Here is a 72,089-nt window from a genome sequence, read left to right as displayed (position 1 = left end):
CTTTATGTTCACTTCCAAAAATAAAATAGTAGGTATTGTATAAATTAATTTTCAATATTTCAATATGCAAAAATCGAAATTACCTACATTTTTATTTTTCTTCCTTTTTTTAACACAATCAAATACATTATTAATAGGCGCATGCCACACTGCATCCGATTGGCATGTCGCTCCGATGTTTGAGGGAGATAACGCTATGCACGTATTATAGCGACGTGCGAATCGGATGCAGTGTGCCATGCGCCTTAAAGGCTCACACGAAATTTAGACCAAACTTCACGAAAATGCGGGGGTGACCCGTTAGAAATATTTATATTTAAATAATTGGGTCAAAATTATTTTCGTTGTCTTGTTTTTTGTCCCCAAGAAATGAGACGGAGAGAGAGACGGCTTTTTGTATGAGATAAAATTTTGTGTTTATTTTTTCTCATGTAAAATATACAGCTAGATAGATATACAATAGAACTCGACTTTTTTTATTTGATAGAAGACATAGATACAAGCGTGACAGAGTGGTCAGAAACAACACAACGTAAAAGAAATTTTATTGCAGGGTTTATAAAAATATATCGAATCAACATATGTTATTACCAAGATTTCTTGCTTTAAAAGTAGTAAAAAGTATTTGACTAGAATAATCAAATCAGTTCTTCCAATAATGCTACAGCCACACATTATATTATGTTTTTTTCTTGTATATTTTCATTAGGACAAATAAAAAAATAAAACAAGTATGTATTTTATATCTTATTATCTGGCACACCCACTTTGATAGTAGAGAAAGGCGGCAATTCAAAATAAATGTAGACGCGATTTAAAAAAAAAACAACAAAAAATATATATTAACATTTACACCTTTTTTTTGTTAGTAGAAAAAGGGCGCCTAGACGCGATAAAAAAAATATTATTTACACCTTTTATTTTTTTGTTAATAGAAAAAGGCGGAAAACTAAGAAAATGTAGACGCGATTAAATCTCCCATAGATAATTTGAATTTTGCGCCTTAGTTTACTGACAAAGGAGGTGTGTTTGAGTGTACCAATACGACTCTAACTCTATTGTCTGTTATAAAGCGTTTCTTAGTGATTTTCGTCATTCCACCATTTTGTAATCTACCCCGATGTACGGTGACAGACATTAATGGTTGACCCATCTACGGTTCAAGCTAATTTGGTTGTCAATGTAAACGCTATGACATCTACAATTTAACGTGAACCCTAAATGTATGGAAGGTAGAGGTAAGGAATACAATCTCCATAGGCAGAACTGTTGCAAAAGTGTCCAGCTGTCAGCTATAAATAATAGTTCCAAAACTCTCCAGAGTAGCGCTAGAGTAGCTATGAACCTAGACGTTATTGCCGGTGTCAAGTGCGCTTCTTTGATTAGTTATTTTTTTAATATTCTAGGTATTGTAGTGGCTATTTAAGGTTTTTTTGACGGACACTTTTTGATAAAACCTTCCATATCTAAGTGGCTCAACAATTAAAGTCCGTGACTGTATATTAATACTTACCGAATATCGAAATTTCACTTAGACTTTCTAGCGTTCCGTACCCAAAGGGTAAAATAGGACCCTATTACTAAGACTCCGTTGTCCGTCAGTCCGTCTGCCACCAGGCTGTATCTCATGAACCGTCATAGTTAGACTGTTGAAATTTTCATCGATGTATTTCTGTTGCCACTATAACAAAAAATACTAAAAAGTACAGAACCCTCGGTGGGTTCGACTCGCACTTGTCCGGTTTTTTTTGTTTTACTTCTTTATTCTTAAGTGTGGTTCTGTAGCATTTGCTTGTAGATACTAGTTCATAAGGCGTATTTTTATATCAATTATTTTAGTTTAATTAGTTTGAATATCTGTATAAATTGTAAGATCTAAAATATCTCATATTGTACTAAAATGTTAGAACTTGTTAGTTAATATTGTAATTTTAACAAAAAGACACTCGCACTGCGAAATTAAGTTTTTCCTATTTTTAAGAAAATTTATAAGGAGCAATAAAATTTATATTCTACAATAATATCTTGTTTATGTGTTTTTTCCCGAGTATTTGGATGAGTTAGACAGAGACAGCGTTAGGCGAGAGCGACGTGGGCCACTGCCTTCGGCCTCGCGGTCCGAGGGGCCTCGCGCCTCATATAAGTATATCTCGGATTCAACGTAAAAATGTTCGTTATTTCTTGCGCCACCAGAGGGCCTCGCTAAATGTACCTTGCCAAAATGTTGGTCTTGCCCCGGCACTGGAGTTACATACAAATAGGTAGCCACTACTTTATTATTGGTTCTTTCAATAAAAAAAATAGCAGTATCTACATACAAGGTGTAACTAAGATAGCGTTAAAGGAGATATTTAGTATCGTATTCTGATAGAAAAAAAAAATTTATACGCGAAATTCTTTTTTTCTATGGGGCAGATCGTCGACGTCTACCAACCCTCCACACAAAGCCAAAAAAAATTTTCGCGTCATAAAATTGTTTCTTCTACTTTTTTTGTTTAGGTAGTTACGAAAAGAATAAGTCGACAATTTAAAACAAATAACTATTCAATTTGCCTCTAACAGATATAAAAATAAGTATTTGCTTCCAAACACGCCAAATTCATATTGAAATAATATCTTAGTCAGTAGGTAAGTACGTACAGGTCACTGAACTATTAGTGTCCAAGGTTAACACATAAAGAACATTACACATAAATGTTGACGTACTCGAGACACATCAACATTAAATAAAAACATAATATTTAAACTTAATATATTTTAAATATTGCTTTGAGTTAACTTTTCTATTTATTTTTAATGTTCCGTTGAAGACCTTCAACTCTTGAAACCTACCTAAAACGAAACGTACCTAAGTAAGGTCACACACTAATGTTTGATCCATCTAAGGTTCAACCTAATTTGGTTGTACTAACGGTATGAACTGTCCAATGTAAAGTAGGTTTTTTAGGGTCGGCAACGCGCATATAACTCCTCGGAGCTGCAAGCGTACCTGCTGCGGAAACTGCTTACCATCAGGCGGGCCGCATGCTTGTTTGCCACTGACGTAGTATAAAAAAAGTAAACCCTAAATGGTTCAGCAATTGAAGTCCGTGACTACGAGTAGATATTGAAAAACAACTGAAACGGTAAGATATCTTCGATAAAACGGTTCCTGTATTACATTACGCGCGGGGATGAAACCGGAGTGGCATCATAACCAAGTTCAGAGAATCAACCGCTATTTTTCACGCTGTAACGCTGTTACAAGTGTGATATATTTTTTCAGTTATTGAGCCTCAAATACTTAAGAAACAATCGGCCAAGAGCATGTCAGGCCATGCTCAGTGTAGGGTTCCGTAGTTACCATTCTGTCAGAATAGGCTAAACTAGGGGCTATTAATAAGTATCATGTACATTACAAGCATAACGTGTCTGACCTTCAGCAGAAACGTCTGCGCACGATGCTATTAAGCTTAGAATAAATGTAAAAGTGGAAAATTACTGCCTTGTGTGAGACTTGAACTCATGGCCTCTGGATCGATACTCCAGCGCTCTGCCATCTGAGCCACCAAGACCTCATCCATAGCCAGCAAATGTTCCCACCATATGGGTCTAGGGTACCCTAGCGACATCTACCGTCAGAACGTTACACTTCTTAGACGGTTACTGGAGTTCCAAGTCATATTGGAAAATCACCAGTAACGATTAGAAATTTAGTATGGGTACCCATACTAAATTTAGTATGGCAGTGATTTTTCCACTTTTAAATTTATTCTTAGCCTAAGAACGAAAGTTTTACTAAGTAAGACATACATAAAATAAAAAAATAACTAAGTAAAAAATACGAAAAACATATAGAATCTTCTCGATATGCCCTTCTGGGTTTTAACATTGTCATCTCATGAATATTAAAATAAAATTAAGATTTTATCATCATTATTAATAACTAAAACGCATATTTACCTCATTATAAAATAAAAAAATAAAACATTTATTCCGCTAAACAGCTTAATTCATACAATTATGCAATAAATTGCGAATCCATACCTCACACGTACCGCGAAGTATTGACGCCCCCACGCCGGCGGACAGAAACGATTGAGAAATAATTATAGTCTCAATTCATTTATTTAGTTTAAGGCTTTTAATAACTGCAATGGTCAATGTCTACTCGAGATAGACGTAACTTGAGGTTAGTGTGGAAATTGAAACCAATCGATTACCTATTCGAAACAGAGATAGTGCTAGTCATTTTGCCGATTTGTGATAATAAACTAGAGTCAAAGATTCAAATTCAGATTTTTAATTTATAAACATACATTAATAAACACACGTCAATATCATATTACTAAAAAGCAAGTTTATATTTTTTTTTTATACTACGTCGGTGGCAAACAAGCATACGGCCTGCCTGATGGTAAGCAGTCTCCGTAGCCTATGTACACCTGCAACTCCAGAGGAGTTACATGCGCGTTGCCGACCCTAACCCCACCCCCCTCGTTGAGCTCTGGCAACCTTACTCACCGGTACACAAAATCAGTAGGAAAAAAATATGGTACCTAATTTGTAAGTGGGTTTAACGTATCCTTTGCAGAAACTCATTAATAATAGCATGCTAATCAATTGTTTATTTTTCTTGTATATTTTTACGGAGGTGTGCCAATAAAAAGTATTCTATCTATCTATCTAATTCGATGAGTATGTTTTTTAGTTTTTTGGAAAATATGTTATCGCCAGGAGAATTTTTAATGTCCATAGGAACACAGTTATATAGGTTAAGTCCGACAACCTCGAGCATCGCGCGGGCCTTCGCCATTCTTCGGAGGGGTGGTAAGATGTTGTCTGCGTTATAGCCTTTTATTCTTGTCATCGTAAGTTATGTAATTGTGTAGGTTAGACCGAACATGCAGTTAAGATGGACACAGGGCAAAGTCAGAATTTGATGTTTCCTAAATAGGTCCTGAGTAACGGGGCCCACTGAAAACCAGGTCGCTGGACGATATCGGCCTGTTCGCGATTGTCAGCTTTTGCGAATAACTCACAGGCTGATCCTATCGTTTTATATTTATATTTTCTGCGCGTATAGCGTATTTTTCTGCGGTCGTTTCCGGGATCGAGCTTACACGCGCGTTTCATTTCCCTACATTTAGTTTTTACTGGTTTAAACGCACGTAAATTTTCCCTACATTTGGTCTATATGAGCTTATACGTACGTACTCGTAGGCTCATATACAACTCTAGTTTGAAACCGCTCTTAATTAGTCGCTTGTTGTCGTATCTCGTGGAAACGTTACCCCGTTAATTTTGATTTTACCGAGTAAGTACAGTACAGTGTAAATAAATCCGATTTTGAAACGTGACGTACGCGTTTGCGTTTAGTCTCATTTTGTATTGGATTTAGAAAGAGCGCGCCAAGCGAGACGTTTTGGAAACTCAAAATCCTATACAAAATGAGACTTAACGCAAACGCGTTCGTCACGTTATGATGTCGATAAAATTTACACTAGGGGTACAGGCAATAATTAATAAATAAGGCATTAAGTCCGCCATTTGTAACTTCATGTATTGTGCAATAAAGATTAAATAAATAAATAATTAGTTACAATGCAACCACCATTTTGACCCACTTTTTAGTCGGTCAAACAACTTTGCCAGTAGAAAAAAGCGCCAATTTCTATGGATAATTTATTTTTTTATTTGCCGTTCTTCTACTGACGGAAATGTCTTGACAGGTTATATCTTGCAATATACCAACGTTTAGGTATTTAGGGATGTTGATTGTTTAGTTTACTTTTCACACTTACATACTCATTTTGTAAATAGTACTTCTTTTAATTTTTAACAAGCAGAAACGTCTGCGAACGATGCTATTGATGGGGTGAGGTCTTGAGGTCGACGAGGTCTTGGTGGCTCAGATGGCAGAGCGCTGGAGTATCGATCCAGAGGCCGTGAGTTCAAGTCTCGCACAAGACAGTAATTTTTCCACTTTTAAATTTATTCTAAGCTTAGTACAGTCAACGTCAAATACTTCGTAGCAGTCAAAGTGGTCAAATAGTTCGGTACACCATACTAAATATATGGTGTACCGAACTATTTGGCTACTTTGGTTGCTACAAAGTATTTGACGCTGACTGTACCTATTTTATTACAATCCCTTTATTAGTTTCGGGAGTTGTCATAAAATTTTGTTTAAAGTTTTAATAGCTGTTTTAATTTAGTTTTGCTCTCCAATGACTATATTAACTAATATAAGTATTATTTTTTTAAATGCGGGTATAACATTCTCTGTAATGTTCTTTGTAAATTTAAAATTATTTCAGTATAAGAATAATCAGCTAAGTATTTGTTACATTAATACTTATCATTGACACCAAAATTCCGTTTGCATGCAGCCGGAGGAAATAAAATTAAACGTGAAATAATTTGCGGGCGGCGCGCCGTAATTATGGGCCTGCCCCGCCCCGCGCATGATGTATGAGCGCGGTTTAGAATCGTAAGTTGTAAGGACACACGTTTATTTTTTAGCTGGGGACTACTTTTTATTTGTTGTGACACTTTTATACATCAAACATGAATAAGTAAATTAGGGCGAGTTATAAAAGTAAAATAAAAAAGTGGCTGTGACATAATCGGACAGACAGACGGACATGACGAATCTATAAGGGTTCCGTTTTTTGCCATTTGGATACGGAACCCTAAAAAGGCATTAAAGTTTGAAGTAAAAGGGTTTGGCCCTATACTTTCGACATAACTATGTACACGGTCGGCCCGATTCTAAGAACGAGATACGATTACGATAAGTTCTGGTTTAGATAAGTTCTCTTTTAGATATCGTTTGTATGTCGTATAATTTACAGAAACAGCTCGATTCGGGCAACCAATGTCACTTTGACGTTAGAAATATCGTAGATAGACTATAATGGGATCACAGCGGAATCGAAATAAACGTCAATTTTGACATGTTGTTTATTTATCGATCTTTCCAAGATCTTAAACGTGTCTTAATCTTCGAATCGGGCCGTGTGTAACACAAGGATCCCGAAAGATTTTAGCCACGCATTTCTGAGGCCAAGAGACGGAAAAAATGTTGTATGAGTGCCATCATGCCAATTCCTCATATTCTTACAACTTTACTTGCTGAACAAACTTAACGAAGAAGAAAAATTGCCATACATGAGATACTCTTCAGAGTTCCGTTTTGGTCTTCATAAGCATTTTCACTTCATCAAATGGCACTTTTTCGAATGCCAATGCTTGCCATGCCCTACTCAAGGACTGTTCTATGTCGTTGGTGCAACGTGGTTCTCCTGCGGATCTTATGAAGGCGAGGTAGGTATGTAGGTAAGGATAATAACTGAAGTTCCAGACTACGAACATGATAATAACAGAAAGTTCCCTTGAAATAAAATCTAATTTAAAATAGCTACCATCAGTTAGCAGCATACTCATAGGTCTATATCACCATAGGGCATTCCACAAAAGGATCTACTTTGTCATGGACATGACGCTTATGGCAACTATAAGCTCAATAACCTGCTGAAATCTGTATTTCACACCGTGTAGTTGTCAGACGTTATCAAGCTAAATATCGGGCTCTTAGCTTTATCAAAATGAATAAAATAAATAAATATTATAGGACATTATTACATAAGTTGACTAAAGTCCTACAGTAAGCTATATAAGGCTTGTGTTGACGTTACTTAGACAACGATATATATAATATATAAATATTCATAAATACTTAAATACATAGAAAACTCCCATGACTCAGGAACAAATATCTGTGTTCACCGGGATTTGAACCCAGGACCATCGGCTTCATAGGCAGGGTCACTACCCACTAGGCCAGGACTGGTCGTCAAAAAAGTTTAAAAAATAGCGTCAAGTATACGTACCCGAAACTCTTCTGGAATGTCCCCTATGCCAGGCAACGAATGCTCAAAAAAAATTGATTAGGAAATGCTTGGAACACTATTTTTCAAAAGTCCCCGGCCCGTAGCCTTTGAGCCGGGGTAGAAAGGGGAGTTTGAAGGTCCCATTTTTCGGTTTTTTCGATTATATCTCGAAAACTGTGCATTCCAGTGAAATGAAATTGATTAAATGACAAAATTACATTATTTTGTCAAGTTTTTCGATATCTTATACAGTATAAATTGTATATACAGATGTCATTCACAATTAAAAAATCAAGAATTGAGTTGATCATTGTTAATTTTTTGTAATGTGGTACGTTCCACAATAAAAAAGGAAAAATAAATATTTACATCTTATATAGTTTTTGAGAAACCCGCTCTTGAAAGTTTATTTAGGGCTCTCAATTTTATCTTGATATTCTACATCAGTGAAGCTGCTAGGTTGTGTTTGCTATTTTTCATATAAATCGGAGGTGCTGAATTCATTTATGGTATCACATTGACACCATTCCGAAGACGCATAGTTTCCGAGATATAATCGAAAAACCAAAAATGGGACCTTCAAACCCCCCCTCAAACCCTCGGCTCAAGGGCTAGGGCCGGGGACTTTTGATATGTTCACCTCCTAATGAATGCAAACAAAGTTACGGAGTCAAAATTTTTGTTCCAAGCGTTTCCCTCTACAAATTCTTATTGCTTAGCCTACTATAGATTTTTAATTAACCATTTTAGTAGGTAGGTAGACAAGTTAATGTAGAATGTAGGCACATGTTGCGTCCATATGCTACTGCCACGGAGACAACTTGATTACTAATTATTCAAGACCCTCCAGTTCCCGATCTAGTCCTACTTGAAAACGCGGCACTTTGGTATTGAAATCACTTAAATAAACTATTTCAGACTGTGAGTTAAATATGAATGGCCACTAAAAACAATGCGACAGCCGACGCTGGCGCTGGCCGCCATCTTGAAACCATAAAGTCTTATCTACATTTAAACAAAATGGTGGATACTACTTTTGACATTCGTAGTGTCGGTGCTCCAAAAGGTCGGTAGGGGGCAGCACTGTTTATTTACTTATTTAAATTTTATTAAGCAGGACAGGTGGACAATGAAATTGTCATTTGTGCTTCTTATGCGGTGCAATGACTATAAAATTTATTCGGACGGTAGAGTGAGACAGACAAATAATGGATGTACAGAGAAGTACCGTAATAAAATAGGCCTACTTTGCTCCTTACTGGGTAATTGTGCTCCAACAGTTTTTACAATACATAAGATGCTACTTTACCGCACTAGTGCGATAATTAACATATTGTAGTTCGAGTCATCAACGATGACGCACAGATTTGTCAAATCGAACCCTTAATAACATGACATTACGAGCCAAGGCACTGTAATGTTTTCATCGGGTGTGTAATGTTTGGTATAATTTTTTTTGTATATTTTCATTCGATATAACAACATGTGGTATATTTTTAAAGGGTATAATCATTCATTACATATAATTCACATTTCGTATAACAACAAAATATATGTAAGGTAGAGGCAAGGAATAGAATCTCCATAGGCAGAACTGTTGCAAAAGAGTCCAGCTGTCAGCTATAAATAATAGTTCCAAATCTCTCCTGAGTATCGCTAGAGTAGCTAAGAACCTAGGCGTTATTGACGGAGTGAAGTGCGCTGTCTATGATTCGATTTTTTTTTTCAAGTATTCTAGGTATTGTAGCGCCACCTATTTATGGTTTTTTTGTCAGACATTTCTGGTACATAGAGATCCTATTCCTTAACTCAACCTTCCATAATTCGATAGCGAGACGTGACGTACGCGTTTGCGTTAAGTCTCGTTTTGTATGGGATTTTGAGTTTCTAAAACGTCCCACTTGGCGCGCTGTTTCTAAATCCCATAAAAAATGACACTTAACGCAAACGCGTACGTCACGTCACGCTATCGAATAAATTTACACTAGGGGTTCTGATATCGTTGTAACACGTATAATGTGGACAAAAATGTGGGTAGACGTGTTGATAGGCAAGGCTAAACTGGATAATTTACTTTTAATTTAGTTTTATGCAAGTTTATTGGTACTAACGTAGGGTGTAAGAATTATTTTACTGTTACTAACAAAATTTATAGATCTTATCGGTCTGTAATATTTTTTTTAATGTACCTATCTATACCACAGATTATATAATAGTTCTTACGAACCTATACCTACAGCAAAGAGTAGTATAATTTATAGCAGTGTGTAAAATCAATACGGGCGAATATTTAAACGCTTTATTTGACGTTCATTAGCGCATTGTAATATGCCTACTTGAATAATAAACTATATTTATCTTTATCTTTAACGATGGTTAGCATTAAGACATCATATTGAGATAAATATTGCTTAGAAATACATTGAAAATATTTACCCTACAAAATAAGTCACAAATAACACGTTACCAAATACAAGCTTTTTAAGGGGGTCCCTAACGCCAATGACCTTCGATCTGAATCCCTTAATTTTCTAATGTTTTTAGTAGCTAATCATATTAACAGCAACGGATGTAAGCAATATAGTATCCCATATTTACTTCAAAGTTCATTATCTTCGAGATATTTGGCATCAAAGTTGAAGAATTTTAGGCCAAAAAAACTGGTTAACGCTTAACGCTTGTTGGCAGTTACTATAAAAAGCTCGTATCTCGTAATGTCATGTTATCGGACCGATTCGAAGAATAATTAAGACACGTTTAAGATCTAGGAAAGATCGATAACTAAACGACATGTCAACATTGACGTTTATTTCGATTCCGCTGTGATTCAAATAAGATCTATCTACGATATTTCTAACGTCTAAGTGATATTGGTTGCCCAAATCGAGCTCCTTCTGTCTATTATATGACAGACAAACGATATTTAAATGGGAACTTATCTAAACCAGAACGTATCGTTATCGCATCGCATTCTTCGAATCGGGCCTCGTAATTCTTCCAGTACATTACTGCTTGGTAAATTTTCAAAAATTATTTACGGAGTAATAATTAAGTGTAACTTTAAAAAACTCCTTAATTAATGAATACACGGTTAGTTTCTATATCTGGTATATAATTTATCGCTCGTATTAGATTTACACACTGTATAAGTGTAACAGGCACAACCATAAAACTATACAAATACTTAGCCTAACCATTCTATTACCCTTTACAGATCGTAAGGCATCACGATTGATGCGAAAATTCAGGCAATCTTAACTACTGGGAAACGCAATACAAGCGCAATAGAACTCCCACCTTACTCCAAAGTAAACGGCCCAAGAGTCATTACTCAGGTCAAAGATATGTACACAATTTTTACCTTATTACCACGGAATAAGGTCTAAATTTAATATTTATTTCTGAGGTTGACTGTAAAGGCTTAGGTCTTTGTGTTTAAAGCCTTTTAGGACGGAATCGCGGTATGCAAAAGGCGAGTTATAAATGTATCGGCGCTATCTTCAAAGGCGCATCTCTTTATAGTGCAGTCCGCGCTCCTGTCGCTATTAGGTCGGAGAGACACTAAACGATATCTTCTTCTCTCTCCTGCCCTTATCCCACGTTATGTGGGGTCGACACAATATGTTCATCTCTTCCATTATCCTCTATCTTTCGTTACCTCAGCACTCACTCCTTTCTTTCTCATATCCTCTTTCCATTCATCGTTTTTTAGGTCTAAATTCGCTCTCCGTCCATCAACATTCATTCCTTATATTCTTTTGCCTATATGGCATTCATCCCTCATCAAGCACTAAACGATATACGAAAGCTATACGAGTGTTTAGCGACACGCCTCATAGGCACCACCGGTGCTGGCCCGTGTTTCGCTCCACGTATTGCTATTCAACGTGGCAATGCGGCCAGCCTTCTGGACGTACTTCTCATCCTTGGGGCAACACCGGGAAGGGAGACGGTATTCTTACTATTTCACAACAGTACAAACAACAATACACCTAACTGACCATTAAAGACAGAGCAGAGAGAAAATGAAAGAGATAAATATATGTGTATTATGTCAACTTCAAATTAAATAACCTTTGAGTATGTGTGACGTGCCTTTGTCACTATAGTTGTTTGAGCATCTCTATTATACTCTGAGAAGGTATAGGATTTATTGCAACAAGACACGCGAATTTGTCAAAAATATATTTTAGCTTTCGGACGGATGTGGACAGGATAAATTAAGAAAAAACTATATTATTTTTGATGAATTGATGATTCTATACCATGCGTGGTGACAAAACGGTCAAATAAAAACAACATATTTTTTTGGGGTACTTCTCAAACCTTTTTCTTTTCCTTTGACCCAATATTGTGGGGTATCGTTGGATAGGTTTTACAAAACGAATACGGGTCTCCACAATGCATTTTTTGATAAAGTTAATATTTTCGGAAATAATCGAACTTTTGAACCATGGGTCCAAAAACTATGAAAAAATCGTGAAACAAAAACTTAATAAATACTTTCAATTAAAACTATATCCAATATATTGGCCAGCCGTTTTTGAGTTATTGCAAAAAAAAACTTCTCTTCTTAGTAAAAAAAGACGTACAAAGCGCTGCGAAGGTACCTACTCCCTTAGTCCTTTATGCTTGTAATGTAGTTACACGATACTTAATAATAGCCCCCGTTTGGTCTGCTCTGACAAAATGGTGTTTTTTTTTTTATTTGTACATAATTTACAATAAAAGTTACATAATGTAACCTACATTATACATTGACCTTATGTCAAAATCAAGCCTCTTAAAGCCTTTTAGCTTAGCTTCCACTGTCTCCGATCCTAACCCAATGGTCAGCTCAATATTTATCGTTTCACTAGTGACCATTACGACTGCGGCCGCCATTTTTATTTCAGCCCGAACTGGCACGTGCACGCTCCACTGTTTATGTGCTTGATATTATATACACTGAATTGTGAGTTTTAAATATATAATTATTATATATTATTAACTAACAGAAACGGGACTTAATCGCGTATTAAGTTTTAAATTTACCGAGACCACGGGGACAACGCCGTCCTCGAAACGTCGGAGGTAAATTTAAAACTTAATAAGCGATTAAGTCCCGTTTGTGTTAGTTAATAATGTGTAAAAATTGTGAACGTTTAAATCAGAATTATTATATATTTCTCTCATCTCGAATATAGACGCCGCGATATAATTAAAGTTAACGCTCTCGTTTTAAAATGACATTCTTATATTACACGAAACATGGAATGAACATTTCTATAACATTTACATCGGTACATATGGTCTATTCTGGTACACTCACGTCTAAAAATATCTATACGAACAAAGCCAAAAATATACACTACCTTAATATATAGGCAATAAAGTCGTGTATACATATTTTTGGCACTTTGTGTAGATATTTTCAGACGTGACTGTACCAGTTTTCGTTGCTGATAATTGATATAGAAAGAAAATAAAGCCAGTAGAAGTTTGTATGTCAAACTGCTCTATTTTATTTATGTCTGGAGGCACGGTACTCGTAGTGCCCCCGCCAAGACGAGCAAAGCGAAGCGCAAGGGCACTAACCTGTTCCCGAAGCATTTCGTAATTTTTAACAATTTCTTGCAAGAAAAACTAATACCAATACCAACCATACATATTTGTTATTCATTTTTTTTATTATTTTGCGTAACTTCAAATGTAGGATACCTAAGTGGTGGCTAAGTTTATGTTATTTTAAGGTTTGGCAGAGTCAGACCAAGCTAAGTTAGCAGAAATTTTGATAGCCCAGCCTGTGCAAGTGTTAAGTAAACCTCATAATTTCTTAGAAGTAATCTGCCAATTTATCTTGGTCTGACTCTACAATCGGAAGGCGTATCTGTTTCAAATTTAACTGTCGATTTCCTGCCTGAACTAAAACTAGTGCCTACGCCAATTCTAGTAATTAGTTGTCAAGCTGACGCCAGGCTCCCGTGAGCCGTGGCAAAACTCCCGGGATAACGCGAGGAAGAAGGAGGTATGTAATCTTTAGCGTTTATTTCGGTTCCGTTCTAGTCCGCTATCAGACTTTTTTTTCCATTTCGCTCGGTCATCCTCCATCCTCTGTTGTGAGACGATTATTATACATATTTTAGTTTAGTTTATTTCATAATAATAAATTACAGTATAAATTATTCAACTTTAATCCATATTAATTTATACAGAGTGTTTATTTAATCACCTGCAATAATTTACGGGTTAAATATATAGGTCATACTGAGCAACGTGTAATATGGGACCAACCCCGAAATCGCAAAAAAAAGTCTGTTTCATACATTTTGGCTCTGACCTTGACATTTTCTATGGGAGATTAATTTTTTTTAACTATTTCGGGATTAGTCCCATAGTCAAAGTTTCTCAGTATGACCTATATATTTAACCTGTAAATTATTACAGGTGACTTAATAAACACCCTGTATTATGATCGTCAATAATTCTTAAATAATTTGGCATGCAAAGATACAATTACTATAATGTCAATAATGATAATAAAAACAAAATAAATAATAAAAAATAATAATTGATAAATTGAAAAGGTATTTCAAAATACTGTCAAATTAAAAACTTAGAAATTTGATAATCGAATAGATGTCAAAAATCTAGTAATTAGGTATCACATCGTGATAGTCATTTTGAAATTAGGAACAGTAAATAGTCATTACAAATATAATTCCAGATACTCGTCCACTGAATATAATGGGTTATTAAATAAAAAAATAGTCAATACACACTTTATTATCTCAAATGAATAAATCATTCAAGCAATTAATCCTCCATAGATTATTTATAAAGTATTTGTTGATTTAGTATTTATGTACGAGTAGTTACCATATTACCCCAATGCACTTTATCTAATTAGAGCTTAAAATGTCTCCTGGCAAAATTAATGAAATCACGATCCAATTTTTTGAATATGTATAATAAAACAATATATAATCCCTACTTTTTATTTGTTAATTCATATGGTTTTGTGTAATTCTTAAGTAAAAACCATCAATCTATATAGAAAATACTTTAAAAAAACATAAAATTCATTTTTCTCTCAGTGAAGATCTGTTGCCACCTAGAAGCCGTGAAATTACCAATCACTGAAATGAAAAGAAGCCAAAGCTAATAAATATGCACCCAACGAAATTCAAATAAATAATTTGAAAACGCATAAATCTACACACAGTCCACTTTAAAAAATAAACCTATAAGAATGCTCAATAAAATTTTATTCTCACTAGAAAACTACTATTAACTTCCGAATAATATCTCCATGCAAATCGATAGGAAATACCATAGACAAGAACGGGAATCGACTCGGCACGTGCTGCGTATCCAGACAAACTTTCGATTAAAAAAATAAAAATGAAGAATTTTGTCTATACCCAACTTTGATTTACCGCTCAAAACACATCATTTAATCTTTATTATGCATTATTAAGGCTTGTTTTAGTTTAACTTTCATTTTATGAGTGGCAAACTTATCATGGTATGTTTATTCGTGATGAGTATGAGTAAAATCCTTGTACAGCTAGGGGTGGTTCTTTGGACTTTTTTTATGAATTTTTAATGTAATTTATGAGTGTGCAGGTACGTGATGATGCTAGATGATTTCTGATGATTGAAACACTTAAGTGATTCATATGAATCATGCTCGTCAGAACATATCTTGATGAAAATTACTCTAATATGATTATGGTTCAAATTAATATTCTGGCTTCCTGGTGTGCGATGTGACATTTGAGAATAGAGTATCATTTAATTTAAGTTACCTCGGTATTCGCTTGTAATGTATTTATTGGATATATATTTTAATATCAACTGTCTTAAGAAAAAAAATTATCAAATTTTCGATACATCTCAACGGTAAAAAGGCCAATTCGAACGTTCACTCTGATATGAATATTGTGAATAAATGAATATTATAGGACATTTTTACACAAATTGACTAAGCCCCACAGTAAGCTCAATAAGGCTTGTGTTGTGGGTACTCTGACAACGATATTTACATAATTTACAAATACTTAAATACATAGAAAACACCCATAAATAATAATAATAAATAAATAAATAAATATTATAGGACATTATTACACAAATTGACTAAGTCCCACAGTAAGCTCAATAAGGCTTGTGTTGAGGGTACTTAGACAACGAAATATATAATATATAAATATTTATAAATACTTAAATACATAGAAAACACCCATGACTTAGGAACAAATATTTGTGCTCATCACACAAATAAATGCCCTTACCGGGATTCGAACTCAGGACCATCGGCTTCATAGGCAGGGTCACTACTCACCAGGCCAGACCGGTCGTCAAACTGACATCTAATTATTCTGCATTTCGCACGTACCTGTCCGTACATGTATTAGCGAGGCGCACGATAACTAAATAACAGGATTCATATGGATGAAAATATCGATGGAAGAGACAATTTTTACTATGTTGCCGTTTCTTTTCGTCAGTTTTCGTGTCAATTTGGTGGATAAGTGGTGGCTGGTGGATAGATAGAGTTCCCTATTCTGTGCAATATAAGTGTATACCGTATGCCTAAAAATCCTTCCTCTACGAAACGAAACCAAAACGTACCTATTGTATTTTCGTATCTCAAAGGAAAATTTCATAAACTTTTTTTTTTCAAGTTTTGATTTCGTATTTATTCCACCCAGAATAGGGAACTCTTCAAAACAGCAAAATTATATCCAAATCCAATGAAAAAAAATCGGACCAGAAATTCTTACTACTTCGATGCTATGTTACCTGCAGACAAACTTTTAAGAGCCCGGTAACGATTTTAGAGCAAAAATGTAAAATTGATAGATTTAGTCGTTGAAATTGTACACCTTTTGTTACGTAATATCTAAATAACAAGTATTGGTTTCTATTAGCACGTTTTTTTCATCTTGCCTTTTAATAATGAGGTCGCAAGCGTGCGTCTCTGGTAATATGTGACGAGAAAAGAAAGTTTTTAAAAATTCATCAAATATTATGGTAGTAAATTATACAAAATGATGTACAAGAACAGTTTTAGCAATGGTTGTTGATTATTTAAGTATCAAAATTACGTTGAAATTAAGTTGATTTTCAGAGAAATTGTCACTTGTTTTGAAGTAATTTCTGGAGAAAATTGATTTCATCTAACTTTCATTTACACTACTTCAAATTTATAGTAACAAAAATGTAGTTTATTAAAGTTGAAGTACAGGATATGTGTAATACAAAATTCCCATTTTTAGCAGTCCAAATTTTACGAAATTTACAAATAACATCGACAAAATCACTGCGTTACTCGCGTTTACCTAACCGTCCATCAGAAAAAAAACATTGCTGATTAAGTGAGTATGTTTTCAAATAATTGATTTATTATAATGAGAGATAACAAGACGTGCTAATAGAAACCAAAAGGTGTACAATTTCATGCGCTAAATCTATCAATTATAATTATATCAATTTTTGCGACTAAAATCGATAACGGCCTCTTAAGAAGTTTTGCAAGGATCTTTTTTATTTAATGTTTAAACCCTTGGGCTATTAAATTTGGAGACTACAATAACTATTATACAATTCAGTTAGATTTTTGAAATTAATTCTTTTCCGAACTTATCCCAACGCACCATAAGATGATTAGGATTAACTTCGGAAATGGAATGTTTGCGACATTGTTGTCATATTTTATAATTATGTACTACCTAATCATATTTCTAAATTTTGTAATTAAATTTTTCAATTAAGAACTCCGTAAACTACGCCTCAAAATTCAGAAACAAAAAGAAAGTCAAACCGCTCAAACTTTTTCAATAATCCATTCCATAGTAAAAAAAAAAACAATATGGGTTTATGGTAATTCCCTGGTGCGACAAGACACCTAATCGAAAGGAAATGACTGGCCAGAAAGTGCTTTAAACACTTTTTTGTCGCTAGCAAAACTGTTCTCTGGTAGTCTTGGACTATTTTATTATTCAAGGGGCCTTATAATATAATAATATGTTTTACCCGTGTGTCGGCCTCAGCACATAGCTAAAAAAAACTTTAACAAAATATAATCGTTAAAAAAAGTTTTTCACTACACCAGCTCGTAAATGATCACTTTATTCTTCAAAAACTGTGAGAAGCATTTTATGCACAAGAGCGACAAAGTAATTTGATGCAAATTTTGAGTTATTGACTCATATTGGCTGGTAGAATTGACTTTTAAGTGAGAAATATTTAATAGCGTTTGGTTAATTTTCTCGCGTTGGTGTGGTGAAAATATTGTATTGCATTCATTAACAAAGTTTGTGTAACCCTTGTGCCTTGCAACCACTTTTCAATTTTGGAATCTTGGATGTGTCACATCTTTTATGAAATTACTTGCTATCGATATCACGTGAGTCGATATTTAATTAATCAACCCCCTTATTCATAAACGTCTACTAAAGTTGACAAGCCGCTAATAATCGTTTGTCATTGGTCTAAGCACGTGTTGAAAATGTGCCGAATGGCCTACTTTGGTACGGTTAGATCTTAGATCTTTTAATTGTAGAAAAATTGCGTACAAAATGTACTATATTTTTAGAAGTATATGTATTTATTTAATTAAAAAGCTGACCAATTTTCTTCGCTAACTGTATTGACCCATGACTCCTTAGTGCCTTAACCGTAGGTATAGCGTTACGAGTTTCCCCTTAAGCCCCCGAAAAAATAAGCTATGAACATACTTGTAACGCTATACCTACGGTTAACGGCACTAAGGAGTCATGGGTTACAGTTAGCGAAGAAAAATGGTCAGCTTTTTATTTAAATAAATACATATACTTCTAAAAATATAGTACATTTTGTACGCAATTTTTCCAATGTAGGCCAATCGGCACATTTTCAACACGTGCTTAGACCAATGTCCTTTTTACCCACATTTATGAAACCAAAACAGCAGCTAATCGCCCATTGTGTTTAATATTTCCAAACATAGATGTTATTCCTATCAAACACTCCTTCACTCAAAATCCAGCATAAACAGAGCTTCAATTACAAATAGTTATCACAGATCTCGAGTCCAACTTATTCTGGATGTTTGCGCTCAAAAAGGGATGAAAATAACAGCACAGGCGCAAAAGAAAAGATCACGATAATTCCTGATAAGGTTCATTCAAGAATTTACTCTTTTTAAATGAAACGGCAGTTCTTAATACAAAACACGTGTTACTTACGACGTTTTGTTTGAAGATGGTAGGTATTTTGCGCAGTTTTCGCTGGCCGGTATTAAAATAAAACTGTTAAAGCGGCTGATACTGTACGGTCGTTGGCGGTGTAGGTATAGTACACCAGGTAGACCTGGATATTTTATAAATCCACAAGTTTTAAGTTAAAAGTGGTGTCATTTGACTCGAGAAATTGACAGGAGGTGACGTGTCTATGTCAATACATGGGCCTGTTTTACAATATCCAAATCAAGTATTATAAAGTGTAAACTAACTGCCAGAGAAAACTTCATGCAAAACTCTTTATCTACCAGATAAGCTTATCAGATGGTTGCGGCCTGCCACGAAAACTCTAGTGTCGTGTTTACAGACTGAGAACAGGTTACAGGCGTTGTAATTTTCTTCGTCAGGGTCTGGGGGGACCTTGGCTCTCTGTGACTACAGCTATATTACCTATCCAGTGTTACCCTCTAAAATTAAATTCACTCTTAAATTAAGAGGAAAGGGGGCGACCTCTTCTCTATACAAACGTAGTCCCTATTATCCCCCGTGGATATTAGCATTTTTTTGCAATTTTATTTGTTTTTTTAGATAATTATGAATGGATAGGTAATTATGACTAACGGCCCGATTCGAAGAATGATTAAGACACGTCTTTCCAAGATCTTGAAAAGATCGATAACTACACGACATGTCAAAATTGGCGTTTATTTCGATTCCGCTGTGATCCCAGTAAGATCTATCTACGATATTCCTAACGTCAAAGTGACATTGGTTGCCCGAATCGAGCTGCTTCTGTCAATTATACGACATATAAACGATATCTAAATGAGAACTTATCTAAAACGGAACTTAATGTTATCGTATCTCATTCTTCGAATCGGGCCGTAAGCCTCACAGTAACCTCAAGAGGACTTGTGATACGAGTACTCAAAAAACAATACAAAGAAAACACCCATGACTTAGAAACAAATTTCTGCGCCTATCACATAAATAAATGCCGTTAACGGGATTTGAACCCAGGACCATTAGCTTCATAGGGTCACTACCCACTAGACCAGACTGGTCATGAGGATACAACCGGGAAAGCGCTAAGATTAGGAAAGAATCTACAATCATTAAATAGTTCTAAAACAATAGCTTAGCATTTTTAAAGTCGTGAACAGCAGCGCCGTGAAGCCGTGAATAACCGGCATTAGTCCAGCGCACAAATAAGATCGCATCGCGTCGCCTCGCTTCCTGTAGCGTCTTCGGCGAGGCGGCGGCAACGTGTGGATACACCTTTATATTTTATATCTACTACTTTTTCTTTAAAGTATCAGGTTACTCGCCTCAAATTTTGCACCGTCCTTATACAACGTTTCAACCACGTTTTGATACCCTTAGTGATTATATCCTAGAGATTGTATATAGGTACTTGAGATAATTTGACCCATGCCATTGTGACCGAGTGGCCGAGTGGTATCTGCCGCGAATGCAGAGGACGCTGGTTAAATTTTACTCCATGTAGCGGACGCTTTTTAATTTTTGGGAACAATCTTACACGGTATATTCCCATCTGTCCCCACGTGACCACCACCATACAAGAAGCGGGCACAAATGGGAATGATTTTTATGGAGCGCCTATTCCCATCTTCAAAAAAGCGAAACCTATAAACCTAGAATAATATATTAGTCATTTTTTTATTATGTTGAAGGGATCGACATAAAAATCAAAGTTGAAAAATTACCGTTACTTCGTTAGGTTCGAAAAGCTATTCTTTACTGTTAACATTGAAAATCCAGAATGATAATTTACGTACAAGTCATAAATAAAACCAATATGTAGAAGTGCTTATCCACACCATGCCTTTCAAACACAATTAAACAATTTTTTAAATACCCCATTAGTGTCCTTAATTTGTAAACTCATTGGCAACGGAAGATTGTATCTTCTTTTGAAAAACAACCAAAAACGAACCTTCCTTCTTTTGGAATAGAATATATTTTCAAATGAAGATCAATTCTTTTGTCGTGTACAGTATGAACTTGGAGGTAACATTTAGTTTGTTTCGATAAGTTTTATGGGAAAATAAAGGTTGTAGCTTTACCGAATACGGTGTTCGCTATTCTATAGTTTGGCTCAGTAGATAGGTAATACCTACTCGTAAATGCACGAGGTCAGGGTCACACGTTTGGCATACCTTCGTGGCACAGACTTAACACAGGGCCTACCATGAAAACAGAAAATCTAAATTTCGTTTTCTGCCTCTTCATCTCTCGAAGGCAAGAGCGATAGAAAAGCAAATAACGAAACTACGATTATCGTTTTTCGCGGTAGGCTCTCAGGCACCCTTACATGAAACGATCTAAGACGAATTTTTAGTATGTTGTTGGGCGTGGAATTGGAACCCCAAAACTGCCGGGAGACAGTGGCACAGACCAACTACTTCAGCGTAATGACCTCATCAAAATGGCTTCCGCATCGCTCCGAATGCTGCATTTTACACCCAAACCGTCCATTTCACATACACGTGTGGGGTATCAATCGTATCAAATGAAAGTAGATTAAATATACTACAATCGATTCATACACTGTGTTCCAAAATATACTACAGCTTAAGAGCTATTTACAAAAAAATCAAAATGAGTAAAACAAGTTTTTTACATCAAATTAAAACGGGGTAACGGCACCGCACCACCTGGCAAGGTTTCTTGAAGCTTAGGAACACCAGTGAGAATGATAACTCTACAACGATTTTGACAAAACAGACTGTGCAAGTGTTATTTATACGTCATCATTTTACAGAAGTTTGACGTTTAAATAACACTTGCATATTCTGAGCTATCAAAATTGCTGCAGACGTATATTGGTACAAGGATCACAAGTCAAACTGCTGTCTAATAATTATGCATACGATATATTTCAAGAGATCCCGGTCTATATTCCGCACTACCCCACGGTACCGATCTAAACATTTAAAAGTTTTGACAGCTAAAAAGGCCACGTTATCAAATGCTATCGGCTAATCAGCGGTATCTGTGGAGCGATGCGCCTGCGCCGATACCGATAGGCCGAGATAAATGCGAGCCGAAATACGCACGAGCAAAAAGATACGAGCATGGACCGCGGTATGCTGTGGAGAGCCAGCAGGGTCCCATTTTATTTAAAACCCATTATTACATAGTTATTTATCCCTGACTTAATGGTGTTTTCTACGAGTATATACTTAAGTATGTATAACGTGGTCTGAGTACGTGAGTACCCACAAACACAACATGCTTGAGCTTACTATAATGCTTAGTTTAGTTATGATATTTATTTATTTAAACTTCATAGCACAATATACGAAAATAATGTACAACTGGCAGACTTAATGCTTAATGGTATTCTCTACCAGTTAACCATAGGGCCAAACACAGATACATTTAAAAATGGTGCAAGGAGAAAAGTAAGAAGATATTTATAGAATAGATTTAGATTTATTGTACGACTTCAAAATACATGTACAGTCAGCGTCAAATACTTTATAGCAACCAAAGTAGCCAAATAGTTCGGTACACCATATATTTAGTATGGTGTACCGAACTATTTGGCCACTTTGACTGCTACAGAGTATTTGACGCTGACTGTACAAGGAAACGCACATAATACACAGAGGTAAACAACAGGCGGTCTTATCGCTAAAGAGCGATTCCTTCCAGATAACCTTTAGGTAGTGAAGAAATGAAACGTATTAAAAGGGAAGGGGACGGCCGCTTCTCTATACAAACGTAGTCCCCATTTTCCTCTCTGTATATTGACATTTAGAAAAATATTTTTACACAATTTGATGTATATTAACCATAGCGATGTATATTTGTCATTTTTCGATTTTTAGGAGCGAAAAACAGATTTCATACAAATTTTTAAATGTCCATAAGTAACCCTTATAATTAAAATTTCGTAAAAATCAAACGTAAAATATTTTTAATACCTAATGTTAACATCCAGAGAGGAAAATAATAACTAAGTTTATATGAAAAGGGGATTTCACTTTAAAATAAAAATAATTTTGGAAAGCTTGGTTCCCTTTCGCAGTGTTTCCCGGCGGTGTCGGCAAAGGAAGGCGACACTGTTATTTAGTGTCACGGTAGCACACGCTGTAGGAAACGCATATTCAGAGAATACCTTGTTTTACCTTTATACCGGCGCATATGGAAATCGGTAGACAGTACAGTATACCGGTAGCAGAGATAAATGAAGAAGTAAGACTGTTAATCTTCAATATCTCCATATAATTGCATTCGTTATTGTAAATAGGTCGGTCATAATATTACATTACGATACAAGTGCGAAAATAGGAAATTCCCAACGAGTGGCGATAATTAAAACACGATCGAAGGGAGTGTTTGAAATGGACCCGAGTTGCAAAATTGCATACGTACAACATTTTACAGTAGGTACATATGGCCCTTTAAATTTCCGACATAGTTACGTAATATGCTAATTATCACTAGTGCGGAGCATGAATGTAGTAATTAATAAAATATAAATCAAACGGTATGATAACATTTTTAATACAGATATTATTCTCCTTTTTTAGACGCCTCTAAGAAAACAATACATTGCACCTTGTACCTTTCACCATATCTTTCGTGCATGTCAAATAGAAGCCAATCACGGCCATCACTGAGCATGTCGATCTGTTATTGTCCGCTATATATCCCTAATTAATTGTACTTTGATTGTACCCGTCAAGATGCTATCGATATCGACCCTCGATACCGATACCGATTGATACTATCGATATCGATTGTCCCGGGATTGAAGAGGTATTACGTTGTCGATTGAATCGATAAATTTAAGTCGATTGATTTATGCCCAAGTGGTGTGTTTGTCAAAACGGTTTGTATGAGAGATGTGGGTTTTTTATTCCAAGCATTTTGTCATAACATGCTGAGCACATAACAATTCTAAGCAAGACATTGAAATCTATGAGTCCTACAGGGTATTTATTGATTAAAAAAATATATTTATTTATTAGTGAATATAATATGTAAATTATAATTATACCTCATTGGAAAAGTCCCATTTTGTTATTCAGGCATTCGGTGCAATGCGTATAATATCGCAATAAATATATATGAAATATTATATACCTACTCAATATAACATAGCTGTATAAATTAGTAGGTCGTAGGGTCAACGAACTAGAATACCTATACATAGAAGTCTACTAACTAGTGCTCAAAAATTACCTTACGCAAATTGTCGCCAATCAAAACTTTTAATGACCAATGACACACAATAACGGGACATTGTGTATCGAGCAATATTATGCGGGCCATATTTATGGATCACTTTTGGTGATATGCACAGAACATTTACAGTAAATAATATACAAATGAAATGAGAGGATCTCCAATAATAGAACTCACTGGAATTTATACAAAATAAAATATTATCTGTGGGTAGACTTGTTACTTGTGTGTAGAATTAGAAAAAAAAGTAACTGAAAGCTACAAAAATTTCCTAAAATATGTACATACAGTTCTAATTTTGCATAAAAAATAAATATGAGTGTCACTCTAAAAACAAATTAAATTACCTACTTATGAACATATTTTAATTTCTATTTATTTCGTTTAAAAAAGTATCAATAAAAATACATGCAGAACATAAGCAAACGAGTCTATTATTTGGACAGAGCCTATTATAGTGTCAGTCATATGGACCGTATTTCGAAGTCAAAAATGTACCGTGAGCTTCGTGTATATAATATATTATATTCCGTCGCTGTGTTGGGTGGACGCATCGCGGTAGCTTGTACTGGGCCCCGTGGTGTTATTGCAATAGCTAACCGAGTGACGGCAAGTCTATCGCCAGTGGCGAAGAGGCCCCTCGATATGACCTGAAGGCCCCTCGCTCACGGCCTTGGCCTCGCACTTATCTAAGCTCCCGCGAGAGTCAACCCTTTTTATTCCGAGGAATACACATTGAAAGAAAGGGCCTCTGAGATGCGACTTCGCCCACTTTAGATTTGTTCATGCGACACCACTGGCACTGCCTATAGCTTAGAAAACCTGTATTTGTGCGCTTATAGATTACGATTTCCGAAGTTGTAGGTAATTGATGCAAGTAGATCCCTCCTTAACGCATGACACTTTTATCTTGCCTTCTACACTGTACCTTATCTGAGAGATGCTCTTCCTGATGAGCTAGCTGCAAAAGTCCCACTTTGTGAATTAATTCCATTTATAAAGCCCGGTTCAAAAATGTTCGGGAAATTTGGTGTCTTTCCTGCGGACATAACAAAAGTTAACGATTTGGAAACAATTTTCTATAGAAGAAGTAGATTTTAACATGCCTATAAGGATAAAGTACGATATCCACAGAAAAGTCGAATAACCTTAACTCATACTAGATTTTTAACCTGTCCATGCTATTTTTAACCCCGAAGCAAAAACGGATAACCCATTTTGATGCGGTTTTACTTGAAAGTTGCCTTGCGGTGGTTCTTCGCTGTGTTTTATAAAAATCCATCCAGCAGTTTGAAGAGTATCAGCCCTTTTCCAAAATGATGTAAGGTATTTTTGGTATAGAATGGATCTTTTTGGCATTGGTGGCCTAGCGGTAAGAGCGTGCGATTTTCAATCCGGAGGTCGCGGGTTCAAACCCCGGCTCGTACCAATGAGTTTTTCGGAACTTATGTACAAAATATCATTTAATATTAACCAGTCGCTTTTCGATGAAAGAAAAATCGTGAGGAAACCGGATTACTCCCAATAAGGTCCAGTTACCCTCTGGGTTGAAAGGTCAGATGGCAATGGCAGTCGCTTTCGTAAAAACTGATGCCAACGCCAATTCTTGGGATTAGTTGCCAAGCGAACCCCAGGCTCTAGTGAGCCGTGGCAAAAGGCCGGGGTAATGCGAGGAAGATGATGAATGGATGTTTTTGGCATAATGCGTAGGAGGTTTTAATTTTTTTTTTAATTTTACTTATGCAGCTCGCTACCTACCTGTAGTCTATTAGTATGTATTGGACTCGCTCGCACTCGGCATGAATGGGAATACTCCGCGCATGCGCTTTGAGCATCCCGCTGCGCGCGGACCGATGTCTCCGCTAAGTAGCAACATGTCACACCAAATAAAACAACGATATAACAACACAACGCCATCTATTTTGAATCTTATTCCAACGCGTTATATTTCAAAATAAAATGGTGGCGTTTGTGTACTTATGACGTTTTTGTATAAAACACACGATGAATGCTTCAAGAGTAAAAGGTGACAAGGAATTGTGTATTCTCTGGACTTTATGCGTGTGTATAAAGAGTATATTTTGAATTTTGTGAGAATAATGTTTCTGTAGGTATAGATCTCGGGATAAAGAAAGCACTTGACAATTGTTTTGGTAATCGGTAATGCGATATCAATATGAAAATTTATAAACTCAATCAAATAAAATTAATCCCTCTATCTACTTGATCACAATAATTTTAAAATAAACTATGAAATATCATGAAACTTAAACTGACTTCCTAACATTTTTAAGCCAGTCAAATTAAATCCCCATTATTACCTTTATTTAGTGCTAAATACGTGTAATCCCAGTTTGCGCAAACCCAGGAGGTGAGCATACATTTTGGGAGAGATATTTTTTCCTTGGATTGCCACACCACTTGATGTAGAAGGGACCCATCTAACAGCGAGGTTTGATGGATCAGACACTATTGAAAAGGAGTTTTCGGATTTTTAACATGATCGTACCAAAAATAAATAAATAAAAAATGGCGGCCATTTTTTACAACTTTGATTACGAATTCATATTAAGAGGGATTAAGCACATTCTCGTCCATCCATAAAAGAAAATGTTTTCCCACTTCTAAATATTTTCTATTCACATGATGAAAAACTAGGTTTATATGTTGTCTTTTCTTTCAAAATTTGCAAAAGGCAAAAATATCAGTAAAGCGAAACCTATAAACCTAGAATATATTATGCTGAAGCGATCGACATCAAAATCAAAATGATTTGTTAAGATTTAGTTAGAGGAAACCGTTTTCTCCAGAAAACTAAAACGGTAGAGGTTTTTCATAGGAAAAGTACCGTTATTTTGTTAGGATCGCAAAGCTATTATTATTCTTACCTCTTTTTTAGAAGTACATAGATAAAATGCTTCAGCTACGCGACATCTTCACCGGGCGCTGCGCCGGAAGTCAATTATGCAATAAATCGACTCCCGCGCATCTACATCGACAGGAAACGTGGATAAATAGCTTACAGACTGTCTTACTTGCCAGTCTCGTCGCTATACAATCAACTATAACCTATCTCTCACGGCGAATGATGGCCATGATGACAGTTCCTTCAAGTGTCTTTTGGTTGCGCTTAATTAAAAAAAAATATTCAATAAACGTGTTTTTAAAAGTCGGCCCCAAGCTACATAATGAGAAAGTGTGGCAATCTCAATGAAAATATTTTTTTTTTATTAATAAATAATGTATATACAAATTAAATGTAAGTTACAAGAATTATACCTACTTATAAAATAAACTAATATAACTAAACCTAACTCAAAAAGTAAAATAACGTGAGTGCCCATCACGCAGGCAGAATTCCCGCTCTGTATCGCAATAGCGAGTCTTTGCGCGAGAAAGCTGCCTGCATGAAAATATGATGAAAATATGTTTATAATTATACGGCCCGATTCGAAGAATGAGATACGATAACGGATAGTTCTGGTTTAGATAAGTTCTCATTTAGATATCGTTCGTATGTCGTATAATTGACAGAACCAGCTCGATTCGGGCAACCAATGTCACTTTGATGTTAGAAATATCGTAGATAGATCTTATTGGGATGACAGCGGAATCGAAATAAACGTCAATTTTGACATGTCGCTTAGTTATCGATCTTTTAAAGATCTTAAACGTGTCTTAATCATTCTTTGAATCGGGCCGATACTCTAGCGTATTTTTATTACTTCAATGTTACATTTCTATAGTAGATTGTTAAACAAGGGATGAAAGGTACTCATTTCTGCCGAGGTAGTTTGGCGCTCGAACGCAGTGAGGGCGCCAATAGTCCGAGGCTGAAATGATGTATTTCTCCCGAATGAAATACTCTACTTGTCATTTAGATTACGAGAAAATTAAAATGTATATGTGTATTTAAGAAAACATGACTAAGTTTCATTTAATAATATTTCTTGAGGGTACATTCAATTTATTAACAATTTAAGGTCTGATTTTATTTTCCCTGTAATCTTTATGATAATGTTATTATTATGTAAAAAATCATAATTTTTCATTCGTAAATTTCGGAGATAGAGGGGGGGGAATGGTTTTTTTTCACATTTTCCTTCATAAGTCACTTTTTTTAACTATGAAAAAGAAATAAAAAATTGTTGTAATGTTCAATTTGAGCTCTTTCAAATGATAACCCACTTGGCCTAGTAACTAGACTTTGAAATTTTGCCCCCTCTTTATATTGGGAATTTTCCATAATTAATACAAATAAAATAAAATAAATACACTTCCAATATGTTTGGGTTAGCGTTATTCATTACTATTCCAAATTTTAAATCGATAACTTAAGTACTTCTCGAGATATTTAGCAATGTGACAGACGGACGGACGGACAGAGTCGCACCATAAGGGTTCCTTTTGTACCTTTTTGGTACGGAACCCTAAAAATTAACTGTCATATGGAACAATCATTCGACGCGAAAGATATACATTAGAAATGCAAATTTATTATTCCTAGAAGGAAAATAATTGTTACTAAAATAATAATGTCAGTAATCAGGGTAAATGGGTTCATTAATGATTCAATTAACAATTAATTATTAATTAACAACAGGATTTTAGTTTCAAGCAATTAAGCAAGAAAATTACAACACAAAAAAGCCACTTTCATAAATTTCGTATTTTTTCATAAATTCTGTGTTTATTCTACTCAGAATCACGAGCTCTTTCCTAACAGGATAAAAAAAGTCCCAGAGTTTTTTCCTATTGTGTTACCATTTCCCCATATACTTTGTATGACGGTAACGAAAAGGAAAGTATAAAAAATGTATGATAATTTTGGGACACTTTTTTTCTCGTATAAGGATTAAAAAGGCTCGCGATCCTGACTAGAAATAACACAAAAGTGGCAAAAAGGTCACGTAAAAACAGTGGCAAAAAAGAAACGCTCATTAAGAGTTCGTAACCGAAACTTTTGTGGAATGCGCCCAAAATAATTCACACAAAAGCCAAATAAAGATGTCATGTTATACACAATTTACCCTTTGACGCAGTAACTTTGCAGTTTTACGTCAACTTATCTATTTTTATCTCTTATAAAGAAGCAAATAAATCACATGTGAATATTTAAACTTCAAAAGGTCTTAACCACCTAAGTTTTCTCACCATTATACGTCTTATGTTGTAAGGGTACACCTCGCAGCGGCAGTGTCCCCAGGCCTCATTTACTTGGCCACTGGCCATCGCGTATCGCTGCCGAGATATCGCCAGATACCGCGCGCCGATAAATAAAATATTGACGTGTACACCCGCAGGGGGCTGAGGTTACTAAGGAAGAAAAGACTCAAGATTACTTGCTTATGATACTTTTGCAAAGCATTCGTTAATGATACAAAAAAAATATATTTTATGAAAGACGATATATAATTAATAAATATGCTAGATTAGCTATATATAAACGACTTATAATGCAACATATAGCTTGCAAAATTGGATAGTTAAAAAAAAGTAGCGAGTCGCAGTAATGTGTCGTCAAGTCGTCATCATCGCTATTATCGCTATTGTCATTATACCTTGATGTTTTTTTTTTTTTTAATTTTCAGTATGTTTCACTACAATAAACCTAATGTCCCTATAATATTTAATTATTTATTTATAAGTACAAATGGCGGACTTAAGGCATTCTCTACCAGTCAACCACAGGGCCAAAAATAGACGTTTGTTAGGTGCAGGCTTTATAATACATAAATTAAAACAATATCAGTACCTACTGTTTATAAAATAGATACTAACAATATACTATGAAATCATAAACTTATGACATACATAAAAATATACATATATGTATACATTATACATGTACCTACTTTGAATTATACTTACTTTGAAACTAAAATAAAATCAGTATACTTGCCGCAAAACTAACTACCCACTGAGATCATAATGCTATCTCCTTTACCCTTGTTAAGACCAACCAAGAGTGGAAGAGATGGCATTATGACCTGGCTCGCCACTTAGTTTTGCGCCAAGTATAGCTCTTATGGTCCTCTACGACACAATAAGTGATAGAATTATACGGAGTGAACCCTAGGGTCTGTTAAAACAATGATTAGTACTTAGTAAGTAGAAGTGAAAATTACTACGTGCCAGCGTGGAATGGAGCGCAGTATGTTAAATATAAAAACAATACGCCACACTAAAATAAGAAACATCACCAAAGCAACAGATGGCTTGGCATGCTCTAGCACTGAAATAGAAGTGGGCTGGACACGTCGCGCGCCTTCAAGATCAGAGATGGACAATAATTGTAACAGCATGGAGGGGATCACCAGGCAAAAGACAGCAAGGGAGACCCCGATATCGGTGGTAGGTCGAAATCAAACACACAGCGGGTCCAAACTGGATGCAAACTGCAAAATCCAGAGACGATTGGTTAACCTTGGAGGCCTTTACCTGCAGAGGGGTTATTGCAGAATAACGCTATCATAATATTTTTTTAGAATCATTTTTATTTATCTTTAAAATGATACTTACCTGCTAACAATACTACTTTTTGTAAGTAAATATAATATAACTGTGTAAGTTATAAGTAGAAATGTGTAATTAAAAAGCCAATACCATAGCTGCGTGTGCGCGCCGCCTTTTAAACTTGCGCTCGCGTCGCCATTAACATGCGCGCGCAGGATTTCTGCCTAAAAGCCTCGCGTAATTGCTCTAGTACGCATTAGTATAGAAAATACCGAGGTAGGCATCCAGCTAATGCAGCGTTAAAGGTTTTTACGATTTAAGACGCAATTTTAAATAAAATATAAATAGGAACGATGGAGATTTTTGTGTAACAAATGAAAACAACAGTTATGTACAGTTATGTTACCTTTTAATAAAGTGGGTATTTTAATAGGGAAGTATACCACGTGGTCGAACAAATAAAAAGAGAAAACGTTTTTCCACTTCTAAATATTTTCCATTCTCCGTGATTCTTTAGTATGTTATTGACACAATGAAAAACTAGGTATATAGGTTTTCCTTTTTTTTCCAAAAAGGCGAAACCTATAAACCTAGAATATACCGGGTGCGGCCTGTAACACGAGCAAAAAATTAAACTGTAGGCTGTACTCCTCAAACTGATCAACATTTGTTCAGCGACTTTCAAAAATTATGAAGATTTTAGACTTACTATTAAACTATTTTAAAAGTAACTTGTATTTTAATTTTTAGCACACTTTAAAGTTTATTCTAAGACGCAATGTATTGTAAATTTTGTTATGTTTAAAGCGTGACAATCAACGTCAATTACACTGATGACAGCGTACATTGAAGATAATATTTTTATTTGTATGAAAAATAGGAAGTCTAAAATCTTCATCATTTTTGAAAGTCGCTGAACAAATGTTGGTCAGTTGGAGAAGTACAGTCTACTGTTTAATTTTTTGCTCATGTTACAGGCCATACCCGGTATTATGCTGAAGCGATCAACATCCAAATCATAGCGATTTGTAATTTTTTCTATGAAATGGATTTTCATAGAAATATTACCGTTATTTCGTTAGATTCGAAAAGTTATTCTTCCCTCTTAACGTAGTTACGCTCTCATTTTGAAACGACTAGCTATATTGATCTGAAACTTTGTACTAACAATTGGGAGCGTGCACGACTGTCACGCAACCTAGTGTCCGCAATTATAGGGGAAAACGTCAATACACTACATCTTATAAAACTACTCCAAAACTAAAAACTACTGAACGGATTTTCATACGACTTTCATTTATCAATAGAGTGATTCTTGAGGAAGGCTTAAGTATATAACTTGTTAAGGTTTTGTGTAAATTGTTTGAAATATAACGATGTTGTCGGAAAAAATCACGCTGGCTAGGAGCTTTAATCGAAAACGCTGCCTAATCCGTTTGAGCTATAACAACACAATGTATGGTGGGGTTGTTTCTCATTCATAGGTCTACAAAAAAGTCCGCGATGTGAAATGTCTATCTTTTAAGGATAACTTACTATATCCATTCTTAACTTCTAGAAAAAGATCACGTAATATGTGCCATTTGCAAAGCTATTTACATGGATACATTATTAACAATTATCAAAATAAATACGTCAGTTATATTAAGCATTTCATACAGATTACAATGGTCCCTTACACCATACAATTTAAATGAATATTTCAGGAGTAATCGTAAATCAAAGTTTCATTTCGAGCCATATAATTGTACGTAATGTTAAAGACGCTATCCGCAGTTAGTTCAAATTTTTACCACCATATGCGCTGGGATCGCTTTACTTACCCCCACCATGCACTTCGCACGGTCCCAATAGGATAAGGTGTATCTAGTCCTGTAATTCGTTTATGTAACATCAGATACCATAGTTAAAAATAAAGCGAATTTAAGTTCTTTATACAAAACTTGTTTTTGCTATATTTCGTTTTAAAAACTAGAGCTATATAAACTAATTACAGGACTAGGTATACCGCACCGTATGTTATTGTATCTGCAAAGTTTCATTAGAATGCAACACGTAGTTTTTAAATGAGAACGAAACTTCGTTTATAGGGGAAGGTGACATTCAAGCTTGCTGCGGACACTTAAGCACATATTTTGACTAATTCGCGGCGTAAGTTTAAAAAATTAGACAGTAAGAAGTGTACTTGAGCAGATTGACTAGCGTTAACTAGGAATGTGGATATCGATTCAATTGAAACATTTAAGCGCAAATTGAGAAACCTTTTCTTGGATAACCCTTTGTACTCTGGAATTGAATTTGTAACGACATATGTAATTTTATTTGTTATTAAATGATGTGCATTTTGTATTTTAAACATGACATATTGTTCTTTTTTGTAATATTTTTATCTTTATTCGACATTATACAACAAATTAATTTTTAACAAGCAGAAACGTCTGCGAACGATGCTATTAAGCTTAGATTACATTTAAAAGTAGAAAAATTACTGTCTTGGGTGAGACTTGAACTCACGGCGTCTGGATCGATACTCCAGCGCATATGGTGGAAAAAGGTGCTGCCTATGGATGAGGTTTTGGTGGCTCAGATGGCAGAGCGCTGGAGTATCGATCCAGAGGCCGTGAGTTCAGATCAATATAGTAATTTTTCCACTTTTAAATTTAATCTAAGATTATAGGACAATTCCAAATTAATATTTAGTTGGTTCATATTCAATTGTTTGACATATTTTTGTAATATTTTTATGTTTATTTATCATTTTAACGACAATTCCAAATTAATATTAAGTTGGTTTTTATTCAATTGTTTGACATATTTTTCTTAGCACATGACGATCCTTAGATATTGGGAGACACAATTCATTTAAATTTAATTATTTTTAATTTATAATGTAATGTTTGACGATCATGATGAGAAGATAAACATACTTTTGACGAATGTAGCAAATTAATAGTGTCATTTTCATCGTGAAATAAAGAAATCTAGTGTAATCTAAATCTATTAATCGTTTTTTTTGATGGCAACGATTAACAATCGATTCACTGATAATGCAGATTTAACAATTTGTTATGGTTTTGACACGACCTTGAAGATCGTTCACGCTGATTGGTGCATCATGATTACAATTTGTAATAGCCCCCTTTTAGCCAATTTGTAATAGCCCCCGTTTAGCCAATTTGTAATAGCCCCCGTTTAGCCAATTTATAATAGCCCCCGTTTAGCCAATTTGTAATAGCCCCCGTTTAGCCAATTTGTAAAGGCCCCGTTTAGCCAATTTGTAAGATCACCCGTTTAGCCAATTTGTAATAGTCCCCGTTTAGCCGATTCTGACAGAATAGTAACTACAGAACCCTACACTGAGCATCGCCCACGCATCACGGTTGCACGGTACCTTTTCTCTGCAGCTGACCGTACAATTAGTTCCTAATCGTTGGTTAATAGTACCGCTATACCAGTAATATTCAATACTGGGCCACTTTAGATCCATTTTCACCCACCGGCAGATAACCTTGCGTTTCATGCATCTCATTATTTTTCACATATGGAACGCGTAGCATAGACGACATAGCGAGCCATTGGCAGCCCTTATACGGCTACTTATCTAATCTTATCCTTTAAGTTCATTTCTGGGTCTCAAACGAAAAACTACTTTAGCGCAATAAAAGATAATACAAAATTAAATGAGCCGTATTAGTACTGTGATCTGAATCTGCTCGGGATTTATTTTCAGTCGTATAGTGAAGTGTTAAAGATGGTTTTAGTGTGACTTTGTGTGGCGTTTGGGATGTTTTGGTTTTGGTTAAAGGGAATCTACGTTTTGCAGTCGAATGTTACATTTGTTTAACTTACTGTATTGAGCTGACTCTGCGCCGGTTTTATGTTTATGGAATTTATTTACAAAGTTATTCTCCTTTTTAAAAATTAGCAAAAGCAAACACGATATTCTACAATTGGGTCAAATACATTTTAGAAAAATGACACTGTGGTCAATACAATAAAAGTTAACGACTCAGGTACATACGGGTATGTATCCCGTTTTTCTTTTTTTTACGGTAGAGGAGACAAACGAGCAGACGGATCACCTGATGGTAAGCGATTACCGCCGCCCATGGACACCTGCAACACCAGATGGGTTGCATGTGCGTTGCCGGGCTTTAAGATGGGAGTACGCTTCTTATTTGAGTCTTAAGTAGGTACTGAAAAAATGTATTCCCCTGAAATGGAGCCGCATAAAAATTAGCTTTAAATTGCCTTAACTTTATGATGTTTATAGGAAAAACGCGAACGAGTTAAGCATACTATAAAAGTTTTAGACTCATAAGAGCGATGAAAAGTGAATGATATTTATAATTAATTGCATGTGATAGAAATAAGTTACACTTAAAAAAAATTTTTTGTTCATTAAAAGTTATAATTATATTTGAATATTATATAAATCTGATTAATTCTTTTTAAAATAAGTTAAAATAATTCGACCCGTAATGATAATGAACTTTGAAATAATTATTTTTGTGTAAATAATGGTTTTCATCTATAAAATAATAATGTGCGATTAAATAGATATAATGAGTTGACATGTAAAATAACTATATTTTATCAATAAAGTTTTGATTGATTGATTGATTGATAATGGTCCTCAGTACCATGACCAACGACAAGCAGTTTTTAGGACATACGTAGTAAGGATCGAAAAATTTCGTACGGATTATTATTTATTTTCCAAAAACGCTTGAAAAGTGCGACGATGATGGATTCGGCATCATTCGTCTTTAAATGCGTATAGGTTGGCTTTCTGCAACTTTTGAATGAGGTCGGTAAATCAGTAAGTAATATAGTAACTATTAGTAAGTAGGTAGTACTCAAGTAGTAATAGTTTTAAGTGTCATATATTTAAGCACCATATTTATATATTGTTGTTTTATGTTCGATGATACAAGCTTAGCCACTAGTCTTTTAATACCACGACTGTGGCAAACAAATATACGGCCCACCTGATGGTAAGCAGTCACCGTAACCTATGGAGGCCTGCAACTCCACAGGTGTTACATGCGCTTTGTCGACCCTTTAAAAATCTGTATGTACACTCCTTTTTTGAAGAACCCCATACTGTCTCACACTCATATCATACTGTCTGTCTGTGTATGGTTATATATACCGTTGTCTAAGTACCCTCAACATAAGCCTTATTGAGCTTACTGTGGGACTTAGTCAATTTGTGTAATAATGTCCTATAATATTTATTTATTTATTTATTTACTGTAGACCCTCGGGAAAATCTCGGCAGGCAGCTCATTCCGCAGCTGAAGTGTCCGCGGGAGGAAGTTGTAGTCTAGTCTGATAATTACCTATTACTGTCACATAGAGCGGCAACGGATTTTTAGTGACATTGGGTGATTACGCATTCGTTTTCATTGAGATTGTTCCAAAATATTTTTTAAATAACCCCAAGTCAATAATGCAGTCCGGCGCACAGCTCGGCAAATTCGCTGCGCGCAAAGCGGCGCGGACATTACCGCCGCATTCGGCGCGCCCGGTGACACGCGCCAGTTGTACCTTTAGTTAAATACCAGCGTTTAATCGACTCCTTACTAGATCCAATGTACAATACCATACATTATTACTTAGATATTATACCCATTTCAAAAAAATATTGTTATAAACTTCCGAAAAATGCCTACAAACATTTTGTCTGAAAATGAGCTGTCATAGGGACCATCGTTCGATGTGAGAAGATGGCCATGTGATAGTAATGGCTCCTCTACACGATGGCCCAGCGCTGGAACAGCGAGATGGCTATGAGATACGACGACCGGTCTGGCCTAGTGGGTAGTGACCCTGCCTATGAAGCCGATGAGGGTTCAAATCCTGGTAAAGGCATTTATTCGTGTGATAAGGATATTTGTTCCTGAGTCATGGATGTTTTCTATGTATTTGAGTATTAATAAAATATTATATATTATATATATCGTTGTCTAAGTACCCTCAACACAAGCCTTATTGAGCTTACTGTGGGAATTTGTGTAATAATGTCCTATAATATTTATTTATTAGATAGTTATGGCTCCTCTATACGATGGCCCAGCACTGGAACAGCGAGATGGCCATGCGATGGTTGAGAACACACACCATGGAATGGGCCACGTGTAGATGCGTATGCACCGTCCAGCGATGCCCACTACTACCTTTGATGTGCGGAAGAAAAACCGACACCCATCGCCATCTCGCCGCGCCATAAGCCATCCGATACCACTACCCCTCTCTACACGCTGGCCCATCTTAGTGGACTAGTATGATGGCCCATCATGTAGAGGAGCCATAAGCGATAACTAATATTTCCTACTATTCACACTAAGCATATGGACATGAATATTATATGTCACATGTTAAATAACTATCAGCGCAAATGTAATCAAAAAACATTAAGGAATAAGTAAAATCAGTAATAATAAATATGTAAACAGAGGGCGTACCGCGAACCACGTTCGACGTGTTGTCTCTCTGTCGCACTTGTAAATTCGTACGTAAGTGTGACAGAGAGGCAACCCGTCGAACGTGGTACGCAGTAGGCCCGCAGGCTGTAAGGCAAGTACACGTTCGTAGGGGCCTTATCTTATCAAATAAGTTTCTTTGAGAAAGTTACTTAATTTAAGCTCAGGATTGCACTCTTGAAATTAACGGAGTTTAAAAAACACTGTGTATAGTTAATAAATAAAATAAATAAATAAATATTATAAGACATTATTACACAAATTTACTAAGCCCCACAGTAAGCTCAAAAAGGCTTGTGTTGTGAGTACTCAGACAACGATATATATAATATATAAATATGTATAAATACTTAAATACATAGAAAACACCCAAGACTCAGGAACAAATATCCGTGCTCATCACACAAATAAATGCCCTTACCAGGATTTGAACCCGGGACCATCGGCTTCATAGGCAGGGTCACTACCCACTAGGCCAGACTGGTCGTGATAGTTATTCCAATTCACCGATAAACACATTCGAGCAACACCGGGAAGGGAGACGGCATTCGTACTAATTCCCCTCTGCCAAAGCATAGGAGTACCACTGGAGCGCACACAAAAAGTGATCGAGATGTGGAAGATTTGTCTTTGACGTGTGGCATTTTCTATGTATTAGTGTCGACATTACAGATTGGATTTTGCATGTAATAATAATAATAATAATTCAGCCTACATACGTCCCACTGCTGGGCACAGGCCTCCTCTCATGTGCAAGAGGGCTCGGGCTATAGTCCCCACGCTAGCCCGATGCGGATTAGGGACTTCACATACACCTTTGTTAAATTTCTTCGCAGATGTGTGCAGGTTTCCTCACGATGTCTTCCTTCACCGAAAAGCTAGTGGTAAATATCAAATGACATTTCGTACATAAGTTCCGAAAAACTCATTGGTACGAGCCAGGATTTGAACCCACGACCTCTGGATTGAAAGTCGGACGTCATATCCACTCGGCCACCACCGCTTGCTTTTCCCCCGCAAAAAATGGCAGAATGATTTGAACGGTTAGATATCGCTTGGGCTCCTCCCATCCGACGTGTCGGAATCCGGTGTTGCTCGAAGATAAACACCGTTTACGAAACTCCCGTTAGCGCGTGCCACCGGCCCTCCGGCTACGTTTAATTAGTCCTATCGCTAATTATTTACGTAGCTCACGACGCGGTTTCAACTATTCCTGATTTATATCCACTTAGATACACTCCAGCCTTTGCCTGCTGGTTTACTAGTTAGCCTGACAAGATTTTATTTGGTCTTCTCAATGATGCGGATTTTCGTCGTATTCATTTATTTAAATGGCAAGGAGACTCTTTGGGAATAGACGGTGAAAGTCGTCGAATGTCTTCGATGAAAATTAGAAAACAATATAAAAAAACAAAAAAAAAAACAGAATATTAAAATTTCAGAAAATATTGTTAAATAGTACCATGTCATAATCGCTAACGTAAAAGTACATCAAAAAATTAAATCATAACAATATAAATGATTGATGGAAACCGTGCCATTACGCAAAAAAAAGCAAAAAAAAAACACGTTTTTTGTAGCCCTACTTAAATATTTATTACAGTACATATGGGGCTACTTTATAGCACTAGTGCGAGAAGTAGCATATTACTTTACTGTGTCGAACATTTAAAGGGCCATATGTACTGTAAAACGTTGTACGATACATGTGCGAATAGGTAATTCGCAACTCGTGTCGATTTAAAACACTCCCTTCGGTCGTGTTTTAATTAATCGCCACTCGTTTCGAATTTCCTATTTTTCGCACTTGTATCGTAATGTACTATTTTATTCTCATTTTAGTATTTGTTGTTATAGCGATAGCGGCAACAGAAATACATCATCTGTGAAGATTTCAACTGTCTAGCTATCACGGTAGCCTGGTGACAGACAGACAGACAGACGGCAGTGGTCTTAGTAATAAGGTCCCGTTTTTACCCTTTCAGTACGGAACCCTATAAACGAAAAGTCGACTGTACTGTCAACTGTACCAGACATAGATATAACATGTCACGTAAATGTTTCATGTAATCCAAGCATGTCGGTGTAAAATGAGAGCATAACTCCAATTGTATGGAAGCGGCATTTTGGCGATGAATTTGTGACTATTTATAGCTAAAAATTTACGATACCTAGGTAATTTTACTACTTAATTCATCGTTTACCTAAACCTACTTCAGAGCAACCAAACATTTCTCAGAGACGCGTTGATGTCGTTTGTTCAGTGAGAAAGTGTTGAATTATGATTATTACATTTGTTTATATTGTTGCATAATGGATATAATTTTTTATGTAAATCCATATGACGTGTGCCGCATATGATTAGAGTCAGACTAAGCTAAGTTGGCAGTGATTTTGATAGCCCAGAAGGGGCAAGTGTTAAGTATTTTAAACGTCAAACTTCTATGAAATTATTACGTTTACTTAACACTACAGTTTGTGCTATCAAAATCGCCGCCAACTTAGCTTGGTCTCTATTATGTTGATATTATGTAGATAATTAAATTACAGACGGCGCGCGTCAAAACGTTTCACACCTCTTTTGCAAAACAAAAAGATCTCAAGCGCCGCAAATACCCATCCCTTCTGAAAGACCCTTTCCGACGTATCGGTATGATGGAAAGGGACAAACGATTATTAGCAGCTTGTCAACTTTAGCCAGCTTTTATTTCTTAGATTTAACTATTCTCAGTTGTTTTAATCGGATATTTCGGGCTTACATTCAAAGTACGTTAAGTAAGTTACAAAAATATATAATTAATAACGCTAAACTTGATTCATAATTTGCCAGGCTTGCCCGAAAAATAAATACTGAGTACTAATCTTTGAATAAAATCGGAGCGCGCTAAACTAATGAACGTAGGGGTCGGCCGAGTAAATAAATTCGGACTTGACTTAATTGAGGGGTCGGTGCTTACATGAATTATAATAATTAAATTGTAGTCAGAAATTATATTATCTGTACGGTTTATTGTTTAATTTGCCTGTCAAAACATTATTACTTGTATCCAACCAAAGATTCGGTTTCGGCCAAAAATCATGTTTCGACTGTGGTATCGGTTTTTGCCAAAAAAATGGCCAATTTTTTCAGACGGGCCGAAACTTACGAAATGGTACTTCGTACTATAAAACTATGTGACAAAGATCAAAAGTTGGGGTACAAGTAGGGCAAGTAATGGGGGTAAGGCTATTTCCCAAACGATTTATTATCTTTATTATCTTATTTACTGAATGTTACTGTTAAATTCAACTTTAAATTAAAAATACCCAATTATTTTACTTTTTTTCGGAGCAAAGTAATTTTGTATTAGCTATAAGTGGAAACTGTTTTGGCTTATGTTCTAACTTTTTCTTGTACCTTATTGTATTATTATGTGCTGTATGCTTCCCAAATAAATAAAAAAATAAAAAATAAATAAAAAATATATGATGAGCGTAGGGGTTTTTTAACATTTTTAATTTATTAGTTATCAAGTTTTGTTCATTCTAATTTACCTACTTATTTATCTATATATGACGATTGACGACCTATCTGGCTAATTGGTAGGGACCCTGCCTATGAAGCCATGGTTCTGTGTTTAAATCCCGTTAAGGGCATTTATTGCTGTGACGAGCACGAATATTTGTTCCTGTATCATGTCTGTTTTCTATGTATTTAAGTATTTGCATACATGTATTTATATATTATATAATACCGTTATGCAAGTACCAACACAAGCCTTATTGAGCTTACCGTGGGGCTTAGTCAATTTAATTGTTTCAACTCACCCCTTTTCGGTATAGACTTTATGCGCATCTCCATCTACGTATCATTATTTAAGCATCGCCTGTTTAAAAAGTTTCATTATAGATCTATGGTCTCCTTAAACTTTTAACGGCTATTACCGTCAATGTTTCGCTACTTAAAATTGGAATAAAGCGAAGCCGCCTTCAGCCAGTCTTGTCATCGCTACCCGAGAATTCGTCTTAGATCAACCACTTTTTAGCTACCACTTAGGTCAGACCCCTAACGCAAAAAGGGGGGTGTTATATGTATGACGCTAATGTCTGTTTGTCTGTCTCTCTGTCTGTTTGTCTGTGACATCATAGCGCTTCAACGGACGGGCTGCTTTCGATGCGGTTTTTTTTAATGTTAAAGCGATTTTTCTTGCGTTCGTTCTTTAGCTATGTTTTATAGAAATCGGTGCAGCAGTTTGAAGAGTATCAGCTTTTCCAAAATGATGTAAGGCTTTTTTGGCATAAAATCGATTTTGTTGTAATATCGTAGGCGGTTTTATCTTTTATAATTTAATAATTATCATATTTGTAGTGTATAATTAAGGTGTACTTAATTATATACTACGCTTTTTATATTTGGAATTTATTATGATATTTTTATGTGTAAGTGTTCACGTATGGGGGCAGCAAGTGAGTAGTAAATTGTATGTATTTTCATTTAATTTATAACTAATTTATACTTAATTTTGATTGTTATAAAAGAGCTGCGCAGACGATCGAGTATCACGTAGATTTGACAACCGCGATTGATGTGCCAGTTGCGTGTACCAGTCGGGCTAGCACAGAAAGAGAGAGTAGTCCGTCTTCAATTAACACAGTTAGAAAAAGACGGGTAGTCAATCTCGCCGCGAGATACTGCGTCGCGCCAATCATGTGCTAGGCCTATAGGTAGCTTAGTTATATATACCTGGAGACTTAGCCAAGGTGACAATCGTTGAACTGCATCGTTCACTGCTAACGTTTTGTAGAGCTACGCTCGTAGCTAATCCCAACGTTTACCCGTTTTGTAAAGGAAAGTGAATACGAACAACAGAGAACCCGCCGAGCGGGTTCCCGGCACTCAATGTGTCGGACGATCTCAGACTGGTTCCATTCAAATGCGGCAGATTCGAGCGTTCACAACAACAGAGCTAAGGAACAGAAATAATTGCACCGTGCGGTCTTAAATCCGCGCGCGCGTCATTTGTTTATTAAAGAGCGGTGCCTTTTAGCGTAAATACGGCGCTGCCAACCGCGCGAGCTAAGCGCACTTCACATACCTATCGTAACTATAGTTCAAAACACATTCGAAATTCAACGTTAAGCCGTTGCGTTGCGACACATAATTGAACAGGTTTGCAAATGAAGATACGGCCTTTGCGTAGTGGAAATTAAGCTAGGAAATAATGCCACTGTTTCACGGTTGAAAGCTTGAGTTTTAAGGAATATCGGTTGTCTAATATTTTTTTCTGTTTATTCTTTTTTATGACGTTAGCTGGTGTAGTTTTCCTAGCGTCTGCAGTTATGTTATGTTATTTTTAAGGTAGGTCTACAATGTTAAATAACAAATATTGCTGTCAAATATTCGCCTTGTAACATCCTTGTTGAGAGAACTGGACTATAACCTTCTTTGTCACTCTTATTACGCCGTAATCGGAGTAAAAGAGAAGGATGCCCGATGCTCGCGCCTAAAATCTGACGGCTCCTGTGCTGCCTCCTATAGGTCATGCACGCTCCCTATAAATGATTTGATATTCGATATTGATACTACCGTACAGAAATGAGACTTCCTACAAAACTGAAGTTTGACAGCGTTTCAGGGACGAATCATGCTGTCCCTTTCTAATGTATCGAACTATCCCTTTCAGCTATTTAGGGTTGTCAAAATTCAAGTTATCTTATCTGTAGTCGTGCACGCATATGGACGTCAAGTTGTGCGAACCCTAATAATTACTCGGAGCAATGCTCAGCCGGACGGCGTCGAGAATGCCCGAAAGGAGGAGTGTCGCCTCACTGGCACCAACGAAAATGTACACAAACGCAATTTGCGTACCAGCGAACTGGCCCACGTCGTAGTGTTGGTAAAGGCCGGTCCAGACGGGAACAATTTTTCACCGTTCTGATTAAATTTTCTGATCAAATTAGGTGGTGTGGACGCAAACTCCAATTTGGCTAGCCGATTTTACTTAAGATTATGTTATGACCGATATTACCGATAAAATGGAGATGCGGACGCAAGAATACCAATTTGTGACGATAGTATACGCGTTTGGGGGCATTTTTTTTAAATTTAGAGTGCTCAAATATGACCATAGTCTTTAGTGATTCAATTGGAGATTGACGCAAATTTTCTAGACTGGCTTTGAGGCCCGTCTTTACGAAGTAATACATAAGTCTATTAAATGTGTAAAAAATCAAAAAACATGTGTAAAGTAACACCGAAACTAAAAACCTTTACCGACTACCAAATAAAATATGACATATACCCATCACGGGTCCCATCAAAATGAACTTATTTGTCAAACGAAGATGACAGGCTAGCGATAACCGACACAGGAAATTGAAATCAGTATCACTGGCCGAAAATCGGACGACCATCTTGGATGCTAATCGTCGCGAGCCACGATTTGAATATGGAACTCTTTATTCGGTAGGGCCTTTATACATTATACAATTTGGCTTGCGATTTTTCGGTGGCGTCGCCTCCATGCTCCGGCCCCGAAACGGACATAAATTAAACGTTTCGTTTTATTTTTCAATTCAAATACCGAAATAATATCATCATTTCTAAAATAAGATTTGCAAATATAAATAATATTTTATTTCTAAACTTCTAACAAACATATATCGGTAGAAATCCCCGAGAAACGAAAAGGTGAAATCATGTCAGTCACATTTGTTCAATAGAGTTGGACCAAGATAAGTTGGCAGCGATTTAGACATCCTAGACAATGCATGTGTTATTTTGAACGTCAAACTTTTATGAAATTATGACGTTAACACTTGCACAGACTGGCCTATCAAAATCGCTGCAAACTTAGCTTGGTCTCTATGTCGCTTCCCATTGATATGTTGTCCCATTCTACCTAACGCTCCATCTCATTCCGTTGGGCTGATATATCGCAAAGGTGTGTAGAGGCCTTAAATGGCTTTTTACTTTTTTTCTATTTGTAGTGGCCAGTTGATGGATAGGTGTGCAGGAGGAAATGAGTGTCGTTTTTAAAAATGCCCCTGGACTTGGATAAAATCTGGATGAATGAGTAAACAGTTTAAAGTAAATGGAAGTGAGCTTTGAAAGATACGACCCGTCACAAGGTGACGTATCAAGTAATGAGTGGTTTGAATTTATGTAGAGAAAAAAGATAATGGCACATATTGCACCTAGTGTATTTAAGTCGTGCCTACATGTAGGTATCTGTTGAATGGAATTTAATACGGAACATTTCAATGTAACATTACATGATTTATCCTACGGCTTAGGCCCTAGCATTCGCATTTCATTATTTTATAAAGTCAATCAAGAATTTATTAGTCTTACCACGCTAAATTTTCACGCCAAGTGTTACGTCAAGTATGGAGCAGCTGATAGGGGATAAGTATGTATTCTTACTACCAAGTTTGGCAAAGTTAGCGTGTGTATATTATCATGTGGGAGATGTAGGTAGTCCGTTCAAAAATTACATGTTCGGACATGGTTCCATAATAAACCTACTCCTAAGCCACCTTTTTTTTGTCAGAGGTGGAGGTAATCCTCATTGGCTACTGCCGGCCCGGTATCTGGCAGCATGCCCGACTCGGCTGCGCTGGAGATTTTTCTCCGAGCCGCCTACGGACCAATTATTGAAAAACTAATAAGGAAGTTGCATTTTATCCACATGGGAGCAAAATAATCAGATGCAAATTTTGAGTTGTTTCCTTATGTTAGCTGGTAGAATTGACTTTTAAAACTTCAGTTGGATTTGTTTTGATTTGATTTTTTTGGTATTGCATAGTTAGTATTTTCCTCGCGTTGGTGTGGTGAAAAATTTTGTGTTTGACTCGGAGGCAAAGTTTGTTTAACCCTCGTGCCTTGAAACCCTCGCAACACCCAAGATTTTGCTATTTTTTTATATTTAACAAATTTAACCCATATCAGTGAAAGAATAAGGATTATAGTTAAATGGCGTTCTAAAAGTTTTAATCATGTGTCGAAAGATGGTAGTAAATTTACGTGGCTACCAAGTTTTCTTTGACAATACTCTATTTCAAATTATCTTTGCTGCGGCTAAATAGGTTTAAACAAGCCTCATAATTTTAGTACATTCAATAAAATCAGGTAAGTAATAAGTAGGTACCTTGAAACATTTTAACGATCTTCAAACCAAATGCCAACCTGAATCCCAACTTTTAGTCACGATATTAATATTTAGTGCAGTAATAAATCGATATCGTTTTAATATGCAATAGTTTCTATTATGAATCTACCGCAGGTTGCAATGCAATCAGGTGGGATCATGTGGATGCGCCCGCGCCCACACTTCGCCTACGTACGCCCATCATTTCGGAATTTGTTTTTTTATCTGATGGGACAAGGTATTACGGAAAGTAGGAGGTTGGATGAGACTAGTAGATAGGTATGTAAAAAATACATACACATTCATTGTACAACTGTAGAGTCAGACCAAGATAAGTTGGCCGCGATTTTGATAGCTCGCACAGTGCTATTTTGTGTTTTTTTAAACGTCAAACATCTATGAAATTATGATGTTTACTTAACACTTGTACAGGCTGGGCTATTGGAATCGCTGCTAACTTAGCTTGGTCTGACTCTAGACCTATTACTTTTCACATACTTAAGACCGCTTGTCAACTGGATCAATCGGGCCCAAGAGACCGCAAAGTGTAATATGCCTTCGCATATTACACTTTGCGGCAGCTTTTAAACTTCGCTCACGAACCTCGGAAGAATAAAAATGCTAGCGATTATGTGTATAACTTTAATCAGCAAAGTATATGCCGCATGGCGCATCAAGGTAACAAAACTCAACACTGAGAGCCTACCGCGAAAATCTTAAATATAAATATCGTTATGTATAGTCGGTCAAACAAGTTTGTCAGCAGAAAACGGCCCAAATTTCAAATTTTCTATGCGACGATAACCCTTAGTGCCTACATTTTTTAAACTTTCCGTTTTTTTCTACTGACGGAAATGGCTTGACAGACTATAATACCTCTATGTCAGAGAGGAAGATGACGAAATTTTGCATTTTCGTTGTTGGTAGTTAAGCCATTGTGGTGTAGTAATAAGTATAGTTATACAATGTAGTAGATATGTAGCTGTGAGGGGCAGTTTATATGGGCAGTTAGTAAACGTACCAGTGCGCACCTGGGTCTCTCTTGACTACCCCTGTACCCCTCACCTCACCCTTTCCGGCAAGAGTCGAGGGTATAAAAGAAGAAACTTATCCATTCAAAACCTTAACCGACACCCACCCGAGTTACAGCTAAAGCGCACGTTTTTCTAATCGCCCCAACGATCACTCGGAAACAATCGTACCGATATTTTGAAGCGTGACCTTCCACAATCAGGAGGTTTAAATGAATTGCGAAATGGAAGTAAATGCCGACGTGTTCATTAATACTTGTGATGTAGTTGTACAAGGATGGTTCATAGACTTGCCTTAAAGCTTCTACAGACCTTGCAACTAATGGCAAGCTAACGCTAAGCTAAGTTAACGTTGCTAAAAGAATGTTACAAATTAGCGCGGTTTTAATATAAGATGCAATGCCAATTCGCAACAGACTGGATCGAGCATAAATATCTATACTCGCCGGTAACAAGCGATACAACAAGAGACATTCAGTCCAACGGGATTATCATACACTGGACTAACCGTAGAATCGTCTCGATGTGACTGGTTCTTCTTACGTTTAGCACCTTCTCTTATTTCACACGCCGGCCGGCGGTATGGTTAACAATCCTTCCTCGCCGTCCTTTTGTCACGCGCGATATTACACTAAAACACTTAGGTTTGGAGGCTTAGTCCATAAAAAAACTATTTAAATTGTTAGCGGTTAACCGCACGCCTTGTGCGTTTCGTTAGTTCTCGTAGCGGGATTTAAGAGGATCGTATGCACTTAAATAATATTCACTTGCAACAGGAAACGTTATAATTAACGATAAAGCGGTTTTTAATCGGCCGATCAAATCCCGCAATGTATTCAAAATTACACGCGATAATTGGTGATGTTTGGAGAGGCCATTGGGCTGAGCAGACTCCGGAATTCCGATTCCCGGCAGCTAAATACTTGACACTTGAGCCTTGTATCACCATCATCGCCATCATGGTGGCCTTTTGATGATACAATCTTGGATGCAGGCCTCTTCTCTCTTCTTCCACTCCTGTCGATCTTATGTCCGATTCATCCAGTCCCGACCTCCATGTCGTCGGATGTCATCCACCCAGCGCTGCGGTGGTCTACCGCTCCCTCGGGTGTCCGCTCTGGGCCTCCATTCAAGGACTCGTCTTGTCCAGCGACTGTCGTCCATTCTTGCAATGTGCCCCGACCATGTCTACTTTCTCTATGACGACCATGATGTCTCTAACTTCGGTCTTGCTTCGGATCCAATCATTACGTTTCCTGTCTCGTGTGTCTACTAAAATAAAATTGGTTAGGGTACTTGATAAAAAAGAAAATCGTCTGTTAGTTGTATTACCAAACAATATTGGGCACATTTTTAGGGTTCCGTACCCAAAGGGTCAAACGGGACCCTATTACTGAGACTTCGCTGTCCGTCCGTCCGTCCGTCTGTCACCAGGCTGTATCTCATGAACAGTGATAGCTAGACAATTGAAATTTTCACAGATGATGTATTTCTGTTGCCGCTATAACAACAAATACTAAAAGCAGAATAAAATAAATATTTAAGGGGGGCTCCCATACAACAAACATATTTCTTTGGCCGTTTTTATAAATAATAGTACGGAACCCTTCGTGCGCGAGTCCAACTCGCACTTGCCCGTTTTTTTTTTGTTATGGGTGGATATTCAATTAGTCTCTAATTTTAAACATTGCAACTTCATCAACAGACGCAGATAGCTCTGCTGAAATTATGAGTATAAACATTAATTTACCAAATTAATTAATTAATTACCTACTTAATTATTACATACCAAAATTAATATACTTAGGGAATAACAAAAAAATCCCTCCACGGTCCCACGATTTGAACTTTCTCAGCCCAAAAACCGTTTCATTTGGCAAAACCCTCCAGTAATTACATTAATTTCCCATACAAAATATTAATTTACGTCAGGCGCTATCGAGCCATCGCCCGGCGTGGGTAATTCAATAAGGTATTGAGCGCGGATTTTTATAAATATATCCTGTTGTAGGTTTAACAGAGATGTCGGTGTTACGATATAGTCAGTGTTTGTTTAAGGCGTACGGTGGGCGACACAAGTACTGTTGCAAAATTTACAAAAGTCATTAAAAGTTTTTGAGTTAAGTAATAACTGTTAGTATATACTGACATATCAAAATAACACACCGAATTAGGTACATAACAGTCACTGGAAATATCTGTTGAAAGCAGTTTCTCAAAAAAAAAGTAAAACCAACGACTTGTGGGCTAATTTAATTTTTTTATAACTACGTCTGTAGCAAACAAGCATACGGCCCTCTTGATGGTAAGCAGTCTCCGTAGCCTATGTGCGCCTGCAACTCCAGAGTGACACGCGCGTTGCCGACCCACCCCGCACCCTCGTTGAGCTCCGGCAACCTTAGGCGGCAGGAACACAACACTAAAGGTTCATACTTTTACGCAAGTAATATATCTATATAATGTTGTATAGCGTGGTCATATAATTAATTCTCCTGCATATTTTTTGCAAAGGTCGATGGCCACACGTGTGTGACTAATGTGACGCTCTTGGAGTTACAGGCGTCCATTCCCTTCTAGGTGGACCAAACGCATGTTCACCACGAATTTAGTTCATATTACTATTAAATGTGCAAAATGCAGAATGTCGCCCACCGTACTTGAATCCGAGCACTCCCACAACACGGGGCGATCAGATTTTGTGCTTTCTTCACGTTATTAATAAGTACGGAGCGAGCCATAACGGCCGGCATGCACAGGGTGATGCCTGGAATATATCCTGGCTGTTTAGGCTTAGTTCCTTTGCCTGTGCAGAAAATTAAAAAACATCGTTTGTCTGTGGATGAAATAAATGCATAGGTATAGTGAAACACACCCAAATTGTCAGTAGAAAAGGCGCGAAATTTATTTTTCATATGGTTAGTCAACTCTTCGCGCCTACATTTTTTTAATTTACCGCCTTGTTCTACTGACTAGGTCACTGTGCCAGAGTATAAAATGTTGATAAGGTTAATTCCTGCGCTTAGACGAATCAAAACTTTTTACAAAAACAGTAAACCGACTTAAAAAATGATAAAATAAAATATTATCCTTTTTTAAGCATATAGCGTTACCAACTGATGTTTGAAGTCGGTACCAAGCCAAATAGTAACAATACCGATCACAAATAATTAGGCCCATAGGTATCATTTTAAAAACAAATAATTATTTAGCGGCAATATTTTTTTTGCTGTGTTCTGATACTTCTCATGTTAGGGTAAATCGGTAGTGTAAAATGCCTGACACGTTCAAAACACCCTATACCTAAAAATCAGAATGGATAATCCAGCTAATAATAATACAGCAAATCGACGCGCAAAGTTCATCGCTCAATCAGCGCGCTCGCGGCTGTGACGTCACGCGTCGTGCCGCGCCCCGCCCGCTAGGTGGCGCTGTGTGGGGCAGTTTGAACCGAGGGAATCTCTGGTTACATGTAAGTACAGACCATAGGAAATTAACCCGATTTTGACGAAGTTATGATCTAAAGTCGTTTTTCGTGGTAGTACGAATGGCGACTGATAATAGTTGTTTTTCAACACGATTTTTTCACCACACTGCGACGAAAAGACTAACTGTAATAATCAATCAAAATCAAATCCAAATGAACGTTTATCATTCAAAATCATCATTTAAAAGTCAATTCTACCAGCCAACATAAGGAAACAACTCAAAATTTGCATCAGACTACTTTGCTACACATGGATATGAATAAAATGCAACTATCATAGTTTCTCATTTTTGGCGGCAATCAAAAGCGTCTTTACCAGCTGGTGTGGTGAAAATGATTTTATAGATGGCAAAGATGCGTTTAAGGCAGTAAGCTTGATTCGTTTTTTTTTTTAATAACTAGTACATTTTTGTGTCTAGTAATTATATATACTGGATTTTAAAGATTTGTACTTAATTAGTTTATGTTTATGCTGACCATAATTTGCGGTTTTGGAAGGCATTATAAAGGGTGGCTGCTGCTGGGAACCATCGCGACCGCGGACTTCTGGCCGAAGGGTGTGGTGTGTGGTATTTCGGCAGCTCCGTGGGATTCTACCGAATCCTACGCCAGAACAGGTGACGCCAAAATGTTTTATTCTGCCCTTCGGGCGGAAAGCATCAACTTTGCTCCCGCTGTGCTAAAGGAAATTGCCGCTTTCCGCCTCCGTCGAGCAGAAAAATAGTATTACACGACAATTTTACACGCGGCACGCAATGTCCTACTTTTCCTCCCTTGGACACAAATAACTATAGTCTGCGCGGAAGAAGAGGCATGGAATGTCTGGGGCTCAATACATTCCACGTCTCTTTCTTTCCGAACAGACTCTATATAGCTTTTATTATTGTATGTATCTTACTTTGTCAGGTATGTATCTATGGGCCTTAATTGCCCAAAAGTAAATGATTTTTAATTTAATTTATGATATATTATGTATATGTATGTAATGGCAGTCGCTTTCGTAAAAACTAGAGCCTATGCCAATTCTAGGGATTAGTTGCCAAGCGGACCTCAGGCTCCCATGAGCCGTGGCAAAACTGCCGGGACAAAGCGAGGAACCTGTAAAAGATCTCGTTTTTGCATTTTTTTTTTATGTAAGTATATGTAGGTATAGATTAAACACACTACGGGGAGCAAATAAAATGATAAATACGATTTTTAATAACTTTAATTCATATTAATAATCATAATTTACACAAACATAACGAAATCTAATGCCAACTCATACAATCGGTTGATTACATCTATGTATTAAACAATTTAAATTAAACATATTTCAAACCAAATTATTGCACAGAAATTTAATGGTGCCAAAAAACTTAAAATAGGTATTGTCTGCGAAAATACATTATGTATTCTATATTGTGACTTCTAGCTAAGACCTTAACCAAAGATATATTGACTATATAAGATGTGTAAACTTTTAAAAAGTTCGACAGCTTAAATAGATGACGATAAGCACGAATTTGTCTTGAAACTTTACACGTCTTATAATATCAATGAATCTTTGCCTTACCGAACGAATAGAAAAGCTGAATACCACTATTAGACTACTATTATCTATATCATTATTTATAATTATTTCTATCCTCTAGCGGCCCAGAGCCCTATAAAAAGGACACTCGTTCCATTGTATTTTGAATCTTTAACAGATCAAAATTGCATCTGTTTTGGAAAGGAGGTCATTCAAACTTACATTTACATATTAAAATGATATCGAAATGATGCCACTTTGTTCTAATTCGCCCGTGCGTCTCGCTAGCGCGAATACATGTACGGACAAGTACGAGCAATATACACGCGCGATTGATAACCATATAACATCATTAAAATATCGTTTTGATGTCAAAACTACACCAGCTGCAAAGGTAACTGACCCCCTGGATAGAAATTTGTTTACAGGGGGCGGCCAGAGGACACGTTTCTCGGTTATCACACTTTTACATGTCAATGTTGCCGCCATATATACCGACGCAGTCAATATGCTCAAAAACATCTGAGCACCCTTCATATTTACAACTTAGGTAACAAATTATTATATTAAGGGCCTGTTTCACAATAAATAAATAAATAAATAAATAAATAAATAAATAAATAAATAAATAAATAAATAAATAAATAAATAAATAAATATTATAGGACATTATTACACAAATTGACTAAGTCCCACAGTAAGCTCAATAAGGCTTGTATTGAGGGTACTTAGACAACGATATATATAATATATAAATATTTATAAATACTTAAATACATAGAAAGGACCCATGACTCAGGAACAAATATCCATGCTCATCACACGAATAAATGCCCTTACCAGGATTTGAACCCGGGACCATCAGCTTCGTAGGCAGGGTTACTACCCACTAAGCCAAACCGGTCGTAAAAAACAATATCCAACTAAAGTATTTGATAGCTAATTAACAAATAAATTAACTGCCAGATAGAAAATCATGCAAAACTTAGCACTATATCAACCAGTTAAGCTTATTTGAAGATTGTGAAACGATAACGATGACTTTATTCGTCAGATAAGTGGCAAGTAGCTTATTCAGGACTTTACTTGGGCATTATGAAACAGGCCCTTGATATACGGGTGCCGACGTGGCCGGGTAGCCTAAGTCCATAGCGCGTAAGCTGAATAGGCCGATTTGAACCCGCCATTGGAACGATTGATCACTTTTTCTTTAGTTCAGATATTTGTGAACACCTTGGCCGATCAGATATTGATGGCGATCGTCCTACATTACTTAGTTATAGTATTGGACACAGATTTTAATGATAATTTATAGAATTACTGAGAAATTTGCTTTGCATATTTGGGTCAAACACAAAACTATGTTCACGTCTTTCCTGTAGACACACCCAAAAGTTAAGGGCTATAAAGGTTAATTTTCTTATTTAACCCTTATTCACATGAAAAGGTACTCCTTTTATTCCGATAAGTACGATAAAATCATTACCTACACGCCCACAAGCTGTTAACGCGTGTAAGAAAATTAACACATTCACTGCCAACAACGCGTATGTGTGTTCATTTTGTACTGCACTGCACTGCAAGTGTTAACATCTATCAAAGAGAATTTGCAATAGGGGTGGATTGTCAAAGAAAACTGTAGCGACAGCAGTGGCGGCGTGTCACAAATATTCGTAGGGGACCCGGAGCTAATTTTGCTTTACTTTTCACCATGAACCGATCGTCAGAGTACTCAACGGGCTGAAATTAGACAAGCCGGTGGGAATCGAGTTATTTGAACGATCCGCCACTGAGCGACAGTAATTTTACTGCCGTCTTTCGACACATGATTAAAACTTTTAGAACGCCATTTGACTTTGATCCTTATTCTTTCACTGATATGTATTAAATTTATGAAATTTCAAAAAGTGGCGCTATCAAAGCCCAAAGGCCCTTTAGCCGATTACCAGTAAGATGGCGCCATTTTTTGATATTTAACAAATTTAACACATATCAGTGAAAGAATAAGGATCAAAGTCAAATGGCGTTCTAAAAGTTTTAATCATGAGTCGAAAGATGGCAGTAAAGATACTGTGGCTACAAAATTTTCTTTGACAATTTACCTCTATTTCAAATTCTCTTTCCCTCTATAGCCCTCAACTTTTGGGTATGTCCACACGAAAGATGTGAACATAGTTTTGTGTTTGACCCATTTGCATTACATTCATGACAGTGTTTAGCTGATACAAAAGTATACGTTCAATCTTAAATCAATAAATTTTTCGTGTTATGACTCCATCCAAGGTGTTGATGATTCTCACAATGTCTATGGATACTATATTCGGATAAAGTTTAATCTTAAAATAATTACAAATTTCTGTCAAATCTATCATGGATAATCGTCATTTTGACATCTGTCTATGTTAGAAATAGACAAAATTAAAGTTTGCTAAATATGGATAAAGAGCCAAATTTAGTGACATACTCACTTGAATGATGCCTATCACCTATATCTTGGGGCACATTGTCATATGAAAAACGTAAAATAAAAATGGCGTCTAAAGCTTCACGGTTGCTATACTCGTCTCTCTTACACTTATGTAGCTAACTACGTGTTAGAAAGAACTAGCTACCAACTCAACCAAGAAATTTAATTCAATCTTATAACTCATGATGCGATGAAACTATAAGTGCAGAAATAAATGCAACAGGGAAAGAGGGCTTTAAGGCTGGTTTAGACGGCATGCAAACTCGCATGCGATTTTAGTATTTTTTTTTAATATTTCGTCGGTGGCTAACAAGCATACGGCCCTGATGGTAAGTCTCCGTAGCCTATGTACGCCTGCAACTCCAGAGGAGTTACATGACCATTGCCGACCCTAACACTCCGCACCCTCGTTGAGCTCTGGGAACCTTACTTACCGGCAGGAACACAACACTACATTGCGGACTATTGAGGTTACAACCAATTCGGACGACCGATAAAATACCGCAATGTAATGAAACTCGCATGCGAGTTCTAGCACCGTGTAAATGATCCGTTGAGAGGAAAGGGGACGGCCGCTTCTCCATTCAAACGTAGTCCTCATTTTCCTCTCTGAATATTGTCATTTTGGAAAATATTTTTGCATAATTTGATGTATATTCACCATAGCTATGCCCCTACGTGACTTTTATCGATTTATTGATTTTTGTAAAAATTAGGAGCGAAAAACAGATTTCATATAAATATTTAAATCTCTCTTATAATAATCAAAAATTTGAAAATATCAAACGTAGGGGATGGCTGTGGTTGATATACAACAAATTGTGTCAAAATATTTTCAATAATGTTAATCCAGAGAGGTAATGAGGACTACGTTTGTATGTAAAGGTGATTTCGCGCGGGTCCTGCAATTTCGTCTTAATGGCAACGAATCCTTGCTTCAGGACCGCCACCGCACATAACAGGTAAGTTCCTATCGAAGACGAAGTATGGCAATGTCATAATTTATTTCATACTTCTATGATTATATGACGGTTGCAGCCAGTGATCGGCGAACGGTAGCAATTTTTCGATGAAAGCATTACGTGGATATGATTCTATTTAAATTTCGCGGACAATTTGAATCCTGGATTCTCAACGTTAAAAGGAATCGATTGACAATATCATAATAAAATATGATAATTTACTATAATAAATTAAATTCAGCGTGTTTTTAACAACACTTATATGGTTTTATTTCAACCAACAGACTTATCCATATTAGTCATTACGTTTGACGTTAAAGTGACATTAAATGCTACCGCTACCGGTCGCCGATAACTGGTTATAATGACAATCCCTCACTTTTCGCTGCAAAGTTACTTTACCGGGGACTTTACCGAATTTTCGCACAATTCATTACAAGTTTTGAGTAGTGAGGCAGTATAAACGCGAAATCCGTTTTACCCCTTAATCCAGGCATACGATTTATCGACCACATACTCGTCACTAGAATTTCAAATTTTGCACTCCGATTTAAGGTTCAAATTAGTTTGCAATTTCAGGAAATGAGAAATCTTCAAATGAATCATCAAAGCTAGATTAATTGGAATATATTTAGGTTTTTTAGGAAAACCTTGTAGATTGGTGCGGCCTGAAAAGGGGTTAAGAAATTCGTTCCATATAATAAACAAGATTGTGGTGTTTTGTCAAAGCTATTTCAGGGGCATGTCTTCAAATACATTTGAAACTTATGTAAAACCATGTATAGTTGCGTTAAACACTCGCTGCACGCGTAGCAATAAAAAAAGAGACAGGGCGCAGCCCGCCGCAGGCAGGTGTGAAAGAGAGCGCACTACGTATTCGCGTGCAGCCAGCGTTGACACAACTATACCTTTCAAGGCATCCAAAGCTCTCATAAGACATTTATTCTAATATATGGCCGGATTTAAGCTTTCTCTTCATCAATGTCAAATTTCTCCCAACTCTCATCTGAATTGGCGCTAGCATCATCTTTTACTTCCTTTTCCCCAAAATAATCTTCGACTAAATCGTTTCCACAAACGTCAGATTTACCTTTTTTGACGCCATTTTTATTTTGTTGTTTAGTGTTGCCAGTGTTTTTCTTGTTGTTTTTGATGTTGTTGTTGGCCAAGTCGCGGGATGACGTTTGTTTCGTCTTCTTGCTGGATATTTCCTTCTCGTATTCTTCTAGAAGTAGGGTTTGTTGTTCTTCGGTCAGTTCCACGTCATTCGCGAAGTCTTCTGTGAGAAAGGGAAAAAACAACTTTAGATAACACTTAAAAACATGAATGACGTATGAGTACGTCTTTTTAGGGCTCCGTACCCAAAGGGTAAAACGGGACCCAGTTACTAAAACTACGCTGTCCGTCCGTCTGTCTGTCTATCACCAGGCTGTATCTTATGGACCGCTATAACAACAAATACTAAAAAGTACGGAACCCTCGGTGCACTTGTCACTAGTCCGGTTTTATTTTCCTATTGGACAGTGTGTAGAAAATATTGACAATATTATATTTTGTGTAAACATGTTCGCTGCAAAGCAAAACAGCTATAGTATTAAGTACCATGCCATTCAAATTTGAACCTTGTGGACCACAAGCCAGCGACAGAAAAATGTTGATCAATTTCCTCTCAGGCAATATATCAAGATAAGAAACTATCTTGAAGAAAAGTTCCTGAACACCAACGGAGCGGTAGCTAACGTTCACATAGTTCACGATACACCGCACTTAACCACTTTGTGAGTTATCTCTGGGGGGAAATAATTAATAATTAGAACCGAACGAAGAAACAATTATGATGATGTGGCAGTACGGTCAATGGCCATGTTCGTGGATACCGTCGAAGAAATGAGAAATGACGGCCTGTGTGTTACTTGATATGAATAGTTAGTCGATAATGACTTTCTCACCGTCCGCCCCAGCCAGTGTCGTCTAGTACCAATGGCTCGGTTGGCTCGCTTTGCTCGCTTGGCACGCCAATTTCGCTGTCGTGCTAGTCGATATTATAAAAAAATCGTAGACTATAACTTACTCACCATCCTCCCAAGGCACAGTGTCGTCTAGTAACAATTGCTCGGTCGGCTCGCTTGGCTCAGTTGGCTCGCTTTGCTCGCTTGGCTCGTCAACTTCACTGTCGTGTTAGTCAATATTATAAAAAAACCGTCGATAATAACTTACTCACCATCCTCCCAAGCCACAGTGTCGGTTAGTACCAATGGCTCGGTTGGCTCGCTTTGCTCGCTTGGTTCATCTTCTACCTCGGTTTCAACACCGGATAGTACTTTTTTAGGGCTCCTGGAATATAATAATTGATATTAATATTTGTATAAGTAACCGAGCGAAGCGAGCGAAATTTTTGCGAAGAAGAGCGAAATATTATTCAAAATAGCAGAGTCGAGGGGGCTCGCTCACAGTACCACTAGTTTATTATATGCACGCGAATTATTTCAAATCAATGTCTCAGCAAAATGTCGAAACTCAAAAAAAAATCGATAGCCCTGATAAAAATATGTTTTCATATGTGTTCAAAATGCGAAAGTTTGAAATGTTATAGTGATACTTACTGTTGTATAGGCTCGGTCTGTTGTCGGGGTAAATGTGCCAATACGGGGTCGGTGTCTGTCGCGGGCAGGCGGCGCGCGGCGGCCGCCAAGCGGTCCTGCAGTAACGCTACACGGAACAGGTACCTGACAAAAAATATACATTTTAATATTCTTTAAATAATAATAATTTAGCCTATATACGTCCCACTGCTGGGCACAGGCCTCCTCTCATGCGCGAGAGGGTTTGTGCTATAGTCCCCACGCTAGCCCAATGCGGATTGAGGACTTCACATATACCTTTGAATTTCTTCGCAGATGTATGCAGGTTTTGTCACCGAAAAACTCATTGGCACGAGCCAGGATTTGAACCCGCGATCTCCGGATTGAAAGTCGGACGTCATATCCACTCGGCCACCACCACCATATTCTTTTAGCTACTTGAAAACATAGAACAATATTGAATTATCTCCAATAATAAACATAAATGTAGCTGCACACACGATTACACGCCGCGCGCACATGCATACACTCTCTCACACACACACACGGACACATACTCCGGAAAAGATCGCTCCAGTACAATCTCACAAATGTACTAGTTCGGTCTTTTAGTACAGTACACCAAGATAAACTGAGCATAATAATCTAACGGAATGGTTTGTGCGGACGTTTTGTAACGTAGTACAATTCGAAATTTGTTGTCTCGCTTACTCCCGTGCAGCTGCAACGGAGTAACGGCTATGTGCTGTCTCCAAGCCAAAAGCCGTTCGGTCGTGTTCGCACGCGCTCGGCGTTAGTTCGGTCGGATCACTCGGTGAGGAGTGACACTGATAGTCACTCCTCACTCCCATTCCGTTTCGCGTGTAGTGTACAAAGATGTACGGTCAGCTGCAGAGAAAAAGAACCCCCCTGCATACAAAACTTCTATGGAGGGGGGTACCTTGTACTAAGAGCAGAATCATTAGAGAATATTTCGATCTAGTACAGCGGAGAGAATTGCGTCTTTTTTACTTTGTTACATGTACTACACAAGTCTAAAACCTACCTCTCCCAAAAGTCCTCATGAGAGACGGCATCAGGCACAAGCTTGTCATACATCGCGCGCAGCAGCGGGGAGGCGGCGAGGCGCTTGGCGGCCGAGCCGGGCGAGACCAGCTCCGCGCCCAGCTCGAGGGAGGCACGCCACGCGTCCAGCTCGGGGCTCGAAGCGGGCACGAGATATGTCGCGTCTACGCGTTGGAGGGCTTCTAGCTCTTTCTGAAATGTCAAATATGTTTTAAATTTGGTTCTTATATTAAGTAAAATATTCTGCAACGAAACTAGTACATAATTGGGTACTTGACACATGTTGAATATTATAACAAAATTTACTTAAATGGATAGAAAATGAGCCATCCATTATAAAAGAGTGGAATTTAAAAAACTATATTGAGATTATAAAAAATACAAGACTCCAAAGTCTAAATTTTTTTTTGTCTTTCGAAAATAGAAAAGAAAATGGTACCATTCGATTCCTTACATTTTATTAAAAATAAATTGTATGAAAACTATACATATAAACGCAATATTTCAGGCTCAAAATGGCAATTTCCTTGATCTTCCATACATTTAGGACAGACTTATGTAATTAATGTGACGTCACATCACCTTATCATTTTGTTAGAGACGTTTCAATCGTCGAGTGCGAGCGTCAGACTTTAACTCCCATTTCTGGCCTTTGTGCTGCTGAAATACCATGAGTCCTATATAGACATTTGATCCTCAGGAAAATCAAGATCGTTTGACATTATTTACAAAAAACTGTCAAGTAGCCAATTAAAACATTATGCACTTATATACACTTGAACCCACATAGAGTCACCACCACACCACATAACCACACTTCGGCTTCAATTATTTTAACCAATCGAGTTTTAGTCTGGCAAACCCAATTAGTCAGTAAATACGACGAAAAAAACTATACTCATCCTTTTTGGGTGCTAGTACTAGCGTAAGACAAAGACAGTAGGTATATTTATCTCTATCTGTTTTAAATGAGACAGTCCCTAGCTGTATTGAAAACTATATTGAAACATTGCTTGTTAACTACTTTGCTCGTCACACCGCTTAACCCTTTGAAAAACTATGCGTATAGCTTTCTTTAATCACTTCTTAAATATTTGTATCATTTGTACAGTAAAAAGTGAATACTACCCTTTTTTCGCCAAGTATATATTTTTGGTTAACTTTGGTTAATAATAAATATGAGGTCGCTAAAGCTAGAAGTGGCACTTTACCTTGTATGTAGACAGCATAGTGGTGTCTCCAGAAGACAAGATGACCTCCGTATCGTCTTCGTCATCTGGTTCAGGGTTGAGAACTGTGCTCACTTGACCTGGATAACAATAAAGCCGTGGTGGAGAGTTGTAATAATTGCGCGGTATTGTAGTGCCTCAGCGATGTTTGCTGAGGCACGAACAGACTGTTTTTTGCCATCATGAGGAAGCGATGCGCGTCACTCCTCACTCGCAGCCGAAGCAGCACGAACAGCATCCTAAGTACGCTGGCGCAGCGTTAGGACTCGCCCCTAGTCAAGCGGTACGTGCAGCTACACTTATATATGTTATGTAATGTTTTGTTTTGTTTGTTTTGTCCAATTGTTTGTTTTGTCCAATTGTTTGTTTTATCTAATTAACTGTAATACATAAGTCATTGTTACCTAACCCTATGGACGTCAAGTTCGAAATAAATATTTCAATTCAATTCAATAATGAAGAATATTAGCAAAGAGAACTTGAAATTGAGCTGGGTTGTCAAAGTAAACTTTGTAGCCATAGTAAATTTACTGCCATCTTTCGACACATGATTAAAACTTTTAGAACGCCATTTGACTTTAAGGCCGGCGCCCCACTGCTGCGCACGCTACATCCACGGCCCACTTTTTAATACAAACCGTGGGCAAGCCCACGAAATTTTGTATAGGAACGTGGGTCGTGTACATAGCGTGCGCTGCAGTGGGGCGCCGGCCTAATCCTCTTCGAGCGACCTGTGCCCTATGCTCGGTAAGCGCCATCTTAATACTTTTCGATATTTAATAAATTTAACACATATCAGTGAAAGAATAAGGATCAAAGTCGTATGGATTTCCAAAAGTTTTAATCATGTGTCGAAAGATGGCAGTAAATTTACTGTGGCTACAAAGTTTACTTTGACAACCCAGCTCTATGGCAAATTTTCTTTGATACTAGTATGGGCGTAATGGACGTGAGGGGTTTTTGGGGATTTCTTGATCTTGACCAAACCGTTGGTGCAAGTTCGGCTTGGTTTCAAATATTCTAGTATTGAATCGAATAAGTTTTTGTCAAGATATTTTTTTTTTTCATACAAGCTCTTATCGCTGACTATACTTTTCTTTCAACTTATCCTCATCACGACAATCCTAACAAATCCAAACTCAATTAGATTGCGTTGTTTTATCACAGAGTTCCTATAGCCACCTCCTGTGTCAATCATCTGGTCAGCTCGATAGTACCATAATATTGCATTGTCACCCACCTTACAGAATAATGGGAAGTGGGCCTAATTTAGCTTGCAAGATTTGACCAGAACATACATACATTGCAATTTAAATAAAAGCTTGTAAAAAATGCTCACCGATAAAAGTGCTGAGGCTTTTCTTCATCACATTTGCTGGCGACTCTGGTTCATCCAGCTGAAAAAATAGACCACAATCAATCAATTGTACAAGTTTAAGGTGTCTAAGCTCATCCTTCCAGCTTCTTACAGATTTTAAACTGCTAAAAAGGTGATGGTGACAAGTGCTCAGCACAGTAAGTCCTTGAAAATTGTAACTAAAACACGTGAGGTCTCATTGAAACTATTAAGATTGTTATTTATTATTATTTACTAATACTTCACCGCCTATAATTCAGGTTTTAAATTTACTTTACGCAGTTTCTACCTGTGGAAACTTGTAATTGGCTTACTGTTTCTATTTCACAAGCTATTTTGTTACTCTAGCTTAAGTTTTCATAAGAAATAAAAATAAATTTACCTCCGACGTGACCTACCGGGAGACATCCCTAGTGTATGAAATTTCGTTCTAGACCATGATCATTTGTGTGTTGATAAACATGACCAAGTACGGGTAGTTCGAAAAACTTGCCATAGTTCGTTTTTTTTAGCATTATAAAAACGGTAAACAATCTTGACATGTAATTTTATTAAAAAACGCTTTTTAAAAATAAGTAACTATTACTTGTGAAAGCAAAATAATGTAAATGATCGTATATGATTTATAATTATTACATATTTGCCGTGACTTTTGCAAAAGCGTTTTTCAATAAAAAGACACGTCAAAATCGTTTACCTTCGGCCCGATTCGAAGAATGATTAAGACACGTTTAAGATCTTGGAAAGATCTTTAAAAGAACGATAACCAAACGACATGTCAAAATTGACGATTATTTCGATTCCGCTGCGATCCCAATAAGATCTATCTACGATATTTCTAACGTCAAAGTGACAATGGTTGCTCGAATCGAGCTGCTTTTGTGAATTATACGACATAGAAACGATATCTAAATGATAACTTATCTAAACCAGAACTTATCGTTATCGTATCTCATTCTTGACTTTGGTTTTGACGACCGGTTTGGCCTAGTGGGTAGTGACCCTGCCTACGAAGCTGATGGTCCCGGGTTCAAATCCTGGTAAGGGCATTTATTCGTGTGATGAGCATGGATATTTGTTCCTGAGTCATGGGTGTTTTCTATGTATTTAAGTATTTATTAATATTTATATATTATATATATCGTTGTCTAAGTACCCTCAACACAAGCCTTATTGAGCTTACTGTGGGACTTAGTCAATTTGTGTAATAATGTCCTATAATATTTATTTATTTATTTATTCTTCGAATCGGGCCGCTTCTTTCTAATGCTAAAAAACGGACTATAGATGTTGATATCAACTTTAGCCAGGCTTCTCCGAGACCAAAGGGACAACGGAGTCCTGGAAGCATTGGCGGTAAATTTAAAAACTGAATTATAAATAAATAAATATTAGGGACATTCTTACACAAATTGACTAAGCCCCACGGTAAGCAAAGAAGGCTTATAATTATACGCGATAAAGTACCGTATTAGTAAATAATAACACACGAGTTAAATCGTAAATTAGTTTAATAAAAGTTACCTTGAGTGTCTTCCCGAGGGCCGTGGAGGTTGTGCTGAAAACGTGGCTAGCTTCGCTCTTCACTGCGGACCCGATCTCGTCCAGGTCCTTTTTGACCATAGAGTAGACCTCTGCTGACTGGAACACAATACAAACACACGGTTATAACATCGATAAAAAAATTACTACGAGACTCAGGTACAAGGTTAAGTCAATTAAGTATGTATTCAGAGTAAATAGACAGTAATAAAAATATGTTGTTGATTCAGATCAGGTTAACAGATTATCCACAAAAATACTTATTTCAAAATGCCTGCGAAGCCGATGGTCCTGGGTTCGAATCCCGGTGAAGGCATGAGTATTTGTGTGATGAGCACAGGTATTTGTTCCTGAGTTATGGATATTTTCTATGTATGTATTTGAATATTATATATAATTATATCGTTGTCTGAGTACCCACAACACAAGACTTCTTGAGCTTACCATGGGACTTCAATTTGTGTAAGAATGTCCCTATAATATATGTATCTATTTATTTCATAAATATTATGTCACTTTTCAGATTTATCAGATTTCAGCTCGAGCATGTCTTGTCTTGTAAGGGCGTGTATCAAAACTACGTTATAGTTCACACACCAAGTCCAAGGAAGCTAATTGTAGCTCTGCTTGACCCCACGTCCCGCGCCCAAATGCTCGGTTACAACGCACTCCCAGGCCCAGTATCCACTGTTTTCTTGTTCCGACTAAAACACTGACAAAACTTAAGAAGTGTCCGACCGAATTTGGTATTTATTACCAAAGGATCGGTTTTGCCTTATTTTTGGCTGAAACCGAAATCAAAACTTAACGTGTTAAAATCGTGTAATAAAATGTCCGTGAGCTTTTCTTTCTAGACATATGAACAATGAAAGTTCCTAGGTTTCTTTTTTTATTATTATAATTCATCTAAATCTTCGAAGCGCTGACGGCCTAGCGGTTATGAGCGTGTGACTTTCAAACCGGAAGTCGCGGGTTCAAACCCCGGCCTGTACCAATGAGTTTTCGGACTTATGTACGAAATATCATTTGATATTTACCAGTCGCTTTTCGGTGAAGGAAAACATCGTGAGGAAACCGGACTAATCCCAATAAGGCTTTAGTTTTTACCCTCTGTGATAGAAATTAAGATGGCAGTCGCTTTTGTAAAAACTAATGCCTACGCCAATTTTGCGGATTAGTTGTCAAGCGGACCACAGACTCCCGTGGCAAAATGCCGGGACAACGCGAGGAAAATTATTCTCCTATCACTTCAGGAAATTAGCCGAACGCGATCCGCAAATACAATGTTGTAAATTACATATTTAAGGGGGCCGAAAGGTTAGGCCGTTTTTTGACCGTTATATTTTGTTCACATATCTCTATGAAATTACACTTTTCGACGATATATTTTTAAGTTAACAAGTCCGTAAAATTTTGTCAATCATACTGACCCTTAATGTAACCTTTTGAGATCAGCGCAAAATAGTGGAATCGTCTTCTTTTAAATTTCTAAAGGAAGACCAGACTGATTTTAAACAGATAATCATGAGATCATTGTTATCATGAGATTTTGTTTTGATGCCAGCATATTGCAACAAAAATAATTACGAATATTATTATGTGGTTTAAATAAGATAAAGCCGTTATCGTATGATAATAATAAGATTAGTACCTGGGCGACCGAGCTTTGCTCGGTTATAACTATTTATTGTAATATGGTGGTGTATAGGTGACAATCTTAACTACATTTTTTTACTATATTAAACTTGTCTAAAACAATAAAAATTAAAAAATTATATATAAACTTAAAAAAAAAAAAAAACACCGGGCGAGATTCGAACCCGTAACACTCGTTTCTAGCCGTCCGCGTCTTAACCCGCTGGACCAGACGGACAGTGGCCGGCAACACGAAATTAGCGACCATATTCTGCGTCGAAAGAAAAACGCATGAAAACTCGAAAACACGCGTTTTCCCAAACATAAGACTAATCTAGATCGATTGTATACCCCCAAAAACCCCCATATACCAAATTTCACCGAAATCGTTAGAGCCGTTTCCGAGATCACAGAAATATATATATATACAAGAATTGCTCGTTTAAAGGTATAAGATTAAGATATAATAGAACATTACGATACAAGTGCGAAAATAGGAAATGTTACCTCTTCACGCTTAAACCGCTGAATTAATTTAGATGCATTTTGGTATGGGACGAGATTGAGTTCTGAGTATTATTTTAATTATGCCGTCTCTTTTACGCCCTTTGTCTATGTAGATGTATGTAAACAATAAACATATTGTGAGTGTGTACTGCTGTAATGTTGGAAGCATTTTTCGCTTGTTATGCTAGGGTATAGTTATAATAGAAGTTGTCTAGTTTTAAGTTATCTGTAGTATTAATGTTGCTGTGTCCTTACAGGGCGCCACTTGAACTAACCACATAATATATACCACCTTTACAACTGGTTTGTGACATGTAATAAATGATTCTATTCTATTCTAATATAATTGTTATTAAATTGATGTCGGGATTGTACAATCATTGGCAAGTCGCCAACACTTCAAGGATGGTATTGAACGGTTGTGACCTCAGACAGGACCTAGGTTCTGTGTAGACTTTATACGCCTTAAAAGCAGCAGATAAAGTATCGACAAATAAGTTTGGCTATAACTTCTAGCGTCCCGCCGTCACACTATCACATATTGTAAACCACTTATACATATTATGCTATTCGCTATCTGCCTCTTTATCGCTCGAATATGCAAGAGGGATAGAGGCAGATAACGAAACTTCAACTTTTTCAGTTATGCGGTAGGCCCTCAATACGTGCTGCCCCCTATGCAGAGTATTGCGTAATACCCCCTCACTCCTCATATGGATTCAAGCCAGTTTTTCTTGTATGATGGGCTGCTAGAGGATAATATGCGTCGTTTCCAAGCAAAAAGTCCCATTTTGTCGCTTGCCGTAAGTACGTTTTGACAGGTTATTCGTTTATACTTATGATAAGCGACAAAGTGGGGCCTTTGTCTAGACTTCGACACATATGTATTTTTTTTTGTATCCATTATGTCTCTAAACTTGAAACTATGATTTGTATTTTATTGATTTACCGAAACGCGCATTGGATCGACCTATTTTTTTTATCAATCACGGCTTATCAGGCAAAGATACCATAAGAGATGAGCTTGAATTTAATTAAGGATTAATATTATTCATCGTCATAGCTTGTTTGCCAATTACTCAAAGCTTTCAGAGAAATAAATAAGCCTCGATAGGTAGCGAGTAGTATAAGATGGGCCTCTTTTTTTTAATAAGTAAAATAATAATAATGCAGCCTATATACATTCCACTGCTGGGCACAGATCTCTCATGCGCGAGAGGGCTTGCGCTATAGTCCCCACGATGGCCCAAAGCGGGTTGGGGACTTCACGAACACCTTTGAATTTTTTCGAGGATATATACAGGTTTCTTTATGACTCAGTTTAATTGGTCGATATAAAGCATGCGGGGACTCCCCGCAGGCGGTATTAAGACTAGTGAAACTCATAAGTCGATATACAGCATGCGGGTCACTCCCCGCAGGCGGTAAGGTGGTATAACGACTAGTGAAACTCATAAGTCGATAGTTCGGTCGATATACAGCATGCGGGTTACTCCCCGTAGGCGGTAAGGTGGTATAACGACTAGTGAAACTCATAAGTCGATAGTTCGGTCGATATACAGCATGCGGGTCACTCCCCGCAGGCGGTAAGGTGGTATAACGACTAGTGAAACTCATAAGTCGATAGTTCGGTCGATATACAGCATGCGGGTTACTCCCCGCAGGCGGTAAGGTGGTATAACGACTAGTGAAACTCATAAGTCGATAGTTCGGTCGATATACAGCATGCGGGTTACTCCCCGCAGGCGGTAAGGTGGTATAACGACTAGTGAAACTCATAAGTCGATAGTTCGGTCGATATACAGCATGCGGGTTACTCTCCGCAGGCGGTAAGGTGGTATAACGACTAGTGAAACTCATAAGTCGATAGTTCGGTCGATATACAGCATGCGGGTTACTCCCCGCAGGCGGTAAGGTGGTATAACGACTAGTGAAACTCATAAGTCGATAGTTCGGTCGATATACAGCATGCGGGTCACTCCCCGCAGGCGGTAAGGTGGTATAACGACTAGTGAAACTCATAATGGCATGCGTTTTGGAAATATCTCGCACTCCGCATACGGGCCCTATCCCTATCGACCAATGAAAATGAGCCATTACAATGTTTTCCTTCACCGAAAAGCTAGTGGTAAATATCAAATGATATTCCGGACATACGGTTTAAAAAACGAGTCAGGATTTAAACCCGCGACCTCCGGATTGAAAGTAAGTATGTCACTTTAAAAAAAAATCCTAGTTAGTTAAGAAGAAATGGTTATGTTTCTTCTAACCTAGTATAATATGTCACTAATACGTCATCGGCCGATCGTAAAATCAGGCAGATCATGAAATGCATAGCCATATCATGAATCGTGAAAATCATGCATTGTCTCGTTCCCCGAGTCGACGGAGCCCCGACGGGCGCCTATTTCTAGACAGTTTGCCCTTCAGGCACCTGAAACAACCTAACGAAGCTATCCTACCTATTGTATTGCTTTAATATAACTACCGTCAAATCATTACACAGGAATTTTACGATCGGCCTGAATATACGATCGGTCGCCGACATATAAATTAACAATGTGACAACCGTATTGCAAATTGACAATTATCAATTGATCACGATCCATTTGCGCAAGCGCACCGGCCTGCAACGCTCATTAAAATGCAGTGTCTAGCGAAGCATCAAGCAATTATTGGACTCTCCTTTTTCGTTAGTTTTAGTTTCGTTATTTAGCTAATTGCTAGCCCGACGTTTGGGGGGCTAGCTAAGGTGACAATCGTTTGCAGATAACGAAACGAAATGCTGTATATAGTCTCTCTATCACTAATCCGCTTCGCTGATGTTTCTATTTTTTTCATGCTGCTTTAGAGTAAAATATGGTATTTCGCACCGATGTACTGTTCTATACATCTTTTATATTTTGTCATGAGAAATAAATTGGATTTATTCAATATGACTCATATGTGACTGCAGCCGGCAAAACGTCCCACTTTGTCGCTTGCCATAAGGACGCCTTGACAGTTTATTCGTATAAAGATCTCGTTACAAGCAAATATCGTCCTTATGGCGAGCGACAAAGTGGGATGTTTTGCAGGCCGCGATCACATATGTAGGTAGTAGTTACAAAAAGAGTCCATATTTGAACAAGTGAACAGTATTATAAGTAGCATTTTCTCAAGAATGCATTGCAACATTCTTTGCCAGCCTGTATTATTTGCAATATCAATAACTAATTCAAAAGAGATGTATTTTTAAATCTAAATAAAATTTCATATGCGAAGGAAAAAATTTGCCTCCAGTGTCCAGAGCGGGAAGCGAAACAGCGGCCTCTGTTTACGCGACAGATGCCTAGACCGCTCGGCCATCCTACGACTAACTAATAGTAGCCTTGAAACTTAAATGTATGGAGAAGGATTTTTTTTTCATACTCAATATACATATTGTATAGTCATCATTACTATGCTATGTAAATGGATATGTCAAAGTTTTTATTGAGTCTATCTATTGTGGATATTGTGTCAGATGGATGGATACCACATATTTAGTAATAAGGGCCCTTAGGTAAGATCCTTGGTATTGTATAGTCGCCATCAGATATATCGGAGCGCCCGAGGTGCTCAAAATATCTGAACACGCACTAACGCCTTGACAATAGAGGCGTGTTCAGATATTTGTGAGCCTTGGCCGCTCCGATATATTTGATGGCGACTGTACTAATTACTTCAATGAATTACTTCATTTCCAATTTAAACATTTTTATACCTACTTGCTTCGGCAGTACATATACTAAACAAGTTGGTTTTTCATTGTTACATTTTATAAGAAACTCAACCTTCTTGCCATCAACTCTCGAAGTCTCGATTTAAAATGCACTGCCAACTTTCTTGTATGATGGACCATAGGAGGCTACTATTAGAAGCCTTAACCTTATAACCGCTAAGAATTTTTCATTAAGTATGCTTGTGTGTGCAAATCGTACCAAAAAAGAGGCCTTACATCAAATGAGGTAGTTCTGTTTTTATATATATTATCAGTGATGAAATAGTAATGACAAATCCAAGTTTTCCACCTCGAAAGCCCTTCGGATTATTGTGTGTATAATAAACAGTACAGTGAGGGAACTTGTTATAACTCGTAACTCTTGTATATCTTTGATGGACCAGGCTTGTCCTTTGGATCCACAGCACTACTTTTGCGGCCAGCGTGTGTGGTAGCAATTCTTCGTCAACCTGATCAGGCAGATCGAAATCGTCATCGGATGGTGGATCGTCAATGAATGGTTTTTCAATGTCGGCAGACATCTCCGGTCAGGTATACTCTCACAGGATTGAACATTGCAGTAGTTGCAAACAGCCGAGTATTTGAGTGCTGCTGAACTACAACTACTGGCACAACCTTTTTTGTTGTTACAGTTAGTTAAAAATTTTGCAAACCTTTATGAAGCCGTATTTTAGAAACTATTTGGCCTACTAAGACTATATATTGTCAATTAATTGCAAATTTCATCTTCTTAAAAGTGTGCATAGTGACTTTTGCCGTAACTCCGGTTCTTGGCGGTTTTTTTTTACAAAAACTGAAAATAGTCCTAAAATTAAATAGATGTTCATGTAATTTACAATGATCCCAAGGGCTTTCGAGGTAGAAAACTTGGATTTGTTATTACCATTTGATGTTAGGTATAATGTACCGATTCCATGGGCTAATGAAGTTTTATCATATTTATCAGACTACAGCGCAATGAGCTGGATATTGTATGTCTTATATATCAGACTATGGCAGTTAAAAGAAAATGAGACAAACCTTGGTCTTTGCCGAAGTGATCCAAGAGTCCCACCAGTTCCCAGATGGCTGTTCCACTTGTGGAGTACTGGGCTCACTTGCCTGCACATCAGAAGACCTGCCGAATAATATGAAGCATTTCAATAACAAGTAGAGTCCGTCTACACTAACTCTGCACTTTTACTAAATACCAGATTTCTTTTCAAATCTAGTTATTAAGTATAACTTCAGCCAACCTATACACCATTTATGCCGCGTCTGACATTGTGTACTGAGAATGTGTATAAAGGCACAGATGTCATATTGCTTTAGATTGGCTAACGTTAAGAGTGTCTCCCTAAGGGTGTGACTTTTCAAAACACTATGTGATAGACATCTTCCACAGATCCACTATAAATGTCATATTCTCATAAGAATTTGATGTTTATGCTGGCATTTCCACACTCACTGAAGTCTGTGCAAAATCAGCTTGGTCTAATAAAATAATTCAATTAAAAAATAAAGAAATTAAATTAACATATACTGTAGTAGGTGGTCTATTTGACCCGGTCCAAGTATTGTCAGTCATCACTTAGCCAATTGCCACAGCAAAGGTGCTAAAACTGTAACCTATGTCAGCAGGGTCATAGAAGGCAATTCATTGACACCTTATTCACAAAACAAGCGTTTTGGAGACCATCTTCTCATTTAACCACACATTAATTTTGCATGACATGCTTCCTTTTAAGTTGGTGTACAGTTTCATTATTATCCAGTCATTTTGAAGCCTGTGGGTTAGCATGTCGTGCTAGGGCCTCAGTATACCTTTTTGTGAATTTTTTGGTCTCTTTCAATATGGTGATCATATTGAGATTATCATATATTTCAATGTTTCAGGTGAACCATGGTACATTAGCAATTGCACGAAGCAAAACAAAACATAATGTTCAACAGAAATCATAACCCTTTATAGGTAGGTAAAAATAATACAGGAAAGATGTATCATAGATGAAATTGCAAGATATTTTGGGCCCACTGAAAGATTCAAATGTGTATTTACACTCTCTGCTTATAAGTATAGAAAAAATGTTTGCTCAAAGAAAAAGTGAAAGATTTTTCTTTAATTAATGGCTATGATAAAGTTAAAAAAAAACCATATAAAAAATTAAAATAATAGTTATAAATCTTCAAACTGTGTTCTTAAGACTATTAAATATAAGACAATGAATTAGTAGCTAACTTAACTAGGTATATGTTAGTCAGTAAAACAAGTCCTTGACTCTAACAAATAGCAACATGTAATAGCTATTGGTCCTCCTTAACATAGTTAATTTAAGTAAATAAATAAACATACATCTTGGTAATAACTAAAAACATTATAGGTTATCTAGCTGCCATTAAAGAAATCCTATGGCAATACGCACAAAGTGTACTAGTTTTATCCTGATCTGTAGTTCGTAAGCCAGTTACTGTATATGTGACCTATTTAACATCAGAAATAAAATTTCCCACTTACAAACAACAATAAAACTTAATGGCATTCTGAAGGATAACGATTATGTTTTGTGATTTACAATCACATTTGACCGTACCATTGAAATTATCTGTGCAACTAATAAGCGTAAATAATAAAAGGAACTGATAGGACTGAGATAATTTATACAATCTTATGGCCTTACATCTGAATATACGCAGCAGAATCATTCATAATTTCGTAATAACTATGTCTAGAGGTATTGTTTACAAAATAAAGTATAGGGAACTAATTAAAAACCGAGAAATATGCATTTATGATAAGAAAAAGCATGTTGACATCAACAATAGTTTGTTTGCAACAAACATTGTCCGCATTACTTACTTTTCAGCCATCATGAAGCAGGTTCACTTAAAATGAAAATAAAAGGGGCACATGGGTTTTTGCACATTAAATTTGGTCTGATTTTGTATGTTTTGTTACACGAAATTTACAACAAATTTGACATAGTTTTGTTTGCGTTGACATAAGACAACTTTTTTTTTCTGCGTTAAAAAGTAGTGTGGCGATGACAGCTAGATTTTATGCTTGGCAACATTAGCGCTACCACGGACCAAACTTAATTCGGAATTGTTTATGGGGTATTGTGATTTAAATCTGAAATATATGAAATGTTGAGAAAGTTTCACTATTTTCACTGCAGCACCATCGGCGTGGTGATTAACCCATTGGATTAATTATCGGTCGGTGACGTAAGAGATCGTCACTTTTCTTTTGGCCTCACTACGCCCTGTCAACAACTCCCGCATAATTTAAAGAATAATATGCCCACCAAACAGTGGATTTCGCCGTTCGTTTCATAATTATTTAGTTCGGTTATTAAAAATGTAGACTTAAAAATTACTTCGTTTCGCATAAGTATGGGTAACTACCTATAACGCCGTATTTCCAGCACAATAAATATTAAATAACATTTCCTTGGTATAATTTTTATAAAGGTACAAAAGACGAACAATAGTTAATTCTTTTACAAGTTTTTGTTTATCCCTTGAGCTAATATTGATATATGTACAACAGAAAAACTATAAACTATAACAAATATAAATATTGATTGATTGATTGATAA

General features: G+C 36.9%; 2 protein-coding genes across 2 annotated transcripts in view; one reads left to right on the top strand and one right to left on the bottom strand.

The window, feature by feature from the left end:
• The window catches only part of LOC133530152 (transcription factor Sox-17-alpha-A), a 210,597-nt gene extending 210,059 nt beyond the window's left edge, over positions 1 to 538 (top strand). The window contains exon 4 of the mRNA XM_061868010.1: positions 1 to 538. This exon is cut by the window's left edge and continues 2,403 nt beyond it. The gene's annotated coding sequence lies outside the window, so the exon portion shown is untranslated.
• A 50,540-nt stretch (positions 539 to 51,078) lies between these two features.
• On the bottom strand, positions 51,079 to 71,543 carry LOC133530367 (BSD domain-containing protein 1-like). The gene is made up of 9 exons (XM_061868277.1): positions 71,348 to 71,543; positions 69,532 to 69,628; positions 62,589 to 62,705; positions 61,047 to 61,104; positions 59,690 to 59,787; positions 58,459 to 58,670; positions 57,435 to 57,557; positions 57,053 to 57,165; positions 51,079 to 56,110 (listed from the first exon to the last, which is right to left on the bottom strand). Exons 1-9 carry the CDS (start codon positions 71,359 to 71,361, stop codon positions 55,794 to 55,796), a joined length of 1,149 nt encoding a protein of 382 aa, XP_061724261.1. The 5' UTR covers positions 71,362 to 71,543; the 3' UTR covers positions 51,079 to 55,793.
• Positions 71,544 to 72,089: the final 546 nt, after the last annotated feature.

Source organism: Cydia pomonella, chromosome 22 (assembly GCF_033807575.1).
Source record: "Cydia pomonella isolate Wapato2018A chromosome 22, ilCydPomo1, whole genome shotgun sequence".
Classification (NCBI taxonomy): Eukaryota; Metazoa; Arthropoda; class Insecta; order Lepidoptera; family Tortricidae; genus Cydia; species Cydia pomonella.
Note: the sequence above shows the minus strand (reverse complement) of the source record. Positions and strands in the feature narration are given on the sequence as shown.

Coding starts and splice junctions, on each gene's coding strand:
- LOC133530367 (XM_061868277.1), bottom strand. Junction 62,706..69,531: donor TCACTTCGGCAAAGACCAAG/GTTTGTCTCATT, acceptor ATTGTGTTCCAG/TCAGCAGAGGTCTACTCTAT. Junction 57,166..57,434: donor CAGACCGAGCCTATACAACA/GTAAGTATCACT, acceptor ATTATATTCCAG/GAGCCCTAAAAAAGTACTAT.